This window comes from Panthera uncia, chromosome B1 (genome assembly GCF_023721935.1).
Source record: "Panthera uncia isolate 11264 chromosome B1, Puncia_PCG_1.0, whole genome shotgun sequence".
Taxonomy (NCBI): Eukaryota; Metazoa; Chordata; class Mammalia; order Carnivora; family Felidae; genus Panthera; species Panthera uncia.
The window spans coordinates 63,283,629-63,355,717 of record NC_064811.1 but is presented as its reverse complement, the minus strand read 5'-3'; the positions used below and the strand labels follow the sequence as shown (position 1 = coordinate 63,355,717).

Sequence of the window (72,089 nt, the reverse complement as noted above, 5' to 3'; positions counted from 1 at the left end):
TATTTCTTTTCCCTCACACCACACATCACAGTTTATGATTGTATATTTGTGTCTTTGCTCAGATCACATTCTCTCTTCACATGCTATTCTAAGTTCAAGAAGAACAAGAGCCCTGTTTGTAGGTGCGCACAATAAAAAAAATTGATGCATGAATTAGCCAGATAAATCTACTTGTTTTCCATTAATATACAAGCACCTAAATCCCTGTTTCTCTTTCCATGTAAACTATTAGGAATAGCCCAACAAATCTAATTTTGCCAAATAAACATGATGGAAAGGTAATCTCATGTTCAAAAGTAACTTCAAATTATTAAATTGCATGTAACTAATGAAGAATGTGAAAAGGGAAATCACTTTTAAAGCGATACAGTATCATACACTGTATAAGTATTATTCTGGTTGGCAAGATATTTTGTCATGTTCTACAAGTGAAATACTTAACCATCAAAACTCAGAGGACTATTTTAACTTTGAGGAGGTTTAGAGCAGTTATGGAGAAAAGAAGCTATCATATTTAACCAAGTAGAAAGGTAAATTTATTGCTTGAGATGGAAAAAAAGTAAAATTTATTGCTTATATAATTATCAGCTGGCTAATGGGTACTGACTGCCTAAGCACTTCCTATGGGATGCTTCTCTAGGACCATCATGTAATATGGTCTCATACACAATGCTGGAGCATATGTCAGTCATGAGATTGTTTGTCATATAGCTGCCCTGCTAAAAGTTAGACAACTATGATGTACAGATAAAAATAAAAGCACATAAAAGAATGAGAAAAGGTAAGATAGAGGAAGGAAGGATAGAAGGAAAGAAGACTCTAGAAATATATTAATGAAGTCAAAAAAATATAATTTCAAGTAGGTGATGTCATTTATAATTTGTTGAGAATTACTGAACTAAGAATTCAATATTCAATGAATTCAATGAAAAGGAATAATGATTTCAATGAATCTAATACTTTGTCTTTCAGTTTAGCCACATGGATTTTCAAAATACCATTCTAGTAATTCTTGCTGACCAATTTTAATCATGGTATATTTAAGCAATTACTGTAGTTCTTCCAACATTTTTCATAATCACTCCTGCTAATGTTTATGAAAATATTTTTATTGGAATTATCAGAAAAGTATTACTCTTTCAGGGGATGGTGAAGAGTTGACCTGAGCCAGATGAAAATCAATTTCATGGACATGACAATTTTCAAAAATCTCAACTTCGAAGTGATGAAAGTGGCTTATAGGGTCCTGACCAACAATCTTACTGCTTCTCTCTTTATGAATATCATGTGTTAACACACTCAATTATTTTAATTGGGTAAATGCCTAATTTTGTTAACAGTTTATCCATTGACCCAAATAGTAAAGATATGGAAAATAAGATAAGAAGATAAGAGAAACTAAGGCAAAAAGAACCCTGGAATCTAATGTGTCTGGTAATCACCCATCTGACTGTGGTTAGGTCACTGTAATCAAGCACATGGCGTTTTGCCTTATTCTTTGTAAACTTTGAAATAATAACACACTGAATTCCTACCAGACTCTGATAAAATTACTCTTTCTTAATTTTAAACTATGAATAATTCAATGCCTAGGAAATAAAGTAAACCCTGCCTTTTTTTGGTAAAAGTGTAGAAACATTTTATCACTCATTCCAGATCATAAAAATCACAGGTCACAACTTCGCCTGTGATTTCAAATTGCCTCGAAATTGCCATAGAACGCTTCCAACATCTGATGAATGGAGTGTTTCTAATTTCTAATTATCAAAGCTGCACAATATATCTTTCAGGTAAATAATTTTGTGTTCATATCCATTTCCAGTTAAAGTTCCTGGCTCAAGCCTACTAATTGCCAAGTTGTGACTTTGATTACATGGATACTATGTCTCAGTAAGTGGCAAATTGAAGTCATCATCAACACTGAAGTCAGCTCCAACAAGCATTCTCTTGCCTCAGATCTGTACACTCTCAGTTCCCCCTGCCCGGAGTGCTCTTCCTCTGATAGCCAGAGCTCCTTCCTCACCTCTTCAGGTCTCTCTGCTCAGTTGATGCCTTTCCTGACCACAATAATTAAAATTGCAAATGACCCCTGTCCCATTCCCTGCATAGTTTTTCCCCATGGCAACTCTTATCAGCTGACATTATATAATATATCTTGTTTATTATCGGTCCCCTCCACTGGAATGCTAGCTTCCTGTAAGCAGAGACGTTTGTTCTGTTTGGTTCACTGCTGCTTTCCTAGTATCTAGTAGATGTACGATTAAGATTTGTCAAGTGTAGAAATGATTGAATGAATGAATGGATGGATGGATAAAGAATAAATGAGTGAATGCAAACAGCCAGCAAACAAAATTATATCCCTTGATGATAAAATATAAATATCTATGAAAGATGTATATCACAAATGATTTTGTGTTATGTTAGGGGGCAAAAAAGCAACAAGATGAAAATATTTGGGGAAGACTGGTCAACACAAGTTTTTATAGAAGGAAAAAGTCTGAAAGTTCTGGATGACTGCAGGCAAATTTAAATGCAAACAAAAACCAGAAGGTAATTTACATTTCTTATTCATTATTCAAAATTAATCAGATCTGTGTTAGAGACTATTCTTTTAAGTATGAAATAGATCTAAATACTAAATACCAATAACCCACTTAATTAAGAAGTGTTATTAAACTTTAGCATTCATGAATTAAAATTAGTGTTATTAAAATTTACTAAACTTTTAGTATTCTGCTAAAAAGTCTGGCTGCCACACAATATTTGGCAATATCACAAAGTTCCTACTCCAACACAGATAGTTGGGGTCCCCACAATTTCCATGGAGAATTCTTCAACTTTGTTTTTTTTTTTTTTGAGAGAGAGCATGTGTGCACGCATGAGAGAGAGAGAGAGAGAGTGAGCGAGGGAGGGGCAGAGAAAGAGGGAGTGAGAGAATCCTAAGCAGGCTCTGTGCTGTCAGTACAGAGCCCAGTGCAGGGCTCCATCCCATGAACCGTGAGATGATGACCTGAGCCCAAATTAAGAGTCAGACACCCAACTAACTGGACCACCCAGGCACTCCTCTTTGACTTTGTTTTTAATGCACGATACTATTATTCTTGCTGTTCAACTATAATTTCTATTATTTTTAGCTTAATATTATCAACTTAGTATAATGGGCACAATTGCTAATGCATATTTTTAATAGAGAGTATTTTTTGTCCTTTTAGGTTCTTTTTTTCTTGTAATGGTCCCTTAAAAGATATGTTTTAAAAATATGCACCAGTATTCATCAAAAAACACCCTTAAGAAAATGAAAAGGCAACCCACAGAGAGAAAGAGAGAAAGGAAGAGAGAGAGAGAGAGAGAAGCTATTCTTAACATATATATCTAACTAAGGACCCATATCCAGAATATATTAAAATTCCTAGAAAATAAATAAGAAAAATAGGCAACTCAGGGTGCCTGGGTGGCTCTGTCGGTTGAGCATCCGACTTTGGCTCAGGTCATGGTCTCATGGTTCATGAGTTTGAGCCCCGCATTGGGCTCTGTGCTGACAGCTCAGAGCCTGGAGCCTGCTTCAGTTCCTGTGTTTCCCTCTCTCTCTGCTCCTCCCCTGTTCACACTCTGTCTCTCTCTCAAAAATAAATAAAGATTAAAAAAAAGAAGAAGAAGAAAGAAAAATAGGCAACTCAATAGAAAAATGGTCAAAACACTTGTACAGACATCATAAAAGGGATATCCCCAAACCCTGCACCTCCCCTGCTTGCACTCTCTCTCTCAAAATAAGTAAATAAACAAAAAAAAGAAAACAAACAAACATACAAAACCAATCTATGCTGTTAGAAGTCAAGATACTACTTAACTTAGGGTGGCAGAATTTAAGTGATCAAAGAGGACAAAAGAGGGAGACCCTGGATGTGGATAATTTTGTTTCTTTGTTTCTGGTGTCTTATTAGTGTTTAATTTGTGATAATTCATCAGGCTCTATACTTATAATATATGCACCTACCTGCATTAAATTGTGCCTCAATAAAGTCCTAAAATCTCAATAGGCAGAGCAGATACATACACTCTCCCTCAATATGTGTGTTCGGTGACTCTTCATGGTTAACACGGAATGTCTTCTTCGCTCACTGGAAAATGCAATAGGTAGGTCTTTCACTCTGCCTACATGGTAAAAGAGTTGCAAGACTGCAAGACTGCAGTCAAGCAGTCATTTGTCAAGACTGCAAATAAGGGAACTCCAGGGCCCACTTCCCAGCTGAGCAACCAGTGCATTAACACCATTGACACAGGCTTTGGTGTTTAGAAGGGCCCTGTGCTTGGGTTAGTGTTCTGCTATCACCATTTTGAAATTCTTAATAATGTTTTAACAAGGAGCTTGCACTTTGGTTTTGCACTGGGCCCTGTAACTTATGCGACTGCCCTGGGCAACTCACCTCTTTTAAGTATCTGAGGTGGTCTCCATATTTAGTAATTAAGAAGAAATAAGCTTACATTTTGATAGGAGAGAGTTTGTTTGGAAATAAGAAAGACCTAGGGGCTAATGGGTGGCTCAGTTGGTTAAGTGTCTGAATCCAGCTCCCGGTCCGTGAGTTTGAGCCCTGCCTTGGGCTCTGTGCTGACAGCTCACGGCCTGGAGCCTGCTTCGGATTCTGTGTCTCTGTCTGTCTCTTCCTCTCCCCTGCTCTCTCAATCTCTCTCTCTCTCTCTCTCTCTCTCTCTCTCTCTCAAAAGTAAATTAATGTTAAAAAAATTTAAAAAATTAAGAAGAAAGACCTAGCCAATCAGTAAAATAGTGCCTTACAGCTGGACATTCAAATAGATGCACAAAGCAGAATTAATAAAAGAAACATGTTACTGGGATAAGTAATGCCAACTTTGAGATGGAAGAGAATAATTATTAGGTAGTTAATGTGGACAGATAGGCAATCAAGTCAAACAGTATGGCATATCCATCCTACCCAATTCTTTGATATGTACAATTTTATTATATGTTTCAGTAACTTCCCATCAATTTATCTTAGCACCTCAAAAAACAATTTTACAAAAAATGTTCCCCTAGGAATATAGACAATACAGGGTAAGGGTGTGAATTAGTTCAAAGGCAAGAGATTCATCTATTCATCTGTCCATCCTTCTAATCATCTGTTCATTCTTTCACCTGCCTTATCCCACTGGCAACAAAAAGGGTATAAACATAAATCAGACCTGGAGTCCATCTGAAAGGACATACATTTATAAGCCAATGGTAGACATGCTAGAAAATATGTTCTAAGAGATGTATTCATCGTTCGGGAAATTTGGAGGAAAAACAAATACTTCAGGCTAGGAATAATCAGAGATGCTTTTATTGAAAGCAGTCCTTATATTGGGATTTGAAAGCCAGATAGAATTTGAATGTGCACCGAGTGCACATATTTGGAAATATGCTTCTCTTGTTTTTCTTTTGTTCTTTCTTCAGTACATAACTTGACTATCATCTGTTTTAGAAAATAATGCCTCTCTCTTTTCTACCTACTATCATAGATAGACTGAACGTCAAATTTAAGTATAAAATGGGACAATTTTAAGGACAAAAAAATTGAAAACCTGTAAGTGCACATTAGGGATCTAATAATGTAATATACATAATAGGAATTTAGAAAAAGTAAAAATTCACTAAACGTTAGTTACTTAATCAGGACCTTCCTCCAAATTCTTTGGTTTCTCAGAGTGTTTCAGAGCACAGACTAGAATTTCAGCTCTGCCTGGGTTTGAATTCCAGTTCCAACTCTTACTAGCTGCACAACCTGGGTATATTTCTTAACCTCCTATTTCTTCTTAAGTTTGAGGGAAAGGATTATATTTGATTCATCGTTATGCTTCACTATCTTCTCCAGTCCCACCATCCTTGCCCCTTATAGACTACCTGGAACAAAATAGCTAGAGTGATCCTATTAAAATGGTCTTTATTGGCTGTCATTATGAATCACACCATCCCAAAACTTAATGACTTAAAATAATGATTTTAATGTTTTAATGTTTAATGACATATACAATGATTTATTATTTGTCATGATTCTGAGGGTTGGCTGGACTGTTCCTCTGATGGTTTCATCTGGGCTTACTCAAGCAGCTGCATTCAGATGGATGCTATATTAGGCTGGAAGATCCAAGATAGCCTTATTCACAGGTTTGGCAGTTGGTGTGGCTGTTGGCCGGAGAAAGCAGTCCTCTATATAGGCTTCACGCTCCAGTAGCCTAAACCAGCTAGACCACACTTTTTGGTGAAAGGAGAGGCAAAATAACGCAGCCATGCTTTTCAATCTACCTCAGTCCACCCTCTGATTACAAAAATCTCCATTCCTAGTGGTGCCTGGATGACTCAGTCAGTTAGGCTGACTCTTGATCTTGGCTCATGTTACGCTGGATTAGGATTCTGTCTCTGTCTCTCTCTCTCTCCCTTCCTCCTCAAAATATATAAATAAACTTTTTAAAAAGCTTTAAAAAAACAAATATCTCCATTCCTCACACATGTCAAATATTGCTCACGCCTCTCTTCTACCTCATCTCAATACAGCTTCAGCCTCAAACCCCTGTCTCACAATCTGCATCTGGTCCAAATATAGACACAGCTCCTTAGCTGCATAACTTTTCACCCACAAACCTGTTTGCTAAAAAGACAAGGTATTTAGACCATTAGGATATGTGTTCCCCATACACCCAATGTAGGATGATGAGCTGGAGACAAAAGAACTGCATTAGATGCTCCTCTTCATTGAGGAGTATAACAGCATACAACAGTCCTCATTTATAGTAATCCTGAAATGTGGCTGAGCACACGCTTCTAGTTCCCAAAGGGAACCAATAGGTCCAAGATGGCCTCTGTGATGCCCTGGTTCTCTTTCACGTGGCTTCTCATCCTCCAAAGCTCTAGACTGGTTTCACCACATGGTGATCCCAAGGTAGCACCCAAAAGTGAGCAAGACTAAAAGATACCTCTTGAAATTACCCTTTGAAATAAAATAATATCATTTGTTAAATCCCATTGGTCAAGCAATCATATAGCCAGCCCAGATGCGAATGGTGAGGAAAGAGACATGTGTTGAGTTGATTATTAGCAATTTTCTCTCAGATCCAAACTTGCACTTCTATATTCCACTTCATGATGATGGAGCTGGGATAGAGCAGATGAGGATGCTAGATTTGGTCAATAGGGGAGAGAGATTGCTAGAGGGAGGCTGGAAAGCCAGAGGTCGAAGGGCCTAGCTTCTCCCTGTTTGGTTCCTTTCTGTTTTATATAAGTATCACCCTGCCCCACTTCTTCATCCCTAGGGGCAGCTCCTTCCTATGCAGGAACCCAATCTAGCTAGCAGTTTTTGCGACACTTAAGAGTATCAGGCTTATCAGTATCCCTCAGCAAAAGTGGGCCAGCATTTTCTCCTCCGAGGTCTGAATTTTTTCAACTCCATGGTATACCTCCTCTAACTTTGGAGTAAGTTGAAATAGTCCAACTTCTTCCCTTTTCCCCAGCCCTAAAGGATGCAGCAGCTGCTTTCTCCCTCAGTGATAACTTAAAATTCTCTTTTTCACCCTTTCAGTGATGTAGTTGACACTTTTATATCTATTTATAAACATCAATTTATATATGATCCCACCTGTTGCTGGGAGGAGCTAGGACATATTGTGGCCAGGTTTATCAATCTATCACAAATGGTGAGACAAATCATGACATTCCCTTACTCAACTCTCAAAATCTTTCCATTTCATCCCAGTAGCTTTCCATCTCATGCAGAGCAAAAGCTCAAGTTCTCTCAATGGCCACGATGGCTTCCTTGCTATCCTTTGAATATATCAGCTTTATTTCTGCTCAGATTATGCTTTCTCTTCCATCTCACTGGAAGATTCTTCCCCCAGGTGTCTGTGGAGCATACTTCCTATCTCCTCAGATCTTTGATCAAATGTCACTGTCTCATTATGGCCTTCTTTGAACGTCTCATTTAAAATTGAACCAATCTCCCCTACCCAAAATCTGATGCTCCCTATCCTCTTCTTTTCTTTTTTCCATACCATTTATAACCATTTAGTTACTTTACAATTTATTTATTGCCTATCTCTACTTCTCCCAACCCTAAAATCTAAGTTCCACGAAGGGAATATTTTTAACTGTTATGTTCTGTGCTATTGTACCCATAGTCCATAAAAGTGTTTGGCATATAACAGATTCTCAATAAATTCATAAATGGGTGTTCATTAGGTTTTCTGAAGCAAATTATTTTGTAATACATCACATCATAAACATTGGCATACAAATGAGTTTGTAAGATCTTTACTTTTTTTAATTAATTAATTTATTTATTCATTCCTTAATTTATTATTTATTTTGGGAGGGGAGAGACAGAGAGAGCAGAAGAGGGACAGAGAGGGAGAGAGAGAATCCCAAGCAGGCTCTCCGCTGACAGCAGGGCTCAAACTCACCAACTGTGAGATCATGACATGAGCCAAAATCAATAGTCAGACGCTTAACCGACTGAGCCACCCAGGTGCCCCAGGATCTTTTTACTAAAAACAAGTCAAAGAAGCAAAATGGAGAAAAATTTAAAACATTAAGAATCTGAAGTTATAGAGAAAAGCGGTACATAAGGGAGCCCCAGAAGAGCTTGGGAATTGGGGTAACAAATATACAAAACTGATTGGCAATTATCTTATTTACAAAGCTAGAATGGAGGGAAGATTGGAAGTACTTTAGTGTAGATTAGATTAAATTTGGAGGAAAGTATCCCAGCTTTTTTTTTTTTTTTTTTTCCAACTCTGCTGCTTGCTATAAATATAATTCTGGGGAAATCATTTAACCTCACTTGCCCTCAGGTTCTGCATTTCTGAATTAAGGAAAATAATTTCCTCTTGCTTCCCTCAGAGGGTTGATGTGAAAATGAAATGAGATCATGTATGTAAATGTACAAGTGTAAAAATGTAGACTGATGATAATGACGATGACGGTGTGACCTCTAATAGATGGAACCGGGAAAGCCAGAAAGGCAGGAGAAGCCACAGGAGTCCCTGGCATGCCCTCTGCCAAGACAAGTTGAGGCAGAGCCATCTTCAGGGTTACTGGCTCTTCCTCTAGGATGCAATTAGAATGATTGGTTTTTAAATCTGTTATGCATTTTGTGTGTGCCATGCCCTTCCCATCGAGTTGGAATTCAACCATAGTTATCTTCCCTATTTAATTAATTTTATTTTATTTTGCATATTTGGAATCAGGGGCTCAGGAATGTCATATGCAAATATATGCAAAATAGAATGTAAATTGGTTTTGAGAGCCAAAAGCCCGGCTTTTTTTTTTTTTTAAATGGGAATATATCATTGGAAAAAAAGGTCCTCCTCACAGGCCTACTGTGCTTTAGCTGTTTAGAAGTCTTCATTTTTTAATCAGAGTTTATAACTATAAATGGAATGAAGACAACTTTATATAATACTTAAAATCGGTGAGGCTCATAGACTCAGCAACTTTGGTATATTTGATCTAATTGTTAATGAACAAACATATTTTTGTAGCTTTAAGAAATTAACTGGAGGGGCGCCTGGGTGGCGCAGTCGGTTAAGCCTCCGACTTCAGCCAGGTCACGATCTCGCGGTCCGTGAGTTCGAGCCCCGCGTCAGGCTCTGGGCCGATGGCTCGGAGCCTGGAGCCTGTTTCCGATTCTGTGTCTCCCTCTCTCTCTGCCCCTCCCCCGTTCATGCTTTGTCTCTCTCTGTCCCAAAAATAAATAAAAAACGTTGAAAAAAAATTAAAAAAAAAAAAGAAATTAACTGGAGAAGAAGGGGATGGATGGGTAAGAAATGGGAATAAGAGGCAAAGAGGTTACTCTCTCACACCTGATGTGGCCTGCATCAAGTCACTAATGCACAAATTTCTGTGACATGAAAAAAGAAACAGCTTTTTGTTTATTTTCTTAATTAAATGAAGTCTAGAGAAATACATCAGATCAGTGGGCTTTTCTGTTCCATGTTGAAGAAATGATTTTATTCCATAAACCTACAGTAATTTTATAGAGGCTCTCCATGTCTAAAAATCGTGAAGAATCTGTAATCCTTTTTATAGAGGTTATATGATTATTTGGAGTATATTTTAATACATAGCCCATTTTTGCAAAGTACAAATTAGTGCAGGCTTTTGATACAGAACACCCAAAGGTCAGATTACAATCGTAGTTGTAAAAGGAAAGAAATGCTTGAATTCTGAAACATCTTTTAAGATGGCACATTATTATTTTTTGCCATAGTAAATCTTTTTGTGTTCTGACTTCTAGTACAAGAGGGTTTGTATATGTATTCTAAGGAAGACTACATCAATATACTTTTGAAATGTTTTCAAGTTACAAAAAAACTGACTTCACATAGCACTCCATAATTTCCCTCATCAAATCCTAAAGACTATATTAAAACATCTGTTTTTGGAATATCTTGCTGACAGTAGAATGCTATACCCCCAGGGAGTCTCCTACTTTTGCATAAAATTTGCATACTCATAAATAAGTTAACATGGGGGGGCAGTATATCAACTGCAAACAATGCAAGTATTTTCCATATATCCTTTTTATAATTGACTAAGAACAGAGAACTAAAGATTTTTTGAAAAATGATTTTTCTGCTACTCAGTCACCTTTTAAATGAGACATGAATTCTTCATAAAGATTTCACCCTCCTAATTTTCCCTACCTTGCAGTTAGAAATCCAAAGTTTCAATATTCAAGAAATCCAATTGCTTCAATATTCAAAAGCAAAATATACCGTAGCTGTGTGCAAATAATATTTAAAGTGTGGCATATATGACAGGTTCTACATGAAACTTTATAGTAATATACGCATACCCTGGATTATGAGACACATGGAATAAGGTAGCTCTGCATCTTTTTCTCTTTTCCTGGCACAAAACAACTTTATTCTCATGAAGTCTTAGTAATTTACACACCTCAGTCAAGTACTATGAAATGCATCATGATGCTTATATGTGGTTAATTGTGTGCCCTCAACTCTGAGTTTGAAAAGGTTACTTACCAGGGTGCCTGGGTGGCTCAGTCGGTTAAGCGTCCAACTTTGGCTCAGGTCACGATCTTGCTGTCTGTAAGTTCGAGCCCTGCATCTGGCTCCGTGCCGACAGCTCAGAGCCTGGAACCTGCTTCAAATTCTATGTCTTCCTCTCTGTCTGCCCCTCCCCTGCTCACGTTTTCTCTCTCTCTCAAATAAACATTAAAAAATAAATAAATTAGAAAAAAAAGAAAAGGTTACTTACCTTCTCCAATGTTTATTCAGGTTACACGTTAGCCTGGGGATAACATAATAGGAATATTACTCGATATAGACAACTATCAGGTCTGCTTGCTAGAGAGTCGGCATTATTATATTATTGATGCAATACATTAATACATTACTATATTAGTACAGAAGACAATAAATCTATTGGAATGGCTAGGAACTAGCTCCCTGATTCCCATCAATGCCCAGTTTCATATGCTAGACCAGTGAGAATACAGTAGGTAAGGCCTTGACCAGTGAGGTTTCAGGGAACACAGGAAGATGTTCCACCCAAATGACCTTACACAACCATTGGATAGTGCACAAAGTTACACACTTAGAATTGTACCTTTTATTTATGATTATTTTTTCCAATGTTTATTTTTATTTATTTTGAGAGAGAGAGAGCCCCACGTGCACACAGAAGCTAGAAAGGGGCAGAGAGAGAGAGAGAGAGAGAGAGAGAGAGAGAATCCCAAGCAGGCTCTGCACTGTCAGCACAAAGCCCAATTCGAGGCTCAATTCCACGAACATGAGATCAGGACCAGAGCCAAAATCAAGAGTCAGAAGCTTAACCGACTGAGCCACCCAGGTGTCCCAAGATTCTAACTATTGTTTAAATAAAAATATTTTGGCTGAGGGATTAACACTTAAAGCAATTATCTGTCATTTATAACTTAGGTTCTTAACCTGGGACCCATGAACAATAGACAGAATTTAGTGGAATAATAAACCCTCTTAAACCACATGCAAATTTTTGTTTATATTCATTTGTGTGAATATTTGGAGGAAAAGGACTCATAGATTTTAATATATTGCCAAGTGAGTTCACTCCCTCCAGAATATTGTAAACACAATTTTAGAAGGATCTGTGCAAATTCAACCAGAACGACTGGATTAATATCAAGAATTAAGTTCAAAAGGACTGAATTCAGGGCAGTATGTATTTTCTCTCTTAATTAGAATACTTTGCTTGTAACAGAAAACCCAACAAAATAAAGGAAATTTATGGTATTATTTGAATGAGAAGTCCTTCAATAGCATTAGGTAATGTCTTGATCCAGCATGCAAAATTATGTGACTAGAAACCTGTTTCTATTTCTCTATTTGTCTCCTCCATGTCCTCAGGTTTGTTAATGGATGCTGCAGGAACCAGAACTATGCTTCTTTGTACAAATCCATCAAGATCTGACTCAGCATAACCAGCAAAATACCTAAGATCCAGTCTTAATAGAGTAATATGTCCATCTTGGACTCAGTGTGTGGGGGGCGGGGGGCGGCTAAAATATGCTCATTAGCTTAAGCAATTATGTCCCACGTGTGGAGCTTAGGATGAAATTGATCTAAGTATGTGACTGAGAATAAGGGAAGAATACCACAAATGAAGTTTGTGGTATTTTTACAAAAAAAAGGGCGGGGGGAGAAATATATACTTTACCTGTCAAACAACAATTTTCTACCATATTATCCAAGAAAGAAATGAAAAGACACTTCCTAACCAAAATGTGTTCATGTTCATAGCCAGATACCAGGTTCAGAATGAAGAAACAGGGCCTTAACAAGATAATAATGTCAAGATCTAGGAGCTAGATGGGAGATAGGAGCAGGTCAGGAGGGAAATGAGCAGTTTTCTGGGCAATGGCTACCAACCATATTGAAGCTGCTTTGGTTTATGGTCAAAAGGCATTTGCTGTGTGAAGGGTGAATGAAGGGTTAAAGGTATAGAATTGGGACTTTTATTACCCATATATGTCCACAAGAAACTACTATTACCAACAGCATTAGGTACACACTACATTTAAACCCTCTTTTATTGACAACCTGGCATCAGCAGGAGTAAACAGTGAACTTAGACTTCTCTCCATTCACTTTTTCTTCCTTTGTAATTCCTTTATTTCAAAGTCACTCTCTCCACAGGCCTCCACCCTGCCTCCAATCTTTCATCATGAAAGGGCTAACTACTTGTGGACAGTGACACAGTGGGGGGATTTTTTTTGGAAATATCTATCAAGAACTGGGACAGGTCAGATTTTTACCATACTCGCAATCTAACAAATTGGCCCACGATGGTTTCATGAATGCTGGCAAACAGCATAAGATTCCTAGGTCAAAGACAAAAGACAGTTTATTACTCACAGCAACAGTAGTGGTCAGAGAATCAGCATTTGTGCTGAGTCTTGGCCCCCACTAGGCCATGCAAAAAGGGTTGGATGATATTTGTGTGTACAGTGGGTGCATCACAGAGAAAAACTCTGAGCTTGGAAAACCCAAATCTTTTATACTGGACAGTAAGCATACATGCCCATTGTTCTGGAGAAGGATGCTCTCTTATTTTCCAAGGCTGTTCACTATGGAAACACCCTTAAAATAACAGTCTAGAGCAAAAGCAGTCAGTTCCTCTGCTCACAAGATGTGCATCCACGAACAACGTGGAGAGAGCTGAGAATTGTCTGCCAACAATATCCAGCTGCATTCTCCCAAGCACTTTGGAAAAACTTATTTCTAAAAGCCACAGACACCATTCACATTCCTGGGTATCTGACAGTCACCTTAGAAATAGAAATAGGAATAGGGTAGAAAATAAGACAGGGTAGCTAAAATTATTGGGAAATTTCCTAGATCCTCTTAACATGCAAATATCTTTGGAGGAATGTCATTATAACAGCTCTTAGCTTATGAAACAGCTATTATGGACATGGATATTAAATAGCAGTGTTCTGAATCTGTTAAGCATTTTTACATTTGCTGGTTTATTCTATCTATACAACCACCCTGCATGATAGGCAAGTATGTAACTATTATGCCATTTAATAAGAAAATACAACTGAAACGCAGAGAGGTTAAGCAACTTGTTCAAATATAATCACATGCATTACATTTGGATCATTCAATTAAGTAATAACATCATTAGTAATATAGCAATATAATTGGTCCTATAATTATAAATAAATATGTATATATCATTCAACCCTTAATAGATAAACATAAAACTATAAAAATATACATAATAGATAAAATTGAGTAAGGTTCTAGAAGGTCATATTATAATAGCACTGATTCAGAGTAGTGGAAAATATTCAAGTAATGGACTCCTGAGTTGTTACCCTGGGGTATATTTCTTATTTGGTAAAAATATCAACATTAGAAAAGATTATGGACATAAGAATTTATAATTTTTTGTAAGCCACTTTAAGCTCCCCCAGTTAAAGATGCTTTTCTAGTGAAGTAACTAATTTGCCAAGTTAAAATCACTTTACAAATGAGGAGGCCAATTTTGTTTTTATCATTTAAGTATAGGATATTAATCATCTGATGAAACAGAAAGATTTAACAAAATGAGCATGTTCAAATCATTTGGCAAATATGTGCTAAAGAGAGCAGATAATAACTCTTTGGGGAGATGATTTTTTTTTTTTTTTTACCTGAGACAAAAGCAGATCAGAAAAGTGAGACAAAAGTGTAATGGTGTTGTGTTTCTTTTTAAAATGTGTAACACAGTAGCAGATTGTCAAAAAGGGTTAAAGACGATGTCGGTCATGACTTTTTTCAGCTCTCTAGAGTGTGGCAACATGTATTATTTGGCGTAATCATGACACAGATCTGCATGTGTATGTCTTCAATAATTCATGTTGCAGCTTGTCTCACTGTGGGGACAGATGTCAGTGAAACCAGTGACAGCCGATCATGCTGATCCCACAGTGACACTGAGCCTTGAGTATATGCCCAGTAAGTCTGATTGGAGCTAAGAAAACACGGGCTAGCAAGTTTGAGTGTAGCTATTCATTTCATAGCTACATGAAATGTGCATATTTATATGCATGTATGTATAAAAACCTTGCTCCCATGTAATGCCCTGAAGATATGGAAATATGTAAGACATTCCTTACATTTGATTTTCATATTCATTAGATTTAAAACATGTATATAATATGTTAATGACAAAATCAATTATTTATTGTTATGTATTGAAACGTATAGGTCTCCAACCGGTGATTTATAGAATTAGCAATCTTGATTAGTCTTTCATTACTAATGCATGTATAGAAGAAATGCTACATATTTGTATGTAGACCAAAGTTTTGCTTTCAAAGACTTATCTTTGTTTCTCACAATGATTGGTATTTTCTTTTAAAATTAGGCATTAATCAAAAATTGATCTTATTCCAGGGGTGCCTAAGTGACTCAAACACCTGACTCTTGGTTTTGGCTCAGGTCATGATCTCACAGTTCATGGGTTTGAGCCCCACATCAGGCTCCATGCTGATGGTGTGGAGCCTGATTAGGATTTTCTCTCTCTCCCTCTTTCTCTGCCACTCCTCTGCTCTCTCTCTCTCTCTCTGTCTCAAATAAATAAATAAACCTAAAATGTTTTTAAATGACCTTATTCCAGATACTCTAAGAATAAATGTACATCTATCAGTATGTGCCTATGAATGTTAGAATATAGAATATAGAACATTGATTACATTATGTTACCCCAAGGTTAGTCTAATCCTTATGCATTAACCCATAACAACTTTCATAGCAAAGGACTAGAATAGGAGAAAGTAGTTGAAGGTGTGCAAGTCTATTCTATTAGAATAGCAACTAAATATACTTACCTCCTGTGTGTGCATAACAAAATTCAGAGCAAGTACTTTTATAGCTTTTTAAAAGCAAAAGTTTTGTCTAATATTTTTAGATCCCCAAGATTAACTCTATTTATCCATTTCTTGCATAACACTAGAGAAGTGTCAAGTTCTACTTATAACCTATAGAATCCCTGATTAACAACTAGAAAATACCAGGTGTATTTTTATATATGTTGGTAAATATGTGTATTATATGTATATGTACATGTACATGTGTGTGCATATTATATTTTAAAATAGTCAACAGAACAAAAGTTCATATTTATATTTTCTTTAGTAATATAATATGTTCTTATGCCGCTTTTAACTTGCCCTTAGACATACAGCATTTTGGTTAGCTTTTGAAGTCATTTTTTTTTTTTTTTGATGATTTTATTGTTTTAGAGAGGAAGTTCCTGGCTTATTCCTAATGACTCTTCTGATCTTCCCTCCTCCCTCTCAAGTCAGTACATTTGGAAAAAGACATTGATTTTCCAGTAGCTCAGGATTGGACTGTTTTCAAGATACGTGTAAGTCAGGGAATCTCTTTAGTGCTACCATGCATAGTGTTGCCTAACAGTGGGTACCATTTTTCTTTGGAGGTGCATTTACATAAACATTTCTAATCACAGCTCCATAAAGAGACACGGTATAATAATTCATGACTTTTAGGTAATATGTCATATGAATCTTAACATATGGCATTACACTCTACAATGGCAATCTTGGCTTCCAAAGGGACCTGGAAAACATCCAGCGAGATGAGAATAAGCCAAACTTGATAGAAAACCATATCGATGCTAATCCAGGTTTACACCTTTCATTCAGACTCGGAACTCTCTAGCAGATGGTTCAGTGTTGAAGTACTAATGTTAGCAAAATGTCAAAACTATTTTGCTAGACTCCCCAATTGTTCATACAGAGTATTTTTCAAGTGCTGGATATCAAAATAGTATTATTAATAAATGGTAGCACTAAGGTCTCTGATCATAATTGCAGAGTTTTCGTTTCAATTTCCAAGGACAATCTGGTTTTGCTCCCTTGGAAGATAGCCAATCAGCTTTTACAATTTGATTTTACAAATTTTAGAAGTTTCTTCCCTGATTCTTTAGCCAACAATGGCATATTCAAAGAAGACAAAGGAATGCAGAACCATTTGGCAGATAACATTATTAGTGGCTGTTATATCAATTTAATCATCCAAATAAATGCCATGAGATAAAGACTCTGAATCAAAATTTCTCATCCTCAGATTCATGAACATGGAGAAAAAATCTAAATGGACTTCGGATGGTCCACCATCTGAATTTAGAGGCAAATATGAGTGTGGGTGTGTACAAGTACAATTTTCTATGTGCACACACATATACACTGAATACATAAAATGAATGAATGAATGAATGAGTGTGTGACTCTCATATTAGGATCTAGCGGATTCAATTTGTTTTAGAAAGTCAGAATTACATTTATAAAACAAGAATGAATATATTTGCACCTAGATGAAAACATATGCATTAATTGATCACCTACTAACTATGCTGTCTTTAACATATTTTTTTTCCTTCTAATATTAAAACGTATCTTCTGTGGTGCCTGGGTGGCTCAGTCGGTTGAGCATCTGACTTTGGCTCAGGTCATGATCTCACTGTCCGTGAGTTCGAGCCCCACATTGGGCTCTGTGCTGACAGCTCAGATCCTGGAACCCGCTTCAGATTCTAGGTCTCCCTCTCTCTCTGCCCCTTCTTCCCCACTCATGCTCTGCCTCTCTCTCTCTCTCTCCCTCTCTCTCTCTTTGTCAAAAATAAATAAACATTAAAAAAAAAAAAAAAAAGACGTATCTTCTGAAGTAAGAATTAAGAGCCCTTGGGTGGTTGGGTGGCTCAGTCAGTTAAGTGTCCAGCTCTTGGTTTCAGCTCAGGTCATGATCTCACAGTTCATGGGTTCAAGCCCTGCTTGGGTTTCTCTATCCTCTCTCTGCCCTTCCCATGCTTGCACTAGCTCTCTCTCTCTAAATAAATAAACTAAAAAAAAAAAAAACAAAAACACCCTGTTTTGCATACATCTCAGAGAGAGGCTTATCTGGGCTCTCCCAATGGGTACTCTAGAATTTGCCTTCCTGACTCTAAATTCCACTCCTTTTCTTTTATATGATATTCACTCCTTTACTAATGGTTGCCACTTTAATGTAAACAGACTATCACCCCAACAGCAAAAGACAGAGTTAGCCAAGTCTATGATAATCTAAGAAGACATATGAGTAAGAGACTACTTTTAGGTAATATTTATTCTTTTAACATTTCTTTATGCAAGTCTAAAGGATATCAATATTATTATTATCAAGATATGTGTTTTCCTTTGCAAACTTCTTGTAGCAGCCACGATAGGATTAAGTCAGTCAGCATTAACTGATAAAACAGCAGTGAGACTTTCTCTCACATCTGTTCAAGTTCAAGTCAGTTCACACCTAGACAGCTATTTTTCCTGTTTTTCCGTGAATGTGTTTCTAGGAATGAAGTCACTGAAAAAGATTTGTGTGTGGTCCCTAAAACACTAAGCCAGACCAAACCCCAAAAATGATGTAAGAAGTAAAAATCAATGTGAGAAATTTAAGAGAGCTGAAAGGAGGCATCATGTTCAAATTAGGCAAAGCCATATTGGGCTAATCCTGTAGAGAAGACCTGTATGGGGAGGGGGCAGGGAAGGGTAGTCATTTGTATGTCACTGCTTAAAAGACTGTCAAGTTGGACTCCACAACATTGTTCCAACTACGTAACTTTTACATAAGTGACTACTTAATAGATTTTCCTCACTCCCAAACCCTAATTTGTTCCTCTCACTATGTCTTTTATGATTAACCATGGTTTTATTTTCATTTTTGTTCATTATCAATTTCATCACTGAAGACTGTCCATATTTCTTTAATGTTGTGACAGGAATTCTTTGCTGAAGCTAAAAAAAAAACAAACAAGAATGAAACAAGCTAAGAGAATAACACTGTATTCCATTTTTCCATTTAAAATATGTTACAAAACAGCTTTCAGTTTAAAAATTTTTGACAGTGTATATTCAATTTTTCAACGAACAGATGCGTGTACATAAAATTATATGATTGAAATTCAGTGTCAGGGGCTTTAGTCATTTAATTTGGGCAAACTCAAGACATTGGTTCATAATATAGCTTTTGAAATATCTCTATTTAATAATAAGAGCATGGCATTTCTATGAAATGGTGATATGGAAGTGTTTATTGAATTTAAAAAAGGGTTTACGTGAATATTTTTAAAGAGAAAATTATTATGATTTATTTTTTTAATAAAAAGTGATTTTCTTTTTTTTTTTTAAGAAATAAATTTATGATGAAATTGAGTGAACAATATATGTCTATTCAATGTAAGAAGAAACCAAGTCTTGTCTTAGGACTTCTGGTCCAGAGTTTTTCATCTTAAAACTTCAACAATTGATAGTGTTTTCACTTATTGAGAAATATTAGAACTATTAGCAACTACTTAATGAAAAAATTAAAGATACTGAGAACTACTGACAAGATATGCTTCATGTTCTTACCAAGAATTTGAGAAATATATGGATTCGGTGACCTTAATAAATGGCAATAGATAAATGATTTTAGCAGAGACAGCCCAGTAAGGAAAACAGTTTTCAATTGTGAATTCAAGCTTGAAAGTGGTCCATGGCAGTCCTACTCCAAGTGCCAGTCTGAGAAGATAAATCAACTTTATCAGAAGTACAGTTTGATCCAGCTACATTTTTTTTTTTTCATTACAACACATTCTCAATAAAGGAAGCAATGTGTTGATTTCCATTCTGGGGCAAGCTCCCTAGTGCATGATGGACTAGACTATTTAGATACTGTCACCAGCTGCCTGACCACACTTTATGTAATATTTGTCTAAGAAAAGGCAATTTCAATGCACCATCACTGTTAAATATTTGTTTCTAGTCAAAATTTTAAAATTGCATGTGAATAAAGGAGGGCTTTCAAATAGGGGACGGATTTTTCTCAAACCAATTCTCTTTTCACATACATTGACAACTACAGGAGAGTTCTAGAAAAATATATTATTGTTAAGAGAAAACTTTAGGAAAATAAAATTTAGGAAATGAACACAAAAGACCAAAAGTTCACATGTTGTACTATCTTCCGTAATCTTCCCAGAACTGACAGGCACAGGATAGCGGTAATATTTATTTTCTCTTTCATTATAGATTGAAGTGTTTTATACCTCAGGTTCCAAGTCAAGGAGTGTTGGCCATTTTCCACTTAGGAATGAGAAACTTTAGCTCATAAATGCCTGCTTATATTAGCTTAGGTTTTCTTAGTGACATGTGCCTTATTCAGTTTGGGATGCTATAACAGAGTACCATAAAATGGGTGGTTCAAACAAGAAGTATTTATTTTGCACAGTTCTAGAGGCTGAGAAGTCCAAGATTAAGATGCTGGCAAATTCAGCGCCTGGTGAGAATCATTTTTGTAGTTTCCAGGCAGCTTCCTTCTGTGTCCTCACATGGAAGAGAGAAAGAGAGAGAAGAAAGACAGGACCCTTTGGTCTCTTCTTATAAGGACACTAATCCCATTATGAGGAATCTACCCTCAAGGCCTCATCTAAACTTAATTACCTCCCAAAGGGCTCACCTCCAAATACCATCACATTAGAGTTTTAACACATGAATTTTGTGGGTACACATTTAGCCCATAGCAATAAAGTGAATGTCGTCTAAAATATATTGCTCTCCAGATAGGACCAAATATGTGTTTAAAATGTTTTTGAACTAGAGATAGTTTATGACAACTGTAGGCTGGAAATGCAATTTTCCTACAGGAAAACACAGGCTATCCATTGTTCTTATAATTTAGTAGGATAATTCAGTGTGTGCGACAGAAGCCAAACACTTCTCACATTCTCTTATCCTCTTAATTGACAGAAATAACAGATACATCATTTATGTAATAACTGGAATCATTCCAAAAGGTAGCAATTTGAGAAGTCCAGATCACTTCAATATAGATCAGTAACTAGGCACCCAGAATCAGATGCCCTGGGTTCAAGACTCATCATTTGAACTCCAACACTGATTGGGTAGCCATAGGCAAGTTACTTGGTCTTTCTCTGTCCAGTTTACGCATTTACAAAGCAGAGATAATCACAGGATTTATCTGGGAGAGTCAGGATTATACGAGATAACCAAGTAAAGAGCTTAGCACAGTAACAGTAGTAAACACTCAATAGATGCTACTATATTGCTATTTAGATATTGTGATTTCACCTAACCCTGAAGGCTTGGTTTTACAAAGGTGTCAAGGTTAACTAAGATTCCAATATCCTGAGCAGTAGCAGGCATTATTATTTTAAAGGATGCTTTGACCTTAAGGAAATGTGTTTTCCCTACAGACCCAACATGACCACTAACAAATATCACATAAATAATATTTTTAAAGGAAACATATTTTACCTTTAGCTTCTGGACCTGTTGTTCAAGACAAGGCTCTAGCAGAATCAATAGCTTTGATAGAAGACATTTTATTCTAGGAAAGGTGGTTTTGAATATTCAGTAGGGCTCCAGGCTAGTGATTTTGTGGTTAGGTTTCTTGTCTTCCAGGAAGCCCTTGACAAAGGTCACAAACAATTTGCTCATTCTTCTTATTAAAATAAAGATGGAAAGCACTGATGATAACTCTGCCCAGCAGCTAACTTCATCATCTGTAGCGGTTTCAACATATGCTTGTGAGATAATGAAAAATATAGCATTAAATACGCTGGCAGATTGAATCTTGTTTCAGGGTAAATATAGTAAGTCATTTTTTTCCCTCTTCATTTCCTCAGAACCTGTTTAGCATTAGACTGTTAATATCATCACTGATACATGACAAAACCATTGCATAATATACGGCGTTCCAGACCAACCCCCACATAAAAGAGAGCAACGAAAAACCATGAACATTAATCGGGCATTCAAAATAATGAAGTGCTTCTAGCCAACCCTCTTCTAAAGCTGTCTACTCTTAGTTTTGTAGGAACAAGTAGTTTTATAAATCTGACATGCTTTTCTGGTCCCATTTTAATATGAAAATGTCATTTTTCTGAGCTACAGTCAATATTGAGGGGTTTTTAAAAGATTTTTTAATGTTTATTTATTTTTGAGAGAGAGAGAAAGAGACAGAGAGAGAGAGAGAGAGAGAGAGAGAAAGCATGAGCAGGGGAGGGGCAGAAAGAGAGGGAGACACAGAATCTGAAGCAGGCTCCAGGCTCTGAGCTGTCAGCACAGAGCCCAATGTAGGGCTCAAAACCATGAACCATGAGATGATGACCTAAGCCGAAGTTGAATGCTTAACCCACTGAGCCACCCAAGCGCTCCTGGTCAATATTAAGAATTTTTAAAGATAGATTTTATAGCCAATAAGTAAAAATATTCTGTGCAATCTTTATGATATGATCTTTTTTAAGAAGCAAGTTCAGAATCTAAAAAACAAGCTTGTCAATATTTGGAAGGAAGGAAGGATTATTTACACTTTAATCTTCAAAAACTAGGAACATATACATAATGATTTTCAGCAACCGACATTTTGTCATGGTACACACACACACACACACAGTAAATTCCAAAAAAAAAATCTCATATTAAATTAAAATATGATTTAAGAATGAAAGTGTTTATTCATTTTATTACGATAAAAACTGAAACAGAAGCTGACACTACTGATTTTATCCTTTGGTTGGTGACTCTAGTAAAATCTGGGTCTTTTCTGATTTGATGCCACAAGTATGTTTCTGTTGCCTCTCCTGTGTCCCTTGCTACTAGGTGATGAACATGCTGCCTCTTTTCAGTCATTTCCATTACATCAGAGGTCAGTCTAAGTTGCTCACTCTGAGTTGACCCATCTATGTTGTTGCCATCATACTCGTCTTCCAAAAGTGACGTTAGGACAAACATCTTCCTTCTACTGGCTCTCTTTTACAGAAGCAGTAAATGGCTCAGCTGTAGTCATTGCCTCATGATCTAATTAAAACAAGAAATTGCAGATGCTGTGGATTTTTTTTTTATGCCTAATGACACAAGCAATTGCATGGAGCACATATGTTCATTTTTTATTCTTTGACAAAGACTACAGAGAACCTGAACTTGCAAAAAGCTTGGGATGTAGTATGCTCTTAAGTGTTATTCAAGGTCAAATTTTTCTAGAAGTAAAAACAGCAACAATTACCCAAGTGATTTCATGTACTGTAGTCTAAGATTTATGCCCTCTTTTATTTAAAGCCTGAAATCTATCATATGAGTATATCTAGTCCAAATCGACTTTGAATTATGCCTACATAGTCTTTCTTAAGAGAGTATTTTCCATGTGTTTATTTTAGACAGATTTCCATTTTTTAATTGTATATTTTCAATATAAACTTAAGTAGATATGTAATGTGTATTAAAGCTATAAAGCGCAATAACAAAGAAAACACCTATGAATCCACCACTCAATTTAACAATGATAACATTACAAATATTATTGACATCTTTTTTTTTATTTTACCATATTTACCAAAATACTGTCTAATTGCCTTTGTGATTTCTTCTTTGACCCCTAGAAATACATTGTATAGTTTCTAAATGTTTAGGTATTTTCTATCTTCTGTTATTGACTTCTAATTTAATTCCATTATGATCAGAGCACACACATTGTATGATTTAAACCCTTTTAAAATTATTGACTTGTTGTATGGCCCAGAATATGTTCTATATTGGTAACTGTCATGCACACTATAGATTCTGCTGTTTGGGGGTAAACTGTTCTATAAATTTCAAATAGGCAAAGTCAGTTGATAGTATTAAGTGTTCTGTATATTTACTGATTTTCTATCTACATGTTCTATCAGTTATTGAAAGCAAGATATTGGCATTTCTGGCTGTAATTGTAGATTTGTCTATTTTAGTTCTATCAGTTTTTACTTCATGTATTTTGAAGCTCTCTTATTGAGTCAAAAATCTTTCCAACTGTTCTGTCATGCTGAATCTTCTGTCATTGTGAAATGACCCTCTTTACCACTGATAGTAAGTGTTGATATCTGCTGGGTCATATCCCCACATATTTTTCTTTTTCTTCAGTGGTGTATTGGTTATTCTGAGCCCCTTGCTTTTACATATACATTTTTTTTCATATACTTTAAAAAATCATCTTGTGAAGTTCCCCAAAGTCCTTACTGAGGTTTTATTAGAATTCCTTTGAAATTTTACATCAGTTTGTGAAGACAGGAACAAGAACCTGATAAAGGATATCAGCCCAAAACATAGTAAACTCCATATTCAATAGCTAAACATTAGAAGCTTTACCTCTAGGGGTGCCTGGGTGGCTCAGCCTGTTAAATGTCTGACTCTTGATTTTAGCTCCGGTCATGGTCTCATGGTTTGTGAATTTGAGCCCTGCATCAGGCTTTGCACTGAGATTCTCTCTCTCTCCTTTTCTCTCTACCCCTCTCCCGCTCTCTCTCCAAATAAATAAAGCTTTAAAAAAGAGCTTTACCCCTAAAATCAGAAAGTAGATAAAGATAATGCTCATTACTACTTCTCTTCAACATAGTACTTAACTGGAGGACGTAACCAGCTCAATAAGACATAAAAAGACAATATCAAATATAAATGTAGAAAAGGGGGAAAAGTTGTCAATATTAATTAAACGATGCATTTTTCCATATAGAAAACAAAACAAAACAAAACAACAACAACCTACAATTACTAAAAGTAATAAGATAATTTAGTGAGTTCACTGTATATACGATTAATATACAAAAGTTTTTAGGAATATTTAGTAAACTCAAAAATTACAATATCAATAAGAAGTAAGATATCTAGGAATAAGTCTAATAAATGATGAATAAAACTTTGATGAAGAAATTATAAAAAGTAACTTAAATACAAATTCTAATTATTGGTGATCATGTATACAAGAGGAATTCTCTTATCTTAATGGTGACAGTGTATGGCAAAACCATTTTGAAACAGTTCAGACAAACTTAGTAGAGTTGGAAGACATTAAAATAATTCCTGAAATTACAAAAAAATAAATAAGAGTCATATTCAAAAATATTTATTTAGGGGCACCTGGGTGGCTCAGTCGGTTAAGCATCCAACTTCAGCTCAGGTCATGATCTCACAGTCCGTGAGTTCAAGCCCTGTGTCAGGCTCTGTGCTGACAGCTCAGAGCCTGGAGCCTGCTTCAGATTCTGTGTCTCCCTCTCTCTCTGCCCCTCCCCTGCTCACGCTCTGTCTCTCTCTGTCTCAAAAATAAATAAAAACATTTACAAAAAAAATTTTTAAGTATTTATTCATAGAATCCTTCATAGGGTAAGCAAAATTCTACAATGGCCCCTAAGATTTCCACCTTCTGGTATATATACCCTGTATAATGCCCTCACCTTGAGTGTGAGCAGGACTTGTGAACCTGATGATATATCACCTCCATGATTATTTTAGATTAAGTGGTAGAAAGCATATTTTGGAAGTAATTAAGATCTGTGATTAGTTGACTCTAAGTTAATCAAATGAAATACCACTCTTGGTGGGCCTGACTTAATCAGGGAACCATGAAAGGAAGAAGACATTCAAAGCTAAACATATTTGTTTTGCTGGCTCTGAATACTGCAACTGCCATGTTGCAGGCAGATGGTTCATATGCCAGGGAAAGGTGGGTGAAACCTGAAACTGAGAAAGTTTGCAGTTGGCATATAGCAAGAAAGTAGAGACCTCAGTCTAATACTACAAAAAACTAAACTACCAACAATTTGAATTGGCTTGTAAAAGGACCCTGAGCCTCAGAAGATATTCTGAGCAACATTTTTACTTTGGCCTTCTGAGATCTTAAGCAAAGAAAACCAGCTGAGCCATGCTGTGCCCAGACTCCTGGCCCACAAAACTATAAAATAACAATTCTATGATGTTTTAAGCCTCGAAGTTTGTGGTAATTTGTTAGGCAGCAATAGAAAAATAACACAATTTGTAATGGCAAAACAAACAAACAACAACAAAAACAAAGACTAGAATAACCCACATGTCTATGAGCAGCAAATGAATTAATAAATTATTTCATTATAGTCATAAAATGTGCTAAACCATGATAAAATTAAATAAACTATACCAATATGAATGGATATCAAAAATCTATTGAGCAAAAACATGCAAATCACGGAAGTATGCACACTACGACTCTATTTATATAATTATTAAAACAGGAAAAATTAAATGATGCATCATGTAAAGACATATCAATGAGAAATAATTAATATACAAAATCAAAATTGAGATTACCTCTGATGGAGAAAGATATTTGAGAGGGTTATAAAAGGGGCTTCAAAGGTATTGTTAGCCTACTTCTTAGGGTCAGTGGTGAGTACGAAGAGGTTTATTTTATTATTTTTTAAATTCTGCATATATGTTGTAAACAGTCTTTTATATGGAAGATTTACCGTTAAGAGTATATAATCCTGTAAAAAAAAAAAAAAAGTCTCCAAACTCTAGAAAGTTAATTTCTTGTCTTCCTAGATTAGAAATCGAGTAATAAGTTCATCAAGTGGAAAAAAATTATGTATGGCTTTCCAAGTGCATTTAAATACAGCAACAGCGGTAGCAGCCACAGTAGTAGTCATCTCTTCACCCTAATTATTGATGGCAGTTGAGGCAGATTAGCAAAGTGAGCCAGGAGACTAGTGACCCAGGTGTCATCTTTCTTCTTCTGTGTTGTATGCTTTGCATGTTCAATCTGTGCTGTGTTGGGAAAGTGAAGCCAAGAGAAAACCCAAGCACTAATAACAGGGAGAGAGAAAGAGAAAGACACAGAGGCCGGAAACAGGGAGAGAAACATTTTTAAATGTGCTTCACATTTTTTGGATTAATTAGAAAGTGAATCATAAACCAGTGTTTAACTGGCAACAGGATTGTGGATGAATTATTTTTTCAGTTGAAACACACAACCTATGTTCATAATATTGAGCTGTTTTGCTTACATCTTTGCTTACCTCTTGAATGGTGAATCAGAGGAATTATCTTAGTAAGGGCCTTGAGAAACTCCATGAAACCTGAACTTGAGATACTTGCAGATGAAATCTTGAAAGGCAAGACAGTTCTGTTTTTACACTAAGTTTCCAAATCTAATTCTACTTCCCCCAAGGTAGCTTTGAATCTGATGACAACTATGGCTGAGTACATTATCTGACCTTGATCTATGGCAGGAACACCTTGTAATAAGACTTAGTATAGACATACTGAATGTTTCTTGCATTCTCATCACTTACAACAAAGTGATGCTAAATCAGATTTCACAAAGCTTAATTCTCATAATCATCTAGCAAGGATCACCGTGTATCTCTAAATTACTGGATGCTTTTAACATATTCTACTTTGCAAATTAATTCTAGCCTAGGACTACAGGAATGGGTAAAAACAGGGTGGTGCTATACATATATGTTATTGCTGTGGCTTTAAAAAAGGGCAAATTATTTACTACAAAGAATTATCATGAACAATTAGGAAAATAGAATCCATCAATTTTTCCCTTTTAGCATAAAAATGTTTAATAATCATTTGCTGTCAGCTTCAAGGAAATGATTTTCATTCACTGAATTCCAACTTTAATATTTAAGTATTACGATACCACATCATCCCTGTCTTCTTTGACTCCCACTAGCCCACTCCAACAATAAAATTAATCTGTGCTAGACTAACAGTCACAGAATTTTAGAACTAAAAAAGATTCAAGATATCATGTTATCATGTGGTTCAACTGAACAATAAAACTATATTTGGCATGGTCGTTAAACAAAACTTCCTTTGAAAGAAACACCAGAAAAATAAAACTGAGTTTTCCCCATAGACAATCATTGAGAAGGTTTATTAGCTCGCTGAGTTTGAGAAAGAATTAGCTTTTTAGGGCACCTGGGTGGCTCAGTTGGTTCAGCATTTGACTCTTGATCTCAGTTGAGGCCATGATCCCACGGTCGTGGGATGGAGCCCCTTGTGGAGCTCCACGCTGAGTGCAGAGTCTGCTTGAGATTCTCTCTCTCTCTTTCTCTGCCCCTCTCCCCAGCTGGTGCACACTCTCTCTCCTAAAAATAAAACAAAACAGAATTCACTTTTGAACAGCTGGATTTTGGCATACACGCACAGAATAATAATAATTAAGTCAGCTATTTTCAAAGTGACAGGACCTTGCAGCATGGAGATTACAAAGGAACAACATTTGCCAATGTTGGCAACCAATTGTACAGCAGGAAACCAAAAGCAATTTATGTAGGAGTTTGGCATCCTAAATTCTCTCTAAAATCTATGACTAATTTCTCAAGTGGTTTTATTTCTCATACTTAATCACTCTACTTCCTACTTCACAATATAGATGGGAGCGTTTGGTTGCATCCAATTCTCCGAAGGGATCATGGAATAAAATATGTCAGTGAGGTTTTAAGAAGGCTGGTTCTGCAACAATAGAACGACTTACAAGATTTAAATGGAAAAATGTGAAATAAATTCTTTTTCTCCTCTTGTGTCCTTTCAAAAGCTGGAGACTATTATTATTATTATTATTTTGCCTTTTTGTCATTCCAGGATAACTCTTGTTAATCTAATTATTTTGGAACCTATTCATAATTTCTGCCATTCTGCACCTGCTGTATTGCCTTTGCCCTCAATTTTTCTTCTCATCAAATATACCTATCAGTCAACACCTTCAGGGTTTCAAGTTAACTTCTTCCATAGAAAAAATGCATTTGATAATAATAATGATCCTTTGTATGAAGCTCTCATGTACATTATCCCATTTCATTCTCAGAACAAAGTAGAAGGGTTGATAGATAGATTTCCATCCTGTAGAGGGGAAAGCTTAGAAAAATGAAGTGGCCTGCCCAACATCACAGCTAAATAAATGATAGAACCCAGAATAGAAGTGAAATTTCTTCTCACAATGTCCAGCACAATTTCTTTTTTTTTTAATGTTTATTTTTTAGAGAGAGAGAGAGAGAGAGAGTAGGAGCGGCAGAGAGGCAGAGAGAGAGGCAGACACAGAATCTGAAGCAGGCTCCAGGCTCTGAGCTGTCAGCACAGAGCCTGACACAGCCTCTAACTGGGGTGAGATCGTGACCTGAGCAGAAGTCTGATGCTTAACTGACTGAGCCAGCCCGGTGCCCCAACCCAGCACGATTTCTTAAAAACTATCTCTTCTCTGTAGATGCATCAGCTCGTCCCTGGTCACCGCTCCTTCTGTCTTCTCAGTCTTCACTCCTACATCTATTTCCATGCAATAACATTTATGAGCTTGCATCAAAACTGCTGCGGACACAACACTAATTATAAGGGACTTCTGAAATCTTCAAAGACCTTGCAGTGCCTAAAATCTCAGTGACACCTAGCAACCACTGAGTCACTTCTGTGGAAACGATATGGAACTGATGGAACAGGTTTCTGGTGCCTTTGCCAGCAGGGATTCTGTAAATTTAAAGAGGCCATCCATTCTCAAAACTGAAAACAGTGAATCCATGACTGTCTTTGAATGTGTTGCCTTATTATCATTCATTAGAGGCTGGAGTACTCATGTTTTCTGGGAAAATCGTATGATGTTTAAATTTACATTAAAAATATAGTCAATTATTGTAATTTCTCTAAGTCAGGGAACAGCCAGTAAACTACAATAGGTAACTGAAATTGAGGAAATTTCATACATAAGTAATGAGTGATGGTACTTAAGAGAAGCCAATAGGGGATGATGAAGCAACCCTACAGGCTTCTAGCAATTGCAAGAAGACACTACCACTTCTGGGGCTAGACAGACAAAAAGGAAAAGTCTTATTATCACAGACTAGAGGCCATGGTTGCTGGTGGGAACACCAGAACCCAGTGGAGGCTGTCTAGTGGGAAGCTAAAACCAGAGGAAAGCAGCCATTGCAGGAAGATGCCACTCAAGGATAAGCCAGTAGAAGAGAAATACCCTGGCTTCTCTCATCCTTCTTCTTCAGACAAGTGAAGCCTGAGAAATGCATTCTGTGGGTAAAGGGTCAAAAATGAGTATTAGTAAACAGACAATGACCAACCCATTTTTCCCAAGGCATAAAAGCGAAATTTAGAGTCGCAAACTAATTGCTAAATTATGTTCAATTTACTTTTCTTTTATGTAATAAAAATCATCTGCAAATCTCTGAGTAGCCTAGACGTTGAAGCATTTGGTACATAAAAGTAGTTGGTTAGTGAAAATCAGGCAAAGTATAGAAAGTGATGTAGCATAAGTACCATCGTATTTTCTCATTATACACTTTAAGCAACAATAATGGATATGATTACACAAAAATATGTACTATAGTCGTATAATTTATTTGGGCTACATAAAGAAAAGATTTACTTAGCCTGTCAACATACTTATACCTCCAATTACATATTCATTATATAAGCACTTACTCAAGACCTACTGTGTTTAGGCAATTTGCTAATCCCTACAAAAGCAACTCTTTTTATTAAACGGGGTCATGTCCTCAAAAAACAGAGGACAGGAATTAAGAATAAAGTAAATCATATGCATATTACACAGATATGATTGAAAGGAGTACACAAATAAGAATATAATTCATTTTTCCAGGGAGAAGGAAGTCAAAGATGACTACACAGAAGAGATCTTTGAACCTAATCTGAAAATACAGGAAAAATCAAAGCAAATGCTATGTGTCTCTGCAGTCTTCCCATACACAAAATAATCTTACAATAATTGCTTTTATGCCTGTTGTAGACTCTGGATCTAAAGTCGTCTCTTGTCTAGCAAGACAGTGGGACACAGGATTGAAAGAGAGAGATGGCTAATGTCTTGGAAAAGACAAGAGCCCCGAATAAGGGTCCTTGCCCCATTTTTATTAGGATAAGAAGGCTTACAAACATGGCGATGGATGTGCACAAAAAGACAATGAATCTGTGAACATTAATTTGCGGCCATAGGGAAAGGGGGTCTTGAAGGTACTCAGATTTAGAGGGTTGGGTTAATACAAAACAAAATCCAGGTGCTGGGCAGTCAGGAGGAAGGTTGTTCACAGTGGACATGAGGCAGCATCTCTGTTTATCTTAGGAGATGAGACAGATAAGGGGAATAACCTCAGGGTTAAGAAGGTACCTTTTCTTTTGTTAACCATCTCCGTTCTGGGCTGCTTTGCCTACAGTGCAGTGGTCCATAGTCCAATTCACCAATTTACTTACCCTTGCCCTAACCTCCTGTGAAAGCAGCTTTTCTGCTATAGTACTAAATTGGGGGTGTTTCCACCCTGAATATCTAATCTTGTTTATTTCATACACCTATGTATTGGGTACCTTTGTGCCCGTTCCTATTTTGGGCCTTTGCCCCTCCCTCTCTATTCTGGGGGCTCTGCACCCCCTCTCTATTTTGGGGTGCCTTTTCACCCCCTATTCTTGGGGTGCCAATCTGGTTTACCCAAACTCGGTGTGAGCATTTTATGACTTTGTACTTCTTTATGCCATGTTAACCCATTGGTGTAATCCCAGGGGATTCCTAAGCTTATCCCCCACAATGCCACCTTCTGTATCAATTATAATGCTGAATCATCTGTTCACTTCAAGAAAATGTCTGAAAATAAACCCTCACATTTGTATCCACTTGGAAATGCAAGAAACCTAGCAGAGATATTCATAATTTCTTTTTTTCTTTTTAAAAAATATTTTAAATGTTTATTTTTTGAGAGAGAGAGACAGAGTATGAGCTGAGGAGGGGCAGAGAGAAAAGGAGACACAGAATCGGAGGCAGATTCCAGGCTCTGAGCTGTCAGCACAGAGCCCAACATGGGGCTTGAACCCAGAAACTTGTGAGATCATGACCTGAGCTGAAGTCAGCTGCTTAGCCAACTGAGCCACCCAGGTGCCCCAAGATATTCATGATTTCAAAGGTCTTTAAGCAGTACATGCTATAGCAATAATTCCTTTTTCTGTCATTCCAAGCCCTGTCCCCTTGCTATCCTGCTTCCTACATACTATGGAATATTTTATAGCAGTGGATCTTTGTCGTAATTTGTTTTCTTTCCCAACACAACCCAAGAGTCATACAGAGATGCAGTTCACATTGGCCCAAATTCCTTGAGTCTGTAATGAAAGATTTTCTTTGTTCTCCCACATTTGGAAAGGGATTCAGATAACATTTTGTATACTGGAAACTCTACACAAGACATCGATAAACTTGTTAGCCACTCTCTTACTGGAAGATGTGATACCTAAATCTTACTGCTTGTGTAGACCTTCCATGTTACAAAGACTCTAAAAGTATAGGGTGATACCTATCTCAGATTCATTACTTGGGACACTACATACCTACACTGACAGAGGAGTGAGGTCATTCCTTTTAACATCAAGATAATAACCAGTGTCACAGTCCCAAGGCCCAGCCAAATTTCACCAGTGTTTACCCTCTTGGGTAGACTAGCTGTTGCATACATAGCATATTACATAGCATAGCTTCTAACCCAAAGTTTCTATTGCATTCCATTTAAACTAACATTTCGTATCCATGACCTTTGTCACAAGAAGCCAAAGAGGCTTTGTTCTTTTTTAAAAAAACAAAAACAAAAACCTTGTAGAGAATCTCAGCATTAAGTCTTTTTGGTAATCATAAGCCTGTATATTTTTATGCTATGAGAGGAAAGAAACAATTTTAGGTGTGAAGACAAATTCATGAAGACAAAGAACAGCCCATTGCTTAATGTGAGTCAGTTTTTTGTTTTTGTTTTGTTTTTTTTTTTTTTTTAGTATTTATTTATTTTTGGGAGAGCACAAACAGAGGAGGGGCAGAGAGAAGGCAACAGAGGATCTAAAGCAGGCTCTGCGAGCCCAGTGTGGGACTCCAGCTCATGAACCACGAGATCATGACCTGAGCTGAAGTTGGATGCTCAACAGACTGAGCCACCCAGGTTTCCCCATGTGAGTCAGTTCTGCCCTTGCCAGCAGTGGCTGTTCTGCTTGAGGTCTCCTCCACTTTGGTCTTAAGCACCTCTCTGATTAGAGCTCTTCCCCACATAGTCACGGCATTCCTAAAGACCCAATCACATTCTAATGCCAGTCTAACAAAATATTTTACTCCTCTCTGCAAACAAAGAAAGCTGGGGTTATATTAAATCCAGCCTCTTTGCTCCTGTTTCAATGCAAGGGGAGTTTCATAACTGTCTTACAGCCACTGCCCATTGTCCACAAACCCAATGTTAACTGCAAAAACTTTTTTTTTTTTCAAATTTGTTAATTTCATATTTTATGTAGATATACCCTATCACTGCACCAGGAAAAAGATGGGTTTGGAATAACAAGAGAAATAACAAGAGGAATAACAAGAGAAAGTAGAACATTTTTCTTTGCTAACAATTCTTGTTTACCCACATGACTGAATCTATGTTTGGTGTTGTTTATGATCATGGACAGTGGAAGAAACAATGAGAGCTTATCACCTTAGTAAGTAAAAAAAAAAATTATTTGTTCTTTCATTGAGAATCTGTTATATGTCATACTATTCCTTTATAATATAGCTGTTATAAACTATGTTGCCCTCTAAACAACTCGGGCATAGAAATGCTTTGGTTCATACCACAAACAAAGTAACTGACTGCCATTTCCCCTTTCTGCATACAACTAGTTACTCTGAAAATTCTTTTTGTTGTTGCCTTACTCTAACATTAGGTCTAGGATTTAGGATTAAACAGAATCAATCAAACAAACAAATATTACTCATTAATAAAGTGCTGCTTCTTCCCAAATGTATGGGTATAAGAGTCTTCTTCATTTTGTTTTCCTGGACCATGGAAGAGAAAGATGAACAAAAGAGGTTACAATGATAGAGAAATAATTGATGTGTGAGTTTAATTTTGTGTGAGTTTGTCTGTTTTGTCACACCTTCCCTACTTGTTAAGCCTATATTCTAGAAGTCTAGTAAAGACACAATGTTCCTATAGAAGAACATTTTGGTAGTTCATGCCTTTAAAACAGTCAACCAACTGACTGATCTGGATTGTTGTTGTGTTTTTTTTAATGTTTATTTATTTTTGAGAGAGAGAGAGAGAGAGCAGAAATGGGGGAGTGCCAGGCAGAGAGGGAGACACAGAATTCAAAGCAGGCTCCAGGTTCTGAGCTGTCAGCACAGAGCCGGATGCTAGGCTCGAACCCATGAACCATGAGATCATGACCTGAGCTGAAGTCAGACACTTAAACGACTGAGCCAACCAGACACACTCTTTTGGATTGTTTTTAAAGCTACACCATCTCAAGGTACATATCCCTATCCACAGAGTGAAGTACAAAATAAAACAGAAATTTCTGAATGGGAATAATACTGGGAAATAACGTAGAGAGCTGATCAAAACATCAAGAAACTAAAATCTTATCTTAAATATTAAAAACTTTTTAATAAAAACAGAGCTAGTTGCTAAATTACAGCCCAAAATAGTTGCTATTCAAGCTATGTTTCACAATTCACATTGTTCTAGTAAAGATCTGTGTACCTTCATGGGAAGGAAATACCACATACATAATTTAGATGAGTTAGATATAACTAGGAATTGGCTACCGATATAAGAAAAGAGACTACTTAATTATAACAGAATAAACTTTTTTGGTGTTTGAGTCCCCAGGTAGTGATATGCTAGAAAATTGGAAAGGAAAGTTGTACAAAATATGTAGATAATTCTAGGGCCTATTTCCAGCTTATGCGCAAGTGGGACTAATAAAATGTGACTTCTCTACACTATCAAAGAAATACCCCAAATCTTGCTTCACCAAGATGGTATAAAAATTTCTTAATTTATCTAGAAATGCAACTCAGGATTTATTGAAACCAGTAACCAAAAGGTTAATGGTACTACTCACCACTGCAGACTACTAAGCCAGCTGCAATTTTTACTCAGACCTTTCATTTGTCTTTAAATTTCCCAACTCTCCTCCTCCTCCAGAGAGTCAGATTTGAAGCTTGCCCTCCTGTCTCCTTATCTGGCTGCCTCTCAAATAAACCCCTTCTTTGCTACATAACTCAATGTCTCAGTGATTGCCTTTGCTGTGCATCTAGCAAATGAACTTGGGTTAATTTACATTACAACAAAGGAAACAATGCAATCAGTGGAGAAGTAGGATTTTTTCCCAATGAATGGTGCTAGATGAACAGAATATCCATACAGGCAAAAAATAAATAAATAAAATAAAATAAAATAAATAAAATAAAATAAAATAAAATAAAATAAATAAAATAAAATAAATAAAATAAAATAAAATAAATAAAATAAAATAAAATAAATAAAATAAAATAAAATAAATAAAATAAAATAAAATAAATAACTGAAACTCTACCTCACAGCTTACACAGAAATAAATTCAGTGGACTGCATATCTAAACATAAAATGTAAAACTATATGACTTTCAGAAGAAAACATAAAAGAACATCTCTGTAACCTAACAGTAGGCAAAGATTTCTTAAACAGGACACAGAAAGCACTAACCATGAAATCTAAAAACTGGACAAATTGAACTACATTAAAATTCCAGCTGGGTGTCAAAAATCACAATTAAAAGAGTGAAAAATCAACCAATAGAGTAGGATGCTATACACCATAATGCATCTGACAAAGGATTCTTATCCAGAATATATATAACATATTACATATTATATATATATATATATATATATATATATATATATATATGGGGGAGGAATAGAGAAAGGGGATCGAGGATCTGAAGCAGTCTCTGCACCGACACCAGCGAGCCCAATGTGGAGCTTGAACTCACAAACTGCGAGATCATGACCTGAGCCAAAGTTGGATGCTCAACTGACTGAGCCACCCAGGTGCCCCCCGCCTCAGAATACATATTTTTAAAAACTATTAAACATAACAGCAAGTGTTTCACGAGGATATGGGAATTCAAACTCGTGCAGCCACTGTGGAAACAAATATGGAATTTCCTCAAAAAAATTAAAAATAGGGGCATCTGGGTAGCTCAGCTCAGGTCATACCCCCATCAGGCTCAGTGCTGGGCATGGAGCCTGCTTAAGATTCTTTCTCTCCCCCTCTGCCTCTCTCCTGCTCCTGTGTGCTTTCTCTCTCTCAAAAAAAAAAAAAAAAAAAAATTACAAATAGAATTACTCTTATGAACTAGTAATCACACTACTGGATATTTACCCCCCCAGAAAAATAATTCAAAGTTTAAATGCACCCCTATGTTTATAGCAGCATTATTTACAATAGCCAAATTATGGCAGCAGCCCAAGTATCTATTTATAGATGATTGGATAAAGAAGATGTGGTATATATACACAATGGAATATTCTTCAGCCATAAAAAAGAATGAAATCTTGCCATTTGCAACAACATGGATGGAGCTAGAGTATAATGCTAACCAAAATAAGTCAGGCAGAGGAAGATAAATACTATATGATTTCATTAATATGTGGCATTTAAGAAATAAAACAAATGAGAAAAAAAAAGAGATAAACCAAGAAACAGACTCTTAACTGTAGAGAACAATCTGATGGTTATTGGGGAATGGGGATGGGTTAAATAAGTGGTAAGGATTAAGGAGTGTACTGGGTGATGTAAGGAATTGTTGAATTACTATATTGTACACCCAAAACTAATATTACATTGTATGTTAAGTATATTGGAATTTAACATCAAAAAACTATTAAGTATTAATGAGCTAAAGACATACAACTCAATAGAAAAATGAAGAAAAGACTTGAATAGTCACTTCATAAAAAAGAACAGAGAATGGCTAATAAAGATGTAAAAAAAAGGTATTCAACTTCTTTAGTCATCAGGGAAATGCAAAAGAAAACCACAATGTAATACCACTAACCACACACAAGCAATAAAATAAAACCGTGCCCCATTGGGTTAATGAGGTTGAAACCAGCAGAAATTTAAAGCTTGTTTTTCAGAGAACTGTTTCTCCCTAATCAGCTATTGTGTCTTTTCAGACTCCATTAACAAATCCACTAGCTGTCTCTAAGCAAGCCTGGACTCAATCAAGGTCAACTGATATGGTTCCAGCCTAGGAACAAGCAAGGCCCTGCATTTCTTAACTGAAATAAGAAGCTCCAAACCCACCTAGTTAGCCTGCTGTCAGAGGATGCTGATAGCCTTTCTTCTTGTGTCAAGATAACATCATGAGCTCAGGGGCTGAATTTAGCCTTCTGATGTTGTCTCCACTCCCAAAGTGAACATGGAATGTATCCTACATATATGTTTGCTCAATGCACATGCTCCACCTTTCCTCATGTTTCCCTACCCTTTTTATCAATTTGTATAAATCTCAATCCCTATGATTATTAAAAAACAAAACAAAACAAAAAACAAACAAAAAATTTGTTCTTTCCCCCTTGGTGAAGCACTTTTGAGGTTTGTCCTCCTAGCTTCTGTTCAGCTGCTTCTCCAATAAGCTCTCCTTGCTGCATACCTGATATCTCAGTGTTTGGCTTTCCTTCACATAGGTCAGACAGATTTGGGTTCAGTTACAGAGCAACCACCTTGGAAAATTGCTTAACATTATTTATAGAAGTTGAACATCATAATATCTTCTGACCCAGTAATTCTAATCCTGGATAAATATGCATGTTTCTACAAAAGGCATGTTCCAGAACGTTTAGTTACAATTACTATTTTCCCAAATTGGAAATAACACAAACTGTCATCAACGGTAGAGGTGATATATTTAGGCAATGGAATATCAGACAGGAAAGAATATGAAAAACTCCCAACTACACACAAGTAGCTGAAACAAGTATACGTTGGGCAGGGAGGGGGTACCTCAACACAAAAAGGGTGTATGCGCCATGATTCCATTTATACAGAAACTGTTAGTAATCTAGGTGATGGTTACTTTTGGGACACTGGATCAGAGTACTGGAAGGGGATCTGAGTGGGTATTTCTGGGGTGTGTGCAATGTTCTGGTTCTCGATCTATATTCTGGTTATACGGATTTATTCAGTTCGTCAAAGTTTACCCATATGTATCCAAAAGAAGAAATTGAAAATTGAAACAAATAAAAGAATAGTGGCAGCAACAGTCCAAACGTTGCATTTTAAAACCAAGGAGATCCTAATAAACTGCACATCCCCACCCCCTAAGCCTTGCGTGCGCATCAGGAATATAACGTGAAAACCTCATTGGCTGGGACTAGGTGGCGCACTTCGAAAGCCGCGTCTTAGCACCGCCCCTTCCGTCTCCAGGGTGTCCTGCCTTCCCGACAGCCAGCGTCCGTGTCGTCCAGTCCTACGACTTCGGCTCCCTGGACTCAAGTCCTTGAGGCAAAAAGTGACTCTTGCGCTTGGTGGCAGCCTCTTTTCGGTGACCACCATCTAACTCCCATTTGCTACCCGCCGCCATTATGAACATCCGCAATGCTCGGCCAGACGACCTGATTAACATGCAACACTGCAACCTTCTTTGCCTTCCCGAGAACTACCAGATGAAATACTATTTCTACCACGGCCTTTCCTGGCCCCAGCTTTCTTACATTGCTGAGGACGAGGACGGGAAGATTGTGGGCTATGTCCTGGCCAAAATGGAGGAGGACCCAGATGATGTCCCCCATGGACATATCACCTCACTGGCTGTGAAGCGATCGCACCGGCGCCTCGGCCTGGCCCAGAAGCTGATGGAGCAGGCCTCCCGGGCCATGATCGAGAACTTTAGCGCCAAGTACGTGTCCCTGCACGTCAGGAAGAGTAACCGAGCAGCCTTGCACCTCTATTCTAACACCCTCAACTTCCAGGTTAGTGAGGTGGAACCCAAATACTATGCAGATGGGGAAGATGCTTGTGCTATGAAGAGGGATCTCTCGCACATGGCCAATGAGCTGAGAAGGCAGCCAGAGCTGCAGGGGAAGGGCAGGTACGTGGTGCTGGGCTCCAAGGAAAACCAGGAAACCCAGGGAAGCACACTTCCTAGTTCTGAAGAGGATGGTGAGGAGGAGAAGATCCCGGCCGCTGATGATAGTAGCAATGACCACAAGGAACCCAGCGAGTCCACGGAGAGCACCGATGCCCAGAACAGCTCAGAAGATTCAGAGTCTACCTCCTAGAACCTGCTTAAGGTATTCTGTTTTCCCTGATCCAATCCCTTGCTACCCTAAATACTGTGGCCTGCCCCATCCCATCCTACCCCATCGCATCCCAGTCCTGCTGGACCACCTGGTGACCTTGAGGAAGAGTATAGACTGGGTTAGAGCAAACTCATTGCTCACTACTGGAAGTTAATAGGACTCCCATTCATACACTAAAAGTAGATTAAATTCAGTAAAAGAAACCAACATTTTCCCTGCTTTTTTGGTGTGAATTATATTTCAGGGTGTCCACATAGTTGGTGGAAGAAATTTCTTCTTTATGGAATTACAGCTAATAAATGCAGAATGAATAATAGGACTATAAAATCACTATTTTGCAACTCTTGATGAAATAATAGATCTAGCCCACTGTCATCAGTGGCTAACACTATTAGGTGAAAGTTGAAGCCACTTTGTCATTATGAATCAGACTGACAACGCTTGAAGTCACTGGGCAAGTATAACATCACCAAAAGAGTGCCTGGCAAATGTCATATGTCTCCTAACGCAATACTAAGTACACAGTAATACCTGTGAAATATTCTTGCCCAAAGAAAATTTTATGTGTGAGCATGTGTGTGTGACATTAATCTTGAATACAAACAAGGCTTTAGATCTAACTATCATTTTTATAAGAAAGAAAAAAAAAAAAGGGACATTAAACCTTGCCATGATGCAATCAGCCAAATCCAGAGTGAGACAATTTTTACAGAACAAATGACCTGGTTTCTCCAATAAACAAAATGTCATTTTTTAAAAGGGAGGAGGAATTTGTTAAAATATATTAACCAAATGCTACTGTTGTGGACATTGTTTGGGTCCTGATTTAAACAAGTCAAATACAAGACATTTTGAGACAACCAAGCAAAATTTGAACACGGGCTGTGTTATTAAGGAATGGTCAATGATTTTGTTTGGTGAGCTAACTGGTATTGTATTTTTTTAAGTCTTCATCTGTTAGAGATACATACTGAAATAATTTGAAGTGAAAGAATAGGAGGTCTCAGATCTACTTTAAAATATTCCAGCAAAAAAAAAAAAATAAAGAGGAAAAAAGTTGGGGGGCAAGAAATGTATAAAATAAGAACGGCAACATATGATCATTCTTGAGGTTGCCAATAGGTACTTGAGGGGTTCATTGTGCTATTCTTTACTCTTTCGAATGTGTGAAAATTGACATAAAAATTTCAAAGAACCAAAATTATTATACTTTCTAATACACGTTAGTACTAATACAAAGCAGCCACTAAAAAGTAGTTTTAAAAGACTATTTCATTTCCCTCAGGAACTTTCTAACACCCTAAGAATTTCAAAGATCAGTGAGCTACTGTCAGTGTAGAAGCTTTAAATTCTAAACACAGTCACCTTACCCTTACATGTGAAAAGGGCAACTTTCTCATAACAAAGCCCAGTCATGAGTGATAGACATTACATATAGTTAAAATAAATGCTGTTTGATTTACTCATCCATAAAAATTTTTACTTGCCAGGGCATGAGGCTTGGGGTTGTTATACAATTGTGATCTGGACAGGTTGATGTTTATATCCCATAACACTTAAAAATAAATGCATTCTATTTTTTTACACATTTTAATGCTGAAACCCAAACTGTATTGCACACTAACCCTATTTTATTTTCATTCATGTGGTTCCATAGGTTATAAAAATTTGTTTAAAAAAGAGTCTGTCCTCAGAGGAGTCTTTGCATCTGGCTTTTAACAACCTGAATGTTTCAAAATGACTGATTCATTTAGTCTAAGGTTAAGATAAAGGCAGCAAAGGGGCACCTGGGTGGCGCAGTCGGTTAAGCGTCCGACTTCAGCCAGGTCACGATCTCACGGTCCGTGAGTTCGAGCCCCGCGTCGGGCTCTGGGCTGATGGCTCGGAGCCTGGAGCCTGTTTCCGATTCTGTGTCTCCCTCTCTCTCTGTCCCTCCCCCGTTCATGCTCTGTCTCTCTCTGTCCCAAAAATAAAATAAACGTTGAAAAAAAAATTTTAAAAAAATAAAAAAAAAAGATAAAGGCAGCAAAACAGTCTAAAAGGGAAGGTAAAATTAAACAAAACTTAATTTCTTAAGAGAAGTGTTGTCAGATTTTTATCTGCCTTAAGAACCCTGAAGGAGGTGGGGGTTTGGTTAAATAAGTGATGGAGATTAAGGAGTGCACTTGGCATAATGAGCACCGGGTGATGTAATGAAGTGTTGAATTGCTATACTGTGTACATGAAACTCTTATAACACTGTATGTGAACTAACTGCAATTAAAATAAATACTTAAAATCAGGGGGAAAAAAACCCTCTGAAGGGTTCTGTCAAGACTATCTAATTCAACAAGCCTTTTAAAAAATTACCAATTTTAAAATTCCTGTATAGAAGGACTTATAGAATATTGATCTCATCTTTGTGGTACTGGCTTCTCTTCACTTGTTACCCTGCAGCTAAGAAGGATTTTAAGTGGAACAGAGCTAGTTGAAGATAGCTTTAAAAAAATAAATTATATATATTCATATATAAAGGATTTATATTTTTTTAATTTTCATGTTATTTAGATTTTTATTACATATATTTACATTTATATTTATATGTATATAGTTTGATGAATTCAAAAGTAGTTACTATGAGAAACAAAAATGACTGTCACCCTAATAGGGGACAAGAAAAAATAAATATGAAATAAGAAAATTATTGTGTGACAATTATAAATCTCAGGGTCCAAATTCAGGCATAACTGAAATGTTTCTTTATGTTACTGTTACTAAACTTTATTTCTAAGTTCAAGGAGATGTTTCCTGCACTTGGCATCATTATCCTTCTAAGTTGATATTTGCTGAATCATCTTCATGGACCCCATCAATCTTTGGTCCTCACTATATACTTCAAAGTCCTTTCTACCCAGAGGCCTCTTAAGGTCTCTACACTCTCTGTCATGTTTGGACCGTTTTCGTAGCACAAGGATTAGTCTACATAGGCTAACTGTTCTAAAAAATAATAACCTGCAGTCTCAGTAAGTTAACAGAATACCGGCTTATTTCTCACATCTTAGTCCAATGTAGGTCATCAGTGCGATTGGGATATGAAAGGGAGAGGAAAAAAGGGACTCCTGAATAACCGTAAAGTTATTCAGGAATCCATCTAGAACAATTGTTCGTAACTTTTTTTGTTCCATAGCCTCCTTTGGCAATCTGGTGAAGCCTAGGGATCCCTTCTAATAAAACTGTTTTTTAAAGACATACAAATTATATGGGATTTCAAAGGAAACCATTTTTATTGAAATACAGTTAGCAAACTCTGTTTAAATAAATTTATTCCCATATGAAATTTAAATATCAAGCAGTGGGTCTCATTACTGTTATTTCAATGAGAGTTTAGTTGTAGATGATATTTTGAGATACCTTCAACAGCTGTAATATAATTCAAAAATACCTACGGTTTAGGTGTTCTGGTCGGTGACAAAGCCACACGTAATGCTGGTACTGCTATGCATTGGTACCTACATTCATAATAGAAGGAAATGCTAAATTTCGTTAAAGGTTAATGAAAATACAGGGGTTTTTTTTGTTCCAGATCCAAGGTCATCATCTCCTAAATTCTATTATTAAATCTCAGATTAAGAACCCCTGATTCAGTGACTCTGCCATTTTCTAGAATCATGTGTCCACTACGGGTTTACACACATTCAGCTTGCAGATAGGGGAAGAGAATTTACACAGAGGTTTATGTAGGTTTTAAAAGTCTGTACCACTTTTCTAACTAACTGCAGGGGAAGCTAGGAAATGTAGTTTAGCTGTGTGCCCAGAAGGAAAAATAATGACTTCTGGTAATGAGACAGCATAGTTTCTGCAACAGTGGGAAACATCCTAGTGGTGCTGTGGAGTATCAGAAATTCTGCTTCCCCGCAGAGCTTGGGAACATTCTGCTGCTCCCTCTCCAAAATGTGGCCCAGGGAACTCTTGAGGCCACCCAGTGCTACCTGCTTAGTCGCGTGACACATGTTTTCTGCTCTTGTACAAACTTGGGCGTGGGAAACTGGGATTCTGCCACCTTGCTGCCTTTATGCCTCTCATTAAAGCCTGGAAGAAATGCCCCTTCTATTCTGAGATCCCTTAAACTGCCTAAAATCTCAGTTATCATCCTACTCAACAGGGTCACACTAGTATATACACTTAGTTGTCTGAATGGGAAAAGCCTGTGAGGACAGAAAGAACAGGAAGAAAAAAATTTAAAGGTTAATTATCCTGCCACAGTTATGGCACACCCTCTTGTGGAGGTGGAGTTCAAACACCTACGGAATAAAGTCCTGAAAGAATAACTTTCCATTTTCCTTTATCTCCTCCGTTGGGTCTAGGCAACAGAGATGGTTAAAGTTAGAAGTGATGGTGAATAGGGCAATTGGTAAAGGAGACTGAATGTCTTCATGTACAAAGTAATAAAAATTACTGCTAAAAATATGAGAACTCACTATGTTGTAGATACTATTCTAGGGAGTGTCTGTGAATGCTCTCATTTAATCTTCATAACATCCCCAGAAGTAGGTACTATTACTCCATTTTATAGATGAGGGCTGCATGTCTTACAGATGATAAGTGGAGAACAGGGACGCAAACCACGGTAGTGAGATTCCGTGATGGTACGGATTAAATGAGACAGTTCCTGTAAATTGCTTAGCACAATACCTCACATACAAATATTCTGTAAATTTTAGCTCTTAATATAATCTGTAGTAATAGGAACCATTCAACCTCTTTCCTTTTCCACAGTAATCAAATGATAGACTGTTGTGTATGAGCAGCAACAGTTTGCAATCTTGGAAGGGAGATGCATCTTGATGATTAAAATAGCTTTCACTGACAAGCTGAATGTCAAAGCATTCAGCTGAATCAATGCTAATCAACAGCAAAGTTTCTAGGGAGCCATAGCAATGAAGACAGGTCAGTTCAAAACATGCTAGTTGAGGCAGGAATGCCATCAAGCTGATGCTTATCTCCTGACAAGAAATATGTGCTTGATGATTAATAACAAAAAAGAAAAAAAAACACAAAAATCTCAAAATTTTCCATTGACTTGGCAATACTGAGTTAGCCAGGGTTACTTCAGCGACTCTCCTTTCTGGTTTATTCTTTCTGTCGCTAAGCTGTCATCCTAACAAAAAGTTGTTAAATGTTCACATGAGCATTCACTGAAATAGACTGTTCTTAATTTTACCAGACAACTAATTATAACTGGAATGATATAATGAAATATGGAAGAAAGTTAGAGACTGACAGGTCTGGTAAATTCCTAGTATAACCTTACCCCAGATATGCCAGAAACCATAGATTTCAATGCAAATGCACTCTATGAAGATAAAGAGGGGGTTGGGAAGAGATAAAACATTGTTTTTGAAATACTAATCAGATAGATACAATTTGTTGAATTATTTATAATCTCTAACAATGTCACTTTTCAGTCAGTGAATGATGTATATTTAGGGTGAATGAAATACCAACTTTGTCAGGGGTAACTGATAAAAGCAGAGGTTTTTCCTAAATTCTGTACTCTATCTGTGCTCCAGTATATAAATTCTAATGGGCTTTATGGTAAAAGATACAAGGAAGAGATGATATGTGAATGGCAGTGGTCTAGGAACCAGAGGAACAAACGCAAAATGCAGAATGAAAACATTCTGCAATGCTTTTCTATGGACTAATATCCTCAAAACACCATAGGTTTTTTTTTTTCTTTCTTTAAGCAAACCATAAAAGTAAAGCATAAGTTCTGTTTTGTGTTCATAAAATCTTGTTAATAATTAAAATATTTCTCAGGCTTCCATTGCCCACCTTTAAGAAATCTGGATATGTAAAAATTTGAACTTTAATAAGCTCAATTCAGGGCTTTAATATTCATATTTTAAAAAGAATCATTATAAAAAATGTCTGTACCATTAAACAGCAAACTACCCTACGGCATTTATTATTTCGTTATTTGACTTTTAAATTTTAACTTCTTAAAATGATCAAGCAGTACTTACTGAGAAAATTAAAACAACTATGTAATATTTGGTTTTTTGTATAACTACCTTTGCATGCCTATCTTAATTCTATTTGAAACACATTGAAAAAGGTAATGATAATAGTCTTTCTGACCCATTCTCTCACATCTTATTATTTTTCTATTACAGTAAATACACTTAAAAAAAAATAAGATCTTTGTATTGTGTGCCTCTGACTGTCCTGCAACTTGAGTTACTATTGTTATTCTAGAAACTGACTTTTCTGTAAGTATGATTTTGTGGAAAACAAAATGCTTTTTAACTTCTCTGTGCATCCTAGCCTTTATGTTCTTATTTTTATTTTACAGACGAGAAAAATGCACCTTTCCTGTTGTAACGTCCTGTTGTTTTGTTGGCAGCCGTTCAGCAATGGGCAGCAATACTCGACTAGCTTTTCTTTAACTTATGTATTCCGTTCACATATCCTATACACCTTTCTACCTTACTAAGGATAGGGTCCATGTCTCATTTATCTTTGTTTCCTAAACTCTTGGCACATTATTCATTCATGGTAGGTACTCAGTAAATATTCATTGAAGGAAGGAAGGAAGGAAACTCCCAAATTACCTCTGCAGTAATTTTAAAAAGGAAAGTAGGGAAAAGGTATAAAAGGTACTACTTCCTATTACCTAATATAATTAGGACACCTTTAGGTTATGAATAAAGAGACATAATGGATATTTTGGTTTCATCTCCAGGCCTCACAGAGAGAAAATGTGACTTATAGAATCAAACACATTGTATCCAGCTTATCAAGAGCTAAAAAAGGCCCCTCCTTTCTTAAGAATTGAAATAAACTTCTTTTTGAGTGGAGTAGGATGGGCTAGAATTTGAAGATGCCAAGAAAAAGCATCTTGGTTTCTTTAGGTTTAAAATAGGATTTTGCAGGGTGTTTCAGTGTTCTCCCTCCTCCCCGTTCTCCTGGAAGAAGTGGCTTTTAGGTGTCAGGAAAAGTTCATGTGTCCTCATGGCTGAGAGGGGAGAGAGCCCCAGATCCCTGTGTGGATCTTTGTGCTGTCATCTAAATTCTCACTGGCATCCACAGAGATAGATCTAGTCTAAACGGGCTACTGGTACCTTATTGGTCTGCTGCTAAAGCCAGTATTTTTTTCTTTTAGAGTGGTTAAAACCTGTAGCCTTCTCTTGCTCACCTGCTCTCTTCTCACTTCTCAACAGCATTGCAGTTCCTCGTGTCTCAGCCACGCCTGCCCTCTGAGCCCTGGCTCAGCCTATATGCTCTGCAGCACCTTTTCTGGGGTCATCTCACAGTGACCCCAATGGCTTCTCACTCTCAACAACCTTCCACATATCTCACTGCGATTATAAAGGAACACCTGGATACCAGAGCCTCCTGCACAAGAGCCAAGAAAGTTTGAGGCCTCCCATCACAGAACCTTCTTTGGCCTCCTCACACCATGCCGCCATTTTACTCTGTTTGTTGTAGTCCTGTGCTGGGTGTGGTTGTCTGGCAAGGTTGCCTTTTCCTGGAATGCTAAACAGGAAGCCCCTCTGCTTTCAGTTTTTGCCATTATTTATCTGGGTTCTCATCCTTGAGGGGGCTGTCAGAACCATCAAGTCAGACCTTGTGCCCCTTTCCTCTTCTTTCTTCCTCTTTGCTGTAAGAAGTATTCTGTTTTCTCTTCTTTTCTCTGGGAACTCATCCTCTGTCATACCCTTCCCTTTCTTGAGGAGGTATTCTCCTTTCCAGTGGGAGAAAGTCATGAGCAAGAGCCTCTACAATGTAATCAGAACTTGGAGATTTTAAGAAAAGGACAACCAGTAATTAAATTGTAATATCTGATCTCCTTGTTTGTGTCAATTTGGTTTTCTTGTTAAGGACGTAACTTGCCATTTACTGCGTGCCAATGATATTCAGGCAATGCTAGGATTCTTATTAATGACATATTTAATTTTCTCAGCAACCTTACAAGGTAGGCTTATTATTCCTGTTTTATAGATGAGGAAACTGAAACTCAAAGAAGCAAAGTAAATATCTAGGATCTGAACCTGAGTCGATTTGAATTCAAGGCCAAACTTCCTTTCACTTTCCTATTACCACTCTTTGCATTTTATTTATAAAAGTGTGAAAACTATAGCAATAAAAGAAAATCTATGGTTTAAAATGTTCTGTTGACTTGATCCATGGCAACTCTATGTCATTTGTAAATATCTGTATATAATCCACCGCTATAATTCTGTTTTACTCTTTTTCTCCAGTAAAAATAAGTGAAGACAAAGTACTTTGACCTCTGCAGTATAAGTCACCAGATAAATACAGAGTTACCATTACTTAACGTAGCTCTTATATCCCTGAATGTGAATTACCATAGTATATAACATTTCCTATGTTTAAATTTTTATGAAAACCGGTGTATATGGTTTTAGGTCAAATCCTTGACATTAACCATCTGATGACAAGAAATAAATCTGTTCTCTGTAATCATAATCAGCCCTGCTAAGCACTTCTTACAAATCTGCCCCAATGCACTCTAAGAATGCTTACCTAATAGTAAATGATTGCCTGAGGCATATAAAAGTTTTTTCCCTACACAATAAGGATTTGCTGTTTCCTGTGGTAATACAAACCTCTCATCTATCTTTCCATTTTTCCTTTTTTTCTTTTTAATTTTCTCTCCCAGCTCTAAAACTATTCCTTCCCCTCAAGCATGTGTTTATCTCTTTATTTTTAAATATTGCAGCTTTCTAACATCTGTCTCTAGGGCAGCATAATCTTACTGATGAAATATTCCATGTTTTCCTTGAGCCCTTGTCAATATGTCTTCGTGTTAACAGCTTAGCAGATGGAGAAACAGAAGGAGTAGCCTCAGCTTACCTGAATGATTTCTCTCCAGCACCAGGCACATTACTGTCTGTATGAACTTGATGATAGGAATTGGAGTAATTGGAAAATAAGAAATGATATCTGAGTTTTGCAGTGTTATTTACTAAAACTATTGGCTGCTTTTCTTTGTTACCATTATATCCTTTTTCCCAGTCTCCTACCAAAAGAAGGCAGAATTATAGCAACTACCTAGTTTGGACTGTGCCTATGTAGATAATGAAACTAAAATAAACAATAATACTAATATTGCTTTGGATGTAAATTAGCATGTTCCCAAGCGGTTCCAGAGTAATAATGGTGATTTAGCAGCGGCAGCAGCTTTCTGGAACACTGAAATGGAGGGAACCTGTGACACTTCTGTTTGTAATAACATTGTTCTTCGCGTAGAACAAAGTTTTGTCGTTTTTTAAATGGGCTGACTTCTTTTTACTTAAATACAATCCTGGAAAGTCATCAGCAAGACTTTGAAGCAAGGATGTAGGGTAGTTAATGGTGAGCACTGTTGTACTAGCTGGAGAGAATGGCCCACACTCTCTCCTTTACTTGGAAGAACCTACTGGATGGGCTCAGGTCTGTCAGAAAATTATTCAGAAATATTAATTCTCAAGATGAAAAGTTTTCTTTGGCCAAAAGAGAGAAACTTGCGAATGAAGCCTGTGAGTTACCTAGTTCAAATCTGTATGATTTTCCCTTTGAAAATGAGAACGAGGGGCAGGAGATGCTCATCTAAAATAAAAGTAATGGGGTGTGTGGATGTGTTAGAAAAGTAGGGAGTTGTGCTGGAAGTTAGTTCAAAGCTGGGAAAATCTGGAAAGGATCAGGACTCTGAAATAGCTGAAGGGAAGTTTTCTTAAATTTTTACTTGCAGATGAATCCTCTCGGGGATCATGTTAAAACTGCGGATTTTTGTTTCAGTGGGTCTGGGGTGGGGGCTGAGTGTCTGCATTTCTAATTAGTTCCTAGACAACACTGATCTTGCTGGTCTAGGAACCACACTTTGCCTAGTGAGGGTCTTAAAGCTCATCTCCCACTTTGGAACTGAGTTCAGAACACCTGTGACTGGCCCTTGGGTCAGTTTGGATTAGACACTAATTCAGAATCCCATTCTGAAATACACAGTCACATAAGTCCGATTTGTCTTTGGAATTTTGTTACATTACATTGACAGCCTAATAATTTCAATAAAAATTCCAGATATATTTCATCAAAACGTGTACACCAAAAAAGTGTATATACACAGTACACAAAATGTGTTGATAATAATTGGCATTGCATCATTTATTAGAGAGTTTTGATACGTTAATATTTCCTCACCTTTGATGTCCAAACAAGTAAACAGTATATGAGATTTTTAAAAAATTCACTTTCCACTGTCACTCAATTTATTGTGTTCTTTGGTCCATAGACTGCTCCACACACTAATAATTTTTTCCATGCTGACATCTGACACAGAATTTGAAAATGAACACAAGCTTTTGTTTTGTTTTAAATTGGAGCATCAGACATCAGACCTTTATGTGGAGGTGGTGTGGGAAGCACTTTCAAGAGAGTTTTCTGTCCAGGGATGAGAATTTCTGGCCCAGGAGTTTTCAACCTATGCATCAAAGTCACCCAGGTGCTATGTTAAGATGTAATTTCTCTGACTCCAGCTCAGATTGTTTCGCATTCTGCCATCTGAAAATCACTGACCAGTACAAGGTATTGAAGTCCTCATAAAGGTAATTTTAAGGGCATTTTTTTTTCCATGGTGATACTCCCCAGATTTTAATTCATTTGTCAAAAGTGGCAAAAAAAAGAGAAGATACAACAAATTTTTGTTTCTAATAAAACATATATGGGGATAGTTGAGGTGGTATATGAGAACTCTGTATATTCTGGTTATTTTTCTGTAAACCCCAAACTGCTCTGAAATAGTCCATTAATTAAAAAATAAAATATACAAACACAGAATTTTACATACGTGTGATCATTTAATACATCTATATGATTATTCATGTATTTTACATAAATGTGATTATATTATGCATGTTATTTTGAGGACATCCTTGTTTTGGTCATGACTTGCCACCCCATCCTTTCCCAAATCCACCCACATCCCTTTCCTTTACCTAGCACGTTAACATAGTTTTATCCTGTGTTTTTTCTCCCAAGTTCTTGTAAAGCAAACAGTAGTTACAATTTAGCAATTGTGGTGTACAGAACAAGCTTGAAGAATAAGAACACTCACAAATCACATTGGAATGTTCTTGTTTCTAGAACCAAAAGCTCAAATAATGCAATGTCCAGTTAAGAACCAGATACCAGGCCAGTGTGGAACCACATGGCCTTCTATTCATGTTTCATTAACTCCTCCTATCCCATCATCATTTGGGTGTTCTGAGTTAGAATTTGTATTAACGGTACCCAGCCAAAAACCAGTGAAACAGACCAAGTGACTTATTAGCAAGGTCCTTCTTTATACTTTTTTCTAGACCTGAATGCTTCTTTGAAATCTTAAAAGATACAGTTCATTTCCTTGAAGCACACTTGAAGGGTTATTTAAACGCCATGTTTCCTTATATGGACATAGGAATTACATTTTGTGAATTTCTGGGGGAGGGAAGTCCTTTCATTGTAAATCATACATAAATTGCTTTCCTACACAAAATTAAGATAGATTTTGCACTTTGGGAGCAGGGTCATCACCTCCACTGCATATCATAAAAGCTTACCTAGAGAACATAGTCTTTAGCAAGTTGAGCAATTTTTGCAAGAAGTGGTTTAATAGAGTGGGAAATCACAGACTTCAGAGTCCAAAGGCTTAACTTTTAATCCTGGTTTGGTTTATGACTACCTGGATATCCGCTGCCACGTCAATTTTCTCATTTGTAAAATAGAGATAAAAATAACTTCCATACCCTCAGGGCCATTGGGTAATGAGGTAGTATAAGAAAAACTTCGCTGTAATTTGTAAGAAGACATGTAAATGTTATTACTAACACTTCTACTTTCAGAGGTTTTTATCTCCACATTCAAACCTGTGCAAAATAACAGTGATCATTCATTTTCCTCCTTAGTCATCCAGAAAAAAATCAATGCTTTGGCATGATGAATGTGTAATGTGTGTGAGTATTTTAAGGGATGACGTCTGAAGAAGGGAGTGGATTCCTATAAACGTAGGAAATCAACTATATATTCATTTAAAAGGGGGGGGGGCTTCTTAAAATTGTTTATCTCTTGCTGTCTATGACCTAAGCATTCATATCAGTAAGATTAGTCATGTAAATCAAACTGTACTTACCTCCCATTTGCATGGTTTTAAGTAAAAGAGATACACACACACACACACACACACAGAGTGACCAAAGTTTTCACATACTCAAAAGCTTTAGTGAACTATGGTAGTGCATTGAGGCAAGCATCTGGTTGGTTTTTCATACCCAAGCCCTAAAGAGTCCCTACTTTATTAGTGAAAGCAGATACAATTTAGTTAAATAATAGATGTTATAAAGAATTTTGAAAACTTATGGACTTCTTCGCATAAGGAGTCTTGTAGAAAGCAAATATATATATATTTTTTTTAATGTTCATTTATATTTGAGAGAGAGCATGAGTTGGGGAAGGGCAGAGAGCAAGTGAGACACAGAATCCAAAGCAGGCTCCAGGCTCTGAGTTGTTAGCACAGAGCCCGATGCAGGACTCGAACTCACAAGCCATGAGATCATGACCTGAGTTGAAGTCTGACTCTTAAAGGACTGAGCCACCCAGGCACCCCGAGGAAGCAAATATTTCTAATTGGACATTTTGTGTCCTGGGACAGTGTGCCCTACATAGACTCTCGGTGAGTGAGAGGTATACTTTTCTTTGGCAAAGTAGAAGAAAGACCAGTGTGAAGGAAAGTTGAAAAAGAAGAACCAACGCCACGAGAGTGGTCTTATCAGTCTAGGAAGATGTACATTTGGAAGTTGAGAATACAGATTTTAAGTCCCTTAAAGTCACTCTTGCCTGTGTATCCCTTGTAAAGTACTCCTCGTATGAAAAGCAATGATTTTCAGCACTTCATACATGTGCCTCGTTTTATTTTATTCCTTAAAATTGGGGTTCTCGGGCAGGATTAGATCAGTTTCTATCCAGTAAGAATCTAAGGCTAAAGTGTCACAGATTTTGTGTGCCTAGTTGATTAGCATCTTTGTCTCAACTGCCTTAAGTTAATGGGTAGTGGTATTGGATAGTGGTTAAGCTCACATATTTCAGGTTACAGCTGAAGTTACACTCTGAGGCACCTGCTCTGGAAATATTTAAATAATCCCATATACCCTGCTTTGTAAGGATGGCAACTCTATGAAAACTAACCCTTCCCAGGCTTAATAATGGCACCTGAAATAACCTGAAATAATTGTTCGTCAGCTGATGATAAACATCAAAATTCAGAGTTAGAAAATCAGTTTAAGAGTGATGGTGTATAATAATGGGAGAAACTGTCAGCTGTTAGAAACTCAAAGATTGCTTGTGAAATTTGTTTTAGGTCTTCTGTTATCCTTGTCCAAAAAAAAAAAAGTATAGATCATTTTTTAAACAACTGATTGGAATCCTATTTGCACAATGAAAGGGGATAGTTTCAGAATAAAGAAGGCTGCATTTATAGTTTAAATTTTTGTATACAAGTACAATTCTAATTGGAAAACATTTGGGTCAGTTTCACTAAAACACAGGAGTTCCTGTTTTTGATGAGGAAAAAAGCATAATAGGGGCTTATCTTAGAATGTAAAGCTTTTAGAATCACCCTGTAATTCATGGCTTATCCCTGGGAATTCAAAGCTTTATAAATTATAAACCTTTTCCAGGACATGGTACACACTGTCTTATGTCAGATAGGGCTAGGCTAAGCCAAGGGCATAAATTAATTTTCACTTTTTCACCCTGAATTCTTCTTCCATCCCTGATACTCAGTATTCTACTATTCTTTTCTGGCTTAAAATTTACACCCCTTGCCTAGACCTGAATTCAAAATAACTCGTATTCTTAGATCACATTATCATTTTTCCCGTTCTCTTCCTATTTCCCATAAATAAGCCAATAGATACATGGTTACAGATCTCACATCAGAGCTGATAATAAACAGGTTTTTTTAAATTCACATTAAATGATTAATAACTGGCAGGCTTGATCTTTTGAAGAATATATGTATTTAATTCAAATGAATTTCTCTCTGATTGGTGGCCTAAACCTGCATCATTAATACCATTTTCATCCGGTCTCTTGGAAGATCTAAACTGAGACTCCATGGGGGTTGTCCTGCCATCTTGGGCCACAGTTTTCAACAGAAAGGAGGAATGTATTTCTTATCTGTGAGCAAATGAAGGGATAGGGCACTAAGTAAGTAATGTTTGTTTTGGAAGACCCAAAACTTTTTTTTTCTTTCTGCATCTTTCCTCTAGTTCTTTCTTATTCTTTCTCCCATTATCTTCAATAATCTTAAAGTCTCAATTTCTACATCCACAAAATAGGAATAATTGTAGGAGTTCTGTAAGGACTGTAAACTTGTTGTAAGTGTTAAATCAGAAAATTAATGTAAATTATCCAGACCAATATTCGTAAAATATTAGGTGCATAATAAATATTGGTTCCAGCCACTTCCCTTTGAATTAGTAAACAGTTTAGGAGGCTAATAATTCGAATGTAGGATTTTATGTTTGAATATCATTTTATGCAAAAATATTATTCAGTGATCATAGCTGTTTCTGTCTTCGTGGTCTCTATTTCCATTCTCCTCTTAGTTATCTCTGAGTGCACTCAGGCAATAGCAGGTGCTCAAGTAAAAGCATGACTGAATGAAAAGGAAGGGTTCGCAGATGAGGAATAATTGAGCCAATGAAGATTATAACAAATCCCACTATATATCAAATAATGGTAGAACAAGGGTCTTTTACAATCAATAAACCTTATTTTAAGAAGAAAACACTCCAGTGCAGTTTTATGCCAATACTAAAGAACTTCTATTTCCAGTCTGTTTTCAAATCTAAAAGCCAAATAATATTATCCTAACATTTCCTTGCATAAAACATAAAAATAAGAGGTAGAGTAACTAAGAACACTTACCAAATCTCTTAATCAAGATGTGTTTCTCCAAATATAATAGCAGAAATTCATTTAAAGTAAGAAAGCACGATTATCAGTGAAAACTGGGACTTGCAAATCCAATTTGCACTTTGGATATTACATTAATATTTGAAATGTTTTAAAAATACCACAGTAAAATGTGTTTTTCATAGGTATTTCTTTATGCTTTTGAAAGGGGAAAAATGGCTAAAGTACTATTTTATTCTCTGTTCAGAACAAAGTCTGTTTTGTCTATGAAAAAGAATAAATGAGAAACGATCTCCAAGAAATCATCTTGACCAGCATTAATGACTAGTTTGGTAGTTAACAGCCTGAGGCATAGCCAGAGGCCATTAAGGCTCTTGTAGGGGGAGAAAGGTTGGGGGATTGTGGTTTACCAGTAATTAACTATAGGTATGAATCAAAACTTCCTAAGAAAATAGATAAAAGTTCTTCGGATGATTCTATCAGTATTTATCTTTTCATTAACCCCTCCCCCACTATTTTAATAAATAGGAAAAGAGGATGTTGCCATCATTTCACAAACCAGGTTGGATTGGAAATAATTCATTTAATGAAATGAGGACACTCAGGGGACCAATTAATGGTTTTTCAGGCTTAGACTATACAACTATAAGAACCACTTAAAAAAAAAAAAACTGAACCCTCAGTCTAACACATTAGTTGATTGTTGGTGAATTGAAACTCAATCATGAGATCATAAGGATTTTTTGGAGCTTCCAACCCCTCCCCTTTAGTTTTAATCCTATCTCAATAAAGGTAAATACATAAGGATTATAAATAAACAAATCTGAAGTAATATAGATTGGGAGAACCTCAAGAGGGTCAGGAGATAATGAAGATTATACCTCAATATTGGGATTATGATGTTAGTTCTTTATTTCAATAAAAGTGGATAGAGATCTTTCATATCAGGGACAGGGCTTAGCTGTAAGGACAAAGTAATCTTCTGGGAATTATGCATACAGGCTTGACATCATTTTTATTGGATGGCTGATGAACTGGAAAACTCCAGGATAGCCAGGCTTTAATTTGTAATCTTAATTTTCATATAAATCGGTACATTTCAGGGGGAGGGAGTTGGAGCTGTGGGGGGACTTTGATGCTTGCTAGCCTTGCAGTAATAAGACAGCGCTGAAACACAGACTGCAATACTAACTCATCCAGTATCTGATTCTGTCTTTTCCTCTATCCATCTGTCTTCCATCTTTACATCTATCATTTAAAGAAATTTACAGCCTACAAATACCAGAGAAGCTAATGTTAGTGCAATCTTCCCTCCACCTCCTCTTGGAATGATCTATAGTAATCTACTTATCATAGACATGCACACTATAATGTACAATAATTTAGTCTTTAGCCAGGAAAATGACTGCAATTGTTTTGCAAGTATAAATTAATAAGGGGCTTTTCCCCTCCTTTTTATCTTTTTTAAAGGCTATAGGACATGAGACTGTACTGGTTTCCCTCTATAAAATAATTATCTTGGTGTTTCCCAAATATACTTTCATATCCATAGGATTACATAGGAGCAAAGTTACCAGATGGAACATAGTAGTGATTTATTTGGTCGTACAACAAGTTGGCCCTTATATTTCCAATATAGAATACAGATGCCCTTCACATTGTAAAAGAAGTTAAGTGCTACTGAATGGAATATTTTAGAAATATATCAATAAAATAGAATTTTTTTTCTCTAGATTGTTCTAGCCTCTTACATCATAAGTAAAATTTAATCTTCATGAAAAATTCTTCTGATCAAAGAATATTTGAGTTGCATCAACCATAGAAAACAATATACAAAGGTGAAATTATTTATTCAGAAGAACATATTTTCTCTCTCCCTTTCAAATAATGCTTCTATAGCTTTTCAATTTAAAATTTTTCGTTTTCCTTTTGTTGTTTTTCCAGCTATTTTAATTCCTGGTCCAAAATTAATATGTCTTCCCACTGACCACTTTCTATATGCCTTCTTTTGCAGAAATGTTGACATAAGTCTTGTGTATGTTTAGGCTAGAATGATACTTGTGGCAGGTATACTCAGGGTATACAGTGTTTTACTTAAAGAAGCTCACGACTTACTGGGGAAATAAATTTATCATCAGAAAACCTTGAGAAGTCTTCCAGGAAGAAGTGATATTGTAGTTGGGACTTAAAGACAAGAAGAGGTCAGCTAACCAAAGTTAGTGATGGAAATAAAAATGGGGTAGAACAATTTCTAAAAGCAGAGCATATGAAAGAGAATTGGGCACATACTGTAAGAATGGATTCGACAAGGGTTTACAAAAATGTATGAGTCTAGTTATGTATAATTTGATAAATGGTGGAACCTCAAAAGAAAAGATATTGATACAATCTTCACTCAAAGGTATTAATCTTTAATATAATATCCATTACCATTACCTGAATAATTCCAATGTTTGGAATCTCATTGCAATAAAGATAGCTGAATTTATTTTCAAAATTCTAATATTTTAGAAATTCCCAAAATTTTCTAAATTTATAGAACTAGAAAATATATAGCTATCTATTTTAGTGCTTTAACTACATGGAATATGATTAGTCTTCTTTTCCTATTATTCTCCTTGAAGTGTTTGAAGATACTTATGAAGTCCTTCAAAGGGCAGTTGCTTAAAATGTTCCTTATTTATAATAGTTTTCACAACTTTTAACATTTTGATTTCTCTTCTCCAGATAAGCTCCAGATTTGTTCCTTTTAAAGTATGGCATTTGGGACTGAAAGTAATAGTCTATGTTTAGCATGACCTGTAGAGAGCAGAAAGGGAGTATCCAACGACCTTTATCTCATCACTTTATTTCTATTATTGTGTCTAACTTGAGTGAGATTTTTTTGGCAGACTTATATTAATAATTTATACAGAACTTTCATTCAACTAAAATACTAAATCTTTGCCATGTGTGCTCCTGTTTAGCCATGTCTCTGCTGTCCTTGGTCTGGGTTTTTAAAAATCCAGAATATTACTTATACCTCTATTTAAGTTCATTACTTTAATTTGTCGCTCTCCATATATCAAGTAACAAGAAGTCTTACATATGATAACAGTGTAAAATTTTTCAAAATAAGTGAATGGAATATTATTAATACTTTTTATTAGTAATTAAAAAGGGACTAAGGACATATGATACCCAGTCAATATAAACAGAGTAAAGTAGCTCTTAAGTTAAATAAGCACAAATGTTTAAATATTCAGATATTTCTCTTTACTCATTAACCACTAAATAGTAGATAGTGGGTAGAGCAATTTAGAATTAAAAGTGAGTTCATTCATTGGCATACTCTTTATATATAACAATGACCCAAACAAGTTAGACAGGCTCAAGAGTAAGATGAACATCTTTGTGAACCAAAATAAAGTATAAACTCAAAAGACATGAGTTCCATGAGCCACAGGTCTGGAAGCAGGTAGTTAACAGACAAGCATCCTGTGGGATGATAGGGAATGAAAAGTTTCCAGGGAAATCAGGAAACTGGAGTTAGTATCTCTTAAAAGCCTGAAAAAAGTGCTGCCAACCTAATTTTTCAGATAACAGATTTATAGGGAGTTGAGTAGTAGGATTGTAGAGAGTTGATTGGGGGGGACCCTGGGCTTTCCCCCCAAAACACAGCTGTATTGAGGTCAGATTACTTGGAACACCCAGGAAATTCATCTGTGGAGTGGTAGAAGGATCTCCACAGTTGGAGGGAGGCAGATTGGCAGATGCTAGGTGTATGGATGTGAATTGGGGGAGAGAAAAATGGCGGCACCATGCGGGGGTAGGAAACCCTTTCCATGGAGGGACAAAAGGGAGAAAAAGAGAGAGGGGTTGAGATAGTGCAGCATCAAGTTAGCACAAGAGGGAAACCTCTCTGGGCCACAAGAGGGGAACCAAGAAGTACTGAGTTTCCAAGTTCTTTTTTTGCAAACAGCTTTTGGAGCTCAAACTCTGAGATTCTGGAAGTGCGTGACTTTCTCCAGTAACTAGAGCAGAGCTATTGTGCATGCTCCTGGGGAGGAAGCAGCTGGCCCTGGACTGCATAGCATGGTATAGTGATCTTCAAGGTGCACTGGGAGAGAACAGTCCCCTTCCTGGAATACTTTTGGAAGAGGGTTTATTGCCTCCCCAAGGACAAAAGACCCTGCAGGTGCCAACCAAAGACCTTTCATCAGCAGGGTGAGAGACTCTACTCCAGAGGAAGGGAGTGGAACTGCACCATACTGGGTCTTTAAGACTATGGGTTTTGAATCCCAGCCATGTGTCAAAGAAGAAATGTAAGAGAATTTTGATACAGGGTGAGCTAACTTCCCTTGCTATTCTATGAGGGCTACCTGAACAGTGGGGAGTGAGATCCCCAGTCCCGGGACAAGAAATGGGGGTGGCACCATTTTTCCCTCCAACACCAACAGGATGGGACTTCAGAGAGCAACATAGCAGGCCCTAGTAAGGCATACTTGCTTACACCAAACCCTACCCCTCCATGCCTGTCAACTGCTTATTTACTGGGGCAAGACTGATACTGAGTCAATGCAGTCCACTTCTCCTTCAGACCAGCACAGACACCATCCCACAGGTACCAACAACAGCTCTTTTTTTTTTTTTTTTTTTTTGTCTACTTCTTTTTCTCTTTTGAAATCAGGTTCATAGTTCTTTACTGTGTTTTTTGTTTTGTTTTCTTTTCATTTTCTTCTCGCTCTCTCATTTGGATTTGGCTTTTTTACTTTTTTTTTCCTTCTTTTTTCTTTTCTTCTGCTTTTTCCCCTTTCTTTTTCTATGGAATCAGCCTTATAGTTTTCTGATTCCTTGTTTGCCTGTTTTTTTCTTTGTTGTTCTCTTTCCTTTTCTCTTTTTTTTGGGGGGGATAAGCCTTTTCCTCCTCCTCCCCCCTTTCCTTTTTTCCCTAGGGTTACTTCAACAAACAAATCAAAGCATACCTGGTTAAAGGCCAAAACACTCTCCACTGCAAGCAAGGAGGAACTCTGCAGAGGACTGACCAGTAGGAAAGAGCAGCTAAGATGCAACAGCAGAGTGCACACAGCATAACCAGAAACACTTCCTGGAGTGCCAGGCCCTGGACAGTGTATGACCCCGATTTGGTATAACAGTATTTTCAGGTGCAGGACACACATAACAAGCTTTTAAAACATGCAAAAGACAGAAACTTAGCCAAAATGACAAGATGGAGGAATTCTCCCCAAAAGAAAATTTAAAGTGAAATCACAGCCACAGTCAGCGACTTACTCAAAACAGATATAAGGAATATATCTGAACAAAAATTTAGAACAACAGTCATAAGACTACTAGCTGGGCTCGAAAAAAAGCATAGAAGACACCAGAGAAACCCTTGCTACAGAGACCAAGGACCTAAGAACTAGTCAGGATGAATTTTAAAATGCTATAGCTGAGATGCAAAATAAACTAGATACAGTGACAGCAAGGATTGAAGAAGCAGAGGAGAGAATAGGTAAAACAGAAGATAAAATTATGGTAAATAATGAAGCTGACCAAAAGAGGGAAAGGAAATTACTAGGTCATGAGGGGAGACTTTGAGAACGAAGTGATTCCATGAGACAAAACAATATCCATAACATAGGAGTCCCAGAAGAAGAATAGTGAGAAAAAGGGGAAGAAGGTTTATTTGAAAAAACTGTAGCTGAGAATTTCCCTAATCTGGAGAAGGAAACAAACATCTAAATCCAACAGGCAAAGAGAACTCCTTTCAAAAATCAACAAAAACAGGTCAACACCATGATATATCATAGTGCAACTTGCAAAATACAAGGATAAAGTGAGAATTCTGAAAGCAGCTGGGAAAAAAAGGTCCTTAACATACAAGGGTAGTCACATAAGGTTAGTAGCAGACCTGTCCACTGAAACTTGGCAGGCCAGAAAGGAGTGGCAGGAAATATTCAATGTGTGAATAGGAAAAATATGCAGCCAAGAATTCTTTACCAAGCAAGGCTTTCATTCAGAATAGAAGGAAAGATAAAGACTTTCCCAAACAAACAAAACCTATAGGAGTTTTTGGCCAGTAAACCAACGCTGCAAGAAATTTTAAGGGGGACACTCTGGAGAAAAAAAAAAGAAAAGAAAAAAGAAAAAAAAAGTATACCAAAGCAGCAAAGACTACAAAGAACGAGAGAAAATCACCAGAAACACCAAATCTACAGATAACACAATGGCACTAAATTCATATCTGTCAATAATCACTATGAATTTAAATGGACTAAATGCTCCAATCAAAAGACATACGATATTAGAATGGATAAAAAAACAAGACCCATCTATATGCTGCCTAGGAGAGACTAATTTTAGACATAAGGACACCTGCAGATTGAAAGTGAGGGGATGAATAAATCATCTATCATGCTAATGGAGGTCAAAAGAAAGCTGGAGTAGCCATACTTATATCAGACAAATTAGATTTTAAAACAAAGACTGTAACAAGAGATGTAGAAGGGCATTATAACATAACTAAGCAGATCTAATAATTATAAATATTTATGCCCCCAACTTTGAAGAACCCAAATATAAATCAGTTAATCACAAATATAAAGAAACTCATTGATAATGATACCGTAATATTAGGGGACTTTAACACCCACTTACAGCAATGGACCCATGATCTAAGCAGAAAATCAATAAGGAAACAATGGTTTTGAATGAACACACTGGGCTGGATGGACTTAACAGATATATTCAGAACATTTCATCCTAAAGTTGCAGAATACACATTCTTCTTGAGTGCACATAGAAAATTCTCCAGAATAGATCACATACTGGGTCACAAATCAACATTCAACAGGTACAAAAAGCTCAAGATCATACCATGCATGTTTTCAGATCACAAAGCTATGAAACTTGCAATCTACCTCAAAAAATAAATTTGGAAAGCCCTCAAATACACAGAGGTTAAAGAACATCCTAAAGAATGAATGGGTTAACCAGGAAATTAAAGAGGAAATTAAAAAGTACATGGAAGCAAATGAAAATGAAAACACAACAGTCCAAACCATTTGGAATGCAACAAAAGCATTTCTAAGAGGAAAAAGTACATTGCAATTCAGGTATATCTCAAGAAGCAAGAAAGGTCCCAAATACACAACCTAACCTTACACCCGAAGGAGCTAGAAAAGGAGCAGCAAATTAAGTCCAAAGCCAGAAGAAGGGAAATAATAAAGATTAGAGAAGAATGAAATTATATAGAAAGCAACCATCACCACCACCACTACCACGGCCACCACCACCACCACCACCAAAACAGTAGAACAGATCAACTGGTTTTTTGAAAGAATAAATTGATAACCCCCTAGCCAGATTTCTCAAAAAGAAAAGAGAAAGGACTCAAATAGATAACAATCACGAATGAAGGAGGAGAGATCACAACCAACACCACAGAAATACGAACAATTGTGAGAGAATACTATGAAAAATTATATGCAAACAAACTGGAAATTCTGGAAAAAATGGACAAATTCCTAGACATTCACATAATACTAAAACTCAAATAGGAAGAAATAGAAAATTTGAAAAGACCCATAACCAGCAAAGAAATTGAATCAGTTATCAAAAATTTTCTAACGAATATGAGTCCTGGGCCAGATGGCTTTCCAGGGGAATTCTCCCAGACATTTAAAGCAGACTTAATACTGATTATTCTCAAACTATTCCAAAAACTAGTAATGGAAGGAAAACTTTCAAACTCATTCTATGAAGCCAGCATTACCTTGATTCCCAAACCAGATAGAGACCCCACAAAAAAGGAGAATCAAAGGCCAATATCCCTGATGAACATGGATGCAAAACTTCTCAACAAGATACTAGCAAATTGAATTCAACAGTGTGTTAAAAGAATTATTCACCATGATCAAGTGGGATTCACTCCTGGGCTGCCAGGCTGGTTCAATATTCACAAATCAATCAATGTGATACATCACATTACTAGAAGAAAGGATAAGAACCATATGATCCTGTCAATAGATGCAGAAAAAGCATTTGACAAAATACAGCATCCTTTCTTAATAAAAACCCTCCAGAAAGTCGGGATAGAAGAAACATACCTTAACATCATAAAAGGCGTATATGAAAAGCCCACAGCTAATATCGTCCTCAATGGAGAGAAACAGAGCTTTCCCCCTGAGATCAGGAACATGACAGGGAAGTCCACTCTCACCACTGTTGTTTAACATAGTGTTGGAAGTCTTAGTCTCAGCAATCAGACAACAAAATGAAATAAAAGGCATTTAAATTGGCAAAGAAGAAGTCAAACTTTCACATGTCGCAGATGACATGATACTCTACATGGAAAACTTGAAAGACTCCACCAAAACACTGCTAGAACTGATATATGAATTCAGCAAAATCGCAAGGTACAAAATCAATGTACAGAAATCGGTTGCATTTCTATACACCAATAATGAAGCAACTGAAAGTGAGATCAAGGAATGGATCCCATTTACAATTACACCAAGAACCATAAAATACCTAGGAATAAACCTAACAAAAGAGGTAAAAGATCTGTACACTTAAAACTATAGAAAACTTATGAAAGAAACTGAAGAAGACACAAAGAAATGGGAAAATATTCCATGCTCATGGGTTGGAAGAACAAATATTGTTAAAATGTCAATACTACCCAAAGCAACCAATATATTCAATGCAATCCCAATCAAAATAGCACCAGTATTCTTCTCAGAGCTAGAACAAACAATACTAAAATTTGTATGGAACCACAAAAGACCCTGAATAGCCAAAGTAATGTTGAAAAAGAAAACCAAACCTGGAGGCATCACAATGCCAGACTTTAGCCTGTACTACAAAGCCATAATCATCAAGACAGTATGGTATTGGCACAAAAACAGACACATAGACCAATGGAACAGAATGCAAACTCAGAATTGGACCCACAAATGTATGACCAACATACATCTTTCCTGCTTTCACAAAGCAGGAAAGAATATCCAATGGAAAAAAGACAGTCTCTTTAGCAAATGGCGCTAGGAGAACTGGACAGCAGCATGCAGAAGAATGAAACTGTACCACTTTCTTATACCATACATAAAAATAAACTCAAAATGGATGAAAACCCTAAATGTGAGACAGGAAACCATCAAAATTTTAGAGGAGAAAACAGGCAACAACCTCTTTGACCTTGGCTGCAGTAATTTCTTACTAGACATGTCTCCAGAGGCAAGGGAAATAAAAGCAAACATGAACTATTGGGACCTCATCAAGATAAAACTCTTCTGCCCAGCAAAGGAAACAGTCAACAAAACTAAAGGGCAACTGATGGAATGGGAGAAGATATTTTGCAAATGATATACTGGATAAAGGTTTAGTATCCAAAATCTATAAAGACCTAATCAAACCCAACACCCAAAAAACAAATAATCTAGTGAAGAAATGGCAGAGAACATGATAGACACTTTTCCAAAGAAGATATCCAGATAGCTAACAGACACATGAAAAAATGTTCAACATCACGCACATCAGAAAATACAAAGCAAAACTATAGTGAGATACCATCTTACACCTGTCAGAATGGCTGAAATGAACTCAGGAAACAACGGATGTTGGTGAGGATGTGGAGAAAAGGGAACTCTCTTGCACTGCTGGTGAGAATGCAAACTGGTGCAGCCACTCTGGAAAACAGTATGAAGTTTCCTCAAAAAATTAAATATAGGACTACCCTATGACCCAGCAATTTCATTAGTAGGTATTTATCCAAAGGATACAAAAATGCTAATTTGAATGGGCACATGCACCCCAATGTTTATAGCAGCAGTATCAACAATAGCCAAATTATGGAAAAAGCCCAAATGTCCATCGACTGAAGAATGGGTAAGAAATATGTGGTACGTATATATAGAGAGGCACATACACATACAATGGAATATTACTTGGCGATGAAGAAGAATGAAATCTTACCATTTGCAACGTCGATGGATTTAGAGTATATTATGCTAAGTGAAATAAGTCAGAGAAAGACAAATATCATGATTTCACTCATATGTGAAATTTAAGAAATACAACAGATGAACATAGGGGTAGGGAAGGAAAAATAAGATAAAAACAGAGAGGGAGGAAAACCATAAGAGACTCTTAAATACAGAGAACAACCTGAGGGTTTCTGGAAGGGATATGTGTGAGGGGATGAGGAAAATGGGTGATGGGCATTAAAGTGGGAAGTTGTTGGGATGAGCGTTGGGTGTTTATGTAAGTGATGAATCCCTGGATTCTACTCCTGAAACAATTCTACACTGTATGTTAACTAACTTAAATTTAAATAAATGAAATAAAAAAATACAAATATGTTAAGTAGCACAATAAATATAATTGGATTATCATATTTAATTCACACACATAAAATATGTTCGTCATATATTACTTACTAGAAATATATTTAACCATGTGTCACAAAGCCTATTTCTCTAGTAATCATAATACTTACTCAGTGGGCTCATGTGCATTGTGTTCATATTGTCAAAGACGGAAGCTATGTATGGGCTCAACATTAATTTTCCCTCACCAAGGCTGATCTAACTACCACCATTGCTGAGTGCCCAACATGGTTGCAAGTTCATCATATTGGATCCTTTCTGTCATGGTGGTATAGCAATTTGCCTTTATAGAAAAATAAACTTATTCTCATAAGGATTTCCCTCTCACTCTACAGCACTTCTGCCAATACCATTATTTGTGAACTTAAAGAATACCTTTTTCATTGCCATGTAATGCTACACAAGAAAGGAACCCTGAACAAGAAGCACATTTTATAGCAAAAGAAATACAGCAATGGTCTCATGCCCATGGAATAATTGCTCTTACCTTACATCCCGTCTTCTAGAAATGTCTGGTATAAAACAACTGAACTGAAAGTTTAGTGGCATTCAATGTTGAGAGTTTAGGAAACTTTCTATAAGAAACAGCTTGTATCTTAAACCAGGTGCCAATGTATAGTGTTATGTCTCCAGTAGTCAGAATATATTGGTTTGAGAGCTACAGAGTGGAAGTGGTAGTGGTCCTTCTCATACTATACCTAATAACCTACTTAATTTTTGCTTCCCAACCTTATAGTATTGCCTCAATGGGTTTAGTGGTCCTAGTATTCTAGAGAGGGATACTTGTATCAGGTCTATTAAATTGAACCTGTGACCATCCCTGGCCATTTTTGGTTCCTCATGCCTCTGAACCAGAAAACCATTTTGACCACAATAATTGATGCCATTTTCCAGAAGGAAAACTGTGTTTTTGCCATACACTTGGGCAAAGAAGACTATATCTAGAATACAGGAGTTACACTGAAACACGTCTTAGTACTCTCTTGATAAAAGTACTGGCCCTTGGGCCGCCTGGGTGGCTCAGTTGGTTGGGTGTCCACTTCAGCTCAGGTCATGATCTCACAGTTTGTGGGTTCAAGCCCCACGTTGGGCTCTTTGCTGACAGCTCAGAGCTTGGAGCCTACTTCGGATTCTGTGTCTCATTCTCTCTGCCCCTCCCCCACTTGTTCTCCATCTCTGTCTCTCAAAAATATAGAAATGTAAAAAAAAAAATTTGGGGTGGGGGTGATCTTATCAAGTAAAAGCACTGATCCAGCTAAGGGTCAGCAGAGGGAAAGGAGAACATAGACGAAGTGTTTCTCTTAGTGTGGCTAAGCTACCCTGCTCTATTTTATGGAAGGCTGACCTCTATGAATTCCCTTAACTAGATTCCCTTGTCCTTTCTAGTTTCCAGTTAGGATGGGTCAATGGAACCAAGTAGAAAGAGAAAAATAGAACCAGATACCTACTCCTCAGCACCCCTTCCTCAGCCATGATTTTTAAGTTTGATTGATTTCCTCTATCTATGGCCACAACTCTTGTCCAGCAGACACTCTCCCATGAGTGCTTCTTTCTTCCTAATCTGGTAACAGTTCTCTTCGCTTTCCCCTTCAGACTGAGGGATGGTAATTAGTGTGCTCCTGATGTTTGCTACATCATTCCTTATTGATCTCTTTTGTTCTTCTCAGGCCTTTATAAACAGACCATCATTAAACTCTCTTCAGTTACCCTTTGTGGGTGTGCCATCTGTTTCCCAAAGGTACCAAAATCAATCCACCTTTATATCTCTAGGTATCCTTACATCGCTGTTACTTTACTTTTCCTTTTTAAATAATATCTCTATCCATTTATGAAAAAAAGAGGTCAGCATATTTATTCCACCTCTTACTGCTTTCTCTCTCATCTCAACTTTTGTTGGATATATAATTTCTATTTGTCCAGGTGTTTAACATTTACATACTAATTTTTAGGATAATTCTCATACTTTTGATCTTAGTTCCAAGGACAGTGGATTCAATTCTCACAGTCCATCCTTTTGACCGTTTCTCCATTCATTAAAGGAAGCATGAAATTAAAAAAAAAACTTGAAAAACTACATTCTGAGTTCCTATATATTCAAAAGTGTCGTCTTTATCTTGTATTGCAGTTTGTCTAGGTATAAAGATTCTTGAGTCATTCTTTTTTCAAGGATTTAACTGGCATTGATCTGCAGTTAGTTTTGCGTATTGACAGAGAAAAGACTGAGGCTATCTTGCATTTTTTCCCCTCCTTAAGTGTCTTAATCTTTCTTTCTGGATGCAGAATATATTTAAATATATATTGAAACTATGAAATTTTACCAGGATGAGTTTTTGTGTTGATCATTCTGTGTTATTTTTTTTTCCCTTAGATATGCCAAACGCATCCCATCTGTAGATTCAAGTCTTTTATTTTTGGTAGGTTATATTGAATTATATCTTTAAGTATTTTTTTGGTTATATTATTTTGGTTCTCTTTGTCCATGACACTGATTTACTTACCTTCTATATCTACTATTTTTTCTCTTGACTTTTCAAACTATTTTAATTTCATTTTACATCTTTTCTAATCTCTACCCTTAACTGTGCCTCTGTTCAGAAGAAGCTATTTTCCTTTGTGCTGCTTCCAATCTGGCTCATTTCTATAGTATTTAATTTTTTTCCCTTCTACTTCATTGCTTAGCTTTGCCAGTTTCATATCTTATCAGTTATGATTTTTGTAGAAAAGAGATGGCACGGAAAAATTGAAAAAAAGTAACAAAGATTTTTACAAAGGTGAAGGCAGAATGTAGGGAACTCACAAGAGTTAGTGCAGTACCCACTTGGGCCATTGTAATGGACTATAGGTCTGAAGGGGCAAGGAGAGGGAGTGGTAACTGGAACCCAAAGTGAATGCCATCTTACAGGAGCTCTTTACTTCAAGTCAAGGGACGTAGCCAGCATGACCCCATGGGGAGAGCTAAGGGAACAATACCTTTACCTGATTTCTCCTTTCCTTCCATTATCCTGCTAGCACTCTCAGTTGGCCAAGCCCAGCTACAAGTAGAAAACAGAACTTCTGAAGAAGTTCCGAGGTCAGCTTCCTAGGGCACAGAGGAGGGTGGAGAGGGGATACACCTGGAAGGGAATTCTTCCTGAGCTCTTGCATCTCTACTATGTCCTTTTCTTTTTCAGTTACTATTGTCTCATTAAGGTTTTGGGGTTTTTGTTTTTTGGTGTGTGTGTGTGTGTGTGTGTGTGTGTGTGTGTGTGTGTCTGTACTAATTCTTGATGACAGATGTGGTTATTTTACCCCCTTATGGTATATTTTTCTTGATGAATGTTCTTCACCTGTTGTTTTTCTTGTTTCTTTACTTATTTTTTTCCCTTTGTAAGAGCTTTGTTTAGAGCCTATGATGCTTCCTGTTATCATTATCATTCACCTTTCAAATGAGCACAACTTCCCATTAGCCCTTTAAGGAAAGTTTTGGTGGAAGAGTGGATAAAGCTGTGTTGCAGACTCCCAGCAATTCTGCTTATGACAGAGTGGCTTGTGTAAGTGAGATATTTTAACTTTTACATCTTCCCTGCTAACAAACTGCAGCACTGTTAGCAATATACAGTGTACCCCTTCTCTTTGCTCCAACCACAGTTACTTTCTGCAATCATGGATTGTTCATGTGATTCTTCAATCAATCCAGACTTCCAAGCATCCAGAGATATTCCCTATTCCTGTTGTTGCAAATTAAGTATCTATTATTTTATGTTTCTGTGGAACATACTTATTTGAGAGATTTGTGTTGAGCTTTTGTTGAGCTCTGTCACTATCCAATTCCTCTCTTCACATGTTCATCTGCCCCCGAGGGCTTTGCACTGCTTTTGGCAATTATTTTTTTTTCCTATTTTGTTGTTATTGTATTGAGATTTCTTGTATTTCTGAGTTCTCTTGAAGATCAAATTTGCGTTAATTTTTCCTCATTCTTTTTTGGCTTTTGGATGATTTCTTATAAAAGAAGGGGACAATTCATAGACCTCAGTCCATCACATTCAAAGCAGAAAATCACATGTAACCTTTTGATCTTCTAACAACTACTTCTGTCTCCTAACAACTTATAAAGAACACATAAGGCTCATATTCTGCCATGTGAAAGAAAAAAATCCCTGGCCAAAGCTAAAACTGCATAACTCACTAAACATAAGAACATTTTCCAAATGTTGGGTATGTCTAAATGACTCTGGTTTAAGATTTTCCCCATGGTTTAGAGGTGTTTTCATTTTCCAAAGACAAATCATCTGTTCCCAAGCCTGTTTTTCTTTGTTTGTGTTCAGAAGTCTTCCTAGATGCACAGTCCTCTGAAATGTCAAAATACTACCTTCAGAGTAGAAAATAGATTCTTCCAGTCATATCTTATCCTCTTATCCTCCAAAGCTCCCAATTTGCCAGTGAAGTAACATGAAAGTTGAAGGAGATAAATTCTGTGATCATAATCCCAATTGGTTGGCACACTCATCTCTTAAACAGTTCTGTCAACTTGGATTTATCTTCATGGAAAGCATATAAAGCATCGTTTACATAAATAACATGGAGCTTTGAGTTGGACAAATATCAGGGATGAGTAACTGCCCTGGAGTAGACCTATTAAATCAATCACTGGAGCTCAGACAATCAGAAAAGCATTGACTATAGCCATACAAAACCTGATCACAACATAATCTTCCTCTGCTTCTTGATGAGGTAACAAAATATGCCGTGTTCATTGAACAGCTGCTTTCATAAGGAGAGCAATAATGAAAAAAATCTCCCAGAACCTTCAGTACTTGCACATGGAAACAAGATTTCCAGTGAGAAAATTAAAATGCCAACAAGATTTATGCTTACCTATGTAGATGTCCTGCAGTCTTACACACATTCCATTACTTTTAAAGTGCAAGAAGGAGAAACAATGTCATTTTTTAAAGTACTGTTATGGAAAACTGAAAATAATAGGCATGGTTTCTGTTATAGGCTGAATTATATCCCCCCTCCAAAATTCATATGTTGATGTACTAACTTGTAGCACCTTAGAATGTGACAATATTTAGACAAACAGTCTTTAAGGAGGTTAATTAAGCTAAAATGAGAGTTGGCCCTAATCAATATGACTGTGCCCTAATTCTTATAAGAAGAAAAGATTAGGACATGGATACACACAGAGGGAAGACAATGTGAAGACACAGAGAGAAGATGGCCACACACAAGCCAAGAGGAGACATTAGAAGAAACTAGCACTGCCGATACCTTGACCTCCTGTAGCCTCCGGAATGGTGAGAAAATAAATTTGTGTTGTGTAACCTACCCAGTCTGTGGTACTTTGTTATGGCGGTTCTAGCAAGCCACTAGAGTTCTCCTTCTCTTTTAAAGGCAAATAAGGAAATGAAGATCGAAAAGGTCAAAAGTAAGTCATTTCTACTTTGCTCAGACAAAATTCTGACACTTGGTGTAAACATCCAAGTTTTCAATGATTACTTATGGAAATCAGCATTCCCTTAATTGTTTAAACTTTGGTTTGTGAATATTCTATCACTTCATCTCTGTTAACAGTGAAATGTCAAAGAATTAGTTGGAAAGGGGCTTGCCAGAGCTGCATAAAGAACGCATGAAAGCAAGATCCCCACAGAAACATGTTTTTACAAGCGACTTAACTCTGAAGAAGTAAACATGTAAGTAGTCTGCTAATTGATTTCCAAGTGGGTGTAAAGAAGAAATATTTGTAAATGACCAGGGGGAAAATGATGGAAAATAGCTGTTCGAGGATTATAGAGTTAGACTATTTCAGATTATTTTAATAGTACCTACAAAATAAGGAAAAGAAGCTGAGTTTGAGGTGTCCTATTAAAGATGACATTTATTTTTTCTTTCCCAAACATTGTCTCTTTAAGGGTCCTTATAATGACTAAGTAAATGATAGGATCACATCTCCTTGCTTACATGTTTGTATTAAAAGCTTCCCCATTTTGCTGCTTCCTATCAGTGAGACTAGGGTGTGAAATAAAGCCTTTGGGGACCACAACATCACTCGCATGAAACAAACATATTGGCATCTACTCAGATGCACACCTTAGGGAAAAGGCTCTGTTCACTTTATCCATGCTGGTTCTTCTGGAGCACATGAATGATTTTCAAATTATTTTAGGTACAAACTCTACTAAATCTAAATCTCAGAACACTCAAAATGAACTAATGATCATGTGACTAGAGCAGTGGTAATTTTTTACTTTGGGAAATACATGTAATACAAACAGAACTTCTAAAGAGCAGTTTGATAGTATTGGCCTTGTTTTCCAAAAATTCTTATCAAATCTTTAAGATCCAGGTAAAGCATTTTCCCAGTTATTAAGCACCACTTCATTTTACCATTTCACTTCATGCATGTTGGGGGAGGGGGTTTCTATTTGAAGATAAAGTCCACAGCTGGTAACATTGACCTATCTGGTCATGTGTCAGATGTGATCCAGAAAAGACATGGGTCAATCCCAGTACTTTTCTCTACATGAAGAACCAAAGAATATCAGAAAGAAAGCATTCAGCCCACAAGGAGAGGCTACTGCTGCTGTGACAGAGAGATGAGGTGCCACCAACAATGCGGTGGCAGTTTCTTAGTGCAGCATGTGGGAGATGAAAGCTAGTAGAGGGAGAAAGAAAAGTAGGCTCTTTATTCCTGCTTCTACACTATGTCTGTTTCTTGCCACGCGAGGCCTGGGCTCTCAATATTACACCATTCTATTGACAGAGTGCTTTTGATTTGCACTCACACAGGTACAGCACACTCATTATATTACAGTGAGGGGCCCAGAATGGGTTCTCCACATCATTTGATTTACCTGAAGCCAGCTTTCCTCTGTCCCTAGGTTTGGGTGTTGCATTGAGTTCAAGTCTCTCACACACAAACCTTCTATGGAGTATGACCATATAAGAATTCCAAACTAGGATATTTTTAAGAATGAAATAGGGTACTACAAGTATCTAAAATTATATAATTTCTTCAAAATATGTATTTTGACTTATAATTTGGTTTTATTATATTGGTTATCCAAATGAAGTATTTCTATTCAACAGCTCATTTAAAAAAAAATCTTGCTAAAAATACAAAAATAACATATCTGCATTCATTTAGCAAAAATAAAAATGTCTTTATATGAATCATGTGAACATTCAAAAATAAACAAGATATCCTGACATTTGCGACAACACGATGGGCTTTGAGGGCATTATGCTAAGTGAAGCAAGTCAGACAAAGAAAGACAAGTGCTGTATGATTTCATTTATATGTGGAATCTAAAAAATCTGAACTTATAGAAACAGAGAACATATTGGTGGTTGCTAGAAATAGATGTTGGGGGAAATGGGTGAAGGTGATCAAACACACACACACACACACACACACACACAAACAAGACAATTATTATTCTTGGTTCATGTACACATTCTTGGGTGTATCTGTCTCTAACCCTATGTCATTTGAATAATTTTCCTGAAGAATATATTTTTTAATATTGTATTATTTTATTATTTGTATTGTATTTTTAAGTAAGGTTGCCTGCTATTTTCTTTAAAATTATCTTTTTTTAATTAATAAGATTAAAATTGACTCTCTTCTGTAGACTATGATATTTTTAGTTGAGAAATACTATCTATAGGTACTGAGGCTATTGATAAGAACAGAGAAACCCTGCTAAATAGAAGATATTCTCAATTCTAATTGTAATGAAATACGTAAATATTTCGGTCCAAGTATTTTATCAGTTAAAAGATAAAAGTGACGCTAGAACAGAAAAAGATAAATGGCAGTTGAAGAA

At 36.7% G+C, this 72,089-nt stretch overlaps 1 protein-coding gene across 1 annotated transcript; it reads left to right on the top strand.

The window, feature by feature from the left end:
• Positions 1 to 37,957: 37,957 nt before the first annotated feature.
• On the top strand, positions 37,958 to 49,925 carry NAA11 (N-alpha-acetyltransferase 11, NatA catalytic subunit). Its single transcript, XM_049632108.1, has 2 exons — positions 37,958 to 38,965; positions 46,177 to 49,925. The coding sequence occupies exon 1, from the start codon at positions 38,258 to 38,260 to the stop codon at positions 38,951 to 38,953; it is 696 nt and encodes a 231-aa protein (XP_049488065.1). The 5' UTR covers positions 37,958 to 38,257; the 3' UTR covers positions 38,954 to 38,965; positions 46,177 to 49,925.
• Positions 49,926 to 72,089: the final 22,164 nt, after the last annotated feature.

What these genes read in the sequence shown, in the direction of transcription:
- NAA11 (XM_049632108.1), top strand. Translation starts at nt 38,258, where the DNA reads ATGAACATCCGCAATGCTCGGCCAGACGACCTGATTAACATGCAACAC.